The sequence below is a fragment of the Equus quagga genome, chromosome 19 (assembly GCF_021613505.1).
Source record: "Equus quagga isolate Etosha38 chromosome 19, UCLA_HA_Equagga_1.0, whole genome shotgun sequence".
NCBI classification, from domain to species: Eukaryota; Metazoa; Chordata; class Mammalia; order Perissodactyla; family Equidae; genus Equus; species Equus quagga.
This window is the reverse complement of record NC_060285.1, coordinates 20,244,411-20,316,499: the sequence shown is the minus strand read 5'-3', so window position 1 is coordinate 20,316,499 and position 72,089 is coordinate 20,244,411. Positions and strand designations below refer to the sequence as shown.

The window sequence follows — 72,089 nt, the reverse complement described above, 5'->3', positions numbered from 1 at the left end:
TTTCCAGAACTCAGAGTCCAGAAGAACAGCTTTAAAGAGATGATGATGAGTTTGACTTGGGACATGCTGATGTGTGAGAGTGAATTTTTGATAGCTCTGCTGTAAAAAGCATGAATGGGACACTGCACTGAGAAATACTAAAGGGATAAAAAATACTCAGCCCACAAAAAGGACTTAAACAAGGTCCATATCTTATTTTAATCCTTTCATGGTATCATTATATTAAAAATTGTTTATTCTTTCCAAGTAGCTTCCAAGTGCACCTTAAAATAAAGCTCTACTTGTGTTTTTCTGAGAGATTATTCTTCAAAAGAACTGGGGCATTGATGCTCTGTGAAGTTTGAGAATTACTGGACTTGTTCATGAATTAGTAGTAGCTCCACTCTGAGACAAGACAGTGAGCAAGAGAATGAACAAACTGGGAAAAGTTCCCCCAAACAGAAGAAAGATCTCGACGTTTACCATCAGAAACAGGTGTTTTCAGATTAGCAGGCAGCTCCCCCATGGAATAAGTAGGGAAGCTAGAACATGAATTTGGATTTTATAGAATGGCTGAGTAGGATTTTGACATGTAAACAAGAGGAAAAGGTGCATTTTGAGCAAAGGAAACTGAAAGAATGATATGGCGTGGTCAGGGTGGCAAGAAGTCACTTGGCTGGAGCACGTGTGGAGAGAGTATGGGGAGAGGCCACGCAGTTAGGGAATTAGATGGAGGTGTAGCTTGGGAGATGGATTGCGACCTGGTGGGATGGGCCTCAGGTGCAACACTGGAGAGTCTACACTTAACTAGTCGTGGGATCCACCGCAGAAGTCCACTGGGGAAGCAAACTCTCTTTGGATTGATGAAGGATGACTTAAGAATTGGGGAATAGAGGCAGGGATGAGGATGCTACTGAAGTGCTACTGAAAGCAAGTGAGGACCCGAGCAAATGAGATTATGAACGAAGCCCGTGTGTAGCCTATAACAGGCACTGAATACATGCTGGGTGATAGGTTGTTCAGGACAGCAATAGCTCTTAGCCCATCAGAATTGGCTGAGCCTCCTCTTGGCTTCAAAACAGGTTTAGCAGTGGGTTGCCGGGCCAAAGGCATTGCAGTGTGAGAGGTTCTAGAAGACTAATACTACAGCCAGAAGCCAAGATTCGTCTTTCGCTTGGGGCACAATGTTAATACGGAAGACATAGGGAAGCAAACCACCACCAGATTCTGGTGGACCTGCTTCCTTGTAGCATGCAAGTCACCCTGAGGCATAACCATTCAAGACGAGAACATATCAGGTTCTTGGGGGACCAACGTATCTTCTAAAAAGTCCTAGGAAAAGACTGCAGGAGTTCTCCACTGGAGACGCTATTTCTTTTTTTAAATACAGAGAATATGTACTACTCCAAAGGATTGCTCTGTCCAATATGGTAGCCACCAGCCACGTGTGGCTATGGATCATTTGAAATGTGACTGGTCCAAATTCAGATTTGCTGTGAGTATAAAATACACGACAGACTTCAAAGAATGTGAAATAGAATGTAAAATATCTCATGAATTCCTTTTGTATTGCTTATATCTTGATAATATTTTAGATTTATTGGATTAAATAAAATGTATTATTAAATTTACTTTTTAAAATATGGCTACTAAAAAACTTCAAGTAATTTATGTAGCTTATATTATCATCCTTTCGGACAGAACTACTACAGAAAGTTCAGTGTTATTTTCTATTGCAAATATAAAATAGTTCCATCTCCTCTGATTTATCTGACTTTTTCCCTTGTAGGGAAGTTGTCAACATGTGCACTAGGAAGAAAGTCAAAATGTCATAAATAGGTTGATACATTCTTGTCTGTTGTCCAGAATTGTCATCTGCCTTTCCATGTTTCCGTGGAGACTGTTGCAATTGCAGGCTTGATTTAATGGCTATGGTATTCTGTACATATTACATTATAAAAATTATTTACAAAAATTATTATATTATAAAAATTATTTAAACAAAAAATTTGAAAGGATTCTTTATTTGGGGCCACTGAAAGGGAAGAAAGCTGGGGAGGTGAAAAGTTCTCATATTAATAACTTTCATATCAGGGCAAGCTGTAGTCTAACATGTTTAAATAGACTCAACCTTTCTAAAGAAGAAGTTATTGCAAAATACTTCTCTCCTGCAAAGAGCTTGGAGCCAATATTTCTATTAGGACATCAAATAACAATTGCAAATTCTCAAAAAGCAGAGTACTTGAAGGATCATTTTGCTTTCACATTGGTGAACAGCAAGGAGCTGTTCAGAAGGGGCATTTCTGGATTCAACGGCAGGGCTTCCAATTCTTTTTTTTTTTTTTTCTTGTGGATTAGTGGAAATTGTAATGTTTGATCAGAATACTGACCTTTAGATTAATTTGCCCTAATTTTGCAGAACCTTCCTGCTTCACACCAACAAGCTGCTATGATTCTACAAATTTGGTGTGTGTTAGCACTTAACAGAATGTGAAATAGCCTCAAGGATTCTCCACCAAATGGAACTGATTATACAACGAAAATAAACTGGAGGAAGGAGCTGAGACATCATGTAAAGTATTTTACTATGTTTTGCAAGGTTCTTTGCATTTAGGAAGCATGGAAGTTTGTTTTTAAATAAAAGTGGCCTCTCCAAAAATAGCAAAACCTTATTCTCTGTCTTTGAAGTCTAAGCGACCCCCCGAAAAGGAAAGAGTCAAAAGCTAAGTGACGAGTCTGAAATCCAAAGGGGAGAATTACAACTTGAGGCGTGCCTGCCACACGGAGAGTCTGCTGTGTTTCAAAGGAGTTGGGAGCAGTTTAATGGTGTCTATAGACGGTCTGATAGTACTCGGTAGACAGTGAGCCTTTTGGACAGAACAGGCAGTTCTTAAGTACCTGTCACCGGCGTTAAATAGCAGAGCAAGATGGAAGTGCAAGATTCTCATGTCAACCTTTTAATATCAGTGCAACAAAAATGACTTCATCTGTGCAGTTAGTGAACAAGCTGTTCCCACTTGTCTAATGGCTCCAGGAGGAGAAACTTATTTTGACTTTGATTTGTCCCGTTTTTCCTGCGTGCTGAAATGTTGCAACCCTGTGTTAACTAAAAAATCTCTTGGCCTAATAATTACAGCCAACATTAAAAAACTCTGCCCTCAAATTATTAGTACAAATAAAAGGAGGGAGAAATAAATTAAACTCAGCCCTTCCATTCCGATGTGACATCCTCTTCTGCACCTCAGAAGTTCTGTGGTCAAAATGTTTCAGCACTTCATCCATAAAACCAAACTAAATTTCTGTTTAATAAATTAACTTTAGAGAGTTCTGTTTTGCTACTACTGTCATTGCTTTATTGGCCTGTTTGGGCAGTGTATTCCATAAAGTTTAAAATAATTAAATTCTTTTACTTAAAGGAAAGGAACTCTAAAAGATCGCTTTCTTTTCCGTTCAGTTTCAACTGTGTAAAAGAAAAGGTTGAGGAAAGGCACGCGCTTCTAGAAATGGAAGGCTGTTATGAGGCCAGAGTATATGAGAAATACATTGTGACTTGAGCATCTCATCGGGAAGAAAATTTTCAAATATTAACATAGTATGTCCCAGAAAAATCAGAAAATGGATTTTGTGTCTTAACTTTGACTCAACGCTGAGCCTAAATAAGCAGACCCATTGGTCTTCTTCATCAGAATCTGAAAAGAAATATCCCAAACCCTTTTCAAACATGTCTTTCTTCCAGGCCTTATCCATCTTGCTGGTGATAAGCCCTAGGAGTCTGAGGACTATCAGCAAAGTTGCTTAAGTGGTGTCAATTTCTTCTAGGACATAAGGGTCCAGATTCATTAATCCAAAGTGAAAAATGGATGTTGAGCAGGGGTAATAAGTCGGGAAATGCTCCCTCCAAAAGCAGCAGTAATAAGCCACTTATGCTGTGGCTTGTCAGGTGGCACTCTTACCCTACACTATATTCCCTTTTAATTGGGGAGGAATATGTTACCTAAATAAATTATTTTCATTGCAAAAAGTATTTCCATTTAATTCCACATCTGATTTTTAAGTAAATTTTTAAATAAGGTTTTTGTCCTCCTAGTGCTGGAATGATATATGTAGTTTCACTCTTGTCTATGTCATTCCGCTTTTCAGAAGGGCAATCGCGCTAATATGGATGAAAGAAGACCAGCCATGGGGATAATGGAGGAAGCCCAAATGCCCACTGTGCACTAATACAGTTATTAGCTTTGAACTGAATTTACTTTATCCTTCTAAAAGAGGATCTGCTTTAGGAGATGATTTCACTCAAGACATTTTTTAGTACTTAGCCTGGTAGACTGGAAGTGACAGAGTCAATGTGCCAATACTAGCCATATCTTAGCACTTTCTAGTCTTTAGGCCATAAATTATAGAGGAAAATTTAGGCCATTGGATTAGATCATTCTTTGATGGGTACACAACTGTTTAGGGATTCTGCTCAAGAAGTTATCAGTAGATTAAGTCAGCTAGAGGCACCTAGAGTTGTAGGTCCTCTTTTAGGATTTTTTTCCGTAAACATTTTAGAAATGATATGGACAAGTGTTAACTACAAGATGAATATAGGAGAGAATTGATAATGTTCTTAGCATATTAGGGAAATTGTTAGAATTAAAAGGAAAAAAGTTCGTTGAGGACAATATGGGGAGGAAACAGGACCTCATTCATTCCAAAAATATTTGTTGAATGTCTGCCATGTGCCAGGCCCTGTTCTAGTTGCTAGCTTAATTTCCACGAGCTCAAATTCTAATTAAATGTAAGGATCTAAAGTTGAAGCACTGAGCTTCCACTTATGGTCATGATGGTGTAACAGGGAGCAAATTTACCCTCCCTCCTTAAACAACTAAAATACTGGTCAAAATCTATGAACCTGATTTTTAGACATTCGAAAATAGGCAGTAAAGAACAGAAATCTCTGAAAAAAGGTGGAAAAAACCCAAGATGAGCCTGATGAATGCCCCAGCTTACTGCCTGATGAGTTTCCAGGCCACTGCACAAGCAGAGTTTGGTGATCTCCCTCACTTGAGGAGACAGAGTTTATAGTACAAAGAAACCAAGGTGGCCAGACTTCATGGGGCAGAGTACTGGAGAGAAGAAAGCTGCAATGAGAGAGAGCTCTAGATAACCACAGAGGGTCCCTGGAGTCTTTAGCTGAATAATAATCAGCGCATGGACTTGAGGAAACTACCAAGACTGGAGAAGAAACCACTGGAAAGGAGCCGGTGGAGCGATCCTTGGAGCACACACAGGGCTGGGAATAGTTTACAGTCCCATGAGCCAGAGAGAAAGACTTCCAAACACGCAGGGAACTGAGCAGAGCCTTCAGAAGGGTATTGCCTCAACAGAAGGGTCAAATTAGGCCTAGACTAACGGCTGTTCTGCACCCACCAAACAAAGCTCAAGGACAAGCCACAAAAACATCGAACTATTTCCAAGTAATTTAACTAAATCCTACTGCAAAGCCCCAAAATATTTAAAGGATTACAAACATATCCAGTACCCCCAAAATGTCAAACTTACAATGTCTGACATTAAATTAAAAATTACCAGGCATTCAAAGAAGGAGGATAAGATCCAAAATCAGGAGAAAATCAATGACATAGGTGATGGAATTAGTAGACAAAAGTGTTAAAATTGCTATTATAGGGACCAGCGCTGGTGGCCTAGTGGTTGAGTTCAGCACATTCCGCTTCACTGGCCTGGGTTTGGTTCCCGGGTGTGGACCTACACTGCTCTGTTACCAGCCATGCTGTGCTGGCAACCCACATACTGAAAAATAGAGGAAGATTGGCACAGATGTTAGGTCAGGGTGAATCTTCCTCAAAAACAAAAACAAAAAACCCCAGGTATTATAAATATATCCCATATGTTCAAAGTCTTAGAGGAAAGCATGAGCATGACAAGGAGAGAAACGGAAGATATCTAAAAAGACCCAAGTCAACCTCTACAGTTGAAAAGTGAACTACATGGGGCTGGAATTAACAGTAGATTAGACTGGCCCGAAGAAAAGATCAGTGAATTTGAAGACTGCAATAGAAACTATCCAAGATGAAACACAAGGATTAAAAGATTGGAAAAATAAATAGACCATCAGTGAGCTGTAGGACAACATCCAGCAAGCCAACATATGTATATTTGGAGTTCCAGAAGGTAAGGAGAGGCAAGTGGAAACAAACAAACAAACGAAATTTAAAGAAACAATGGCTGAAATTTTCCACATTTGACAAATTTGAAGCATGGCTTGAAAATGACCCAGGGGCTTTTTAAAAAAATTTTTTTTTGTTACATAGCACTACCTCTGTAGTCCCCTCACATAGAATGCCCTCCGTTTCCCCACCTTCTCCACCTAACACATACTTCAAGACCCAGCTCAAATCCCACAGTTTCCAAAAAACATTTCCACTCCCATCCAAGTGATTTCATCCTCTCCTGAACACTGATCCCTAATTTTTTTTTCCTGATGAAAAGATTGTTTATTTTGGGAGAGAAGAGAATAGTCAGCAATTGCAATTCCCAATGTGGGAAACTAACGTGAAAAAAAATCGTGAAGTGATTCTCTCTTTTTTTTTAAGCTGGTTATTTTGGAGATATTAACCTCTGTTTCTCTAAATAAAATGCTTTCTCTTTTTTTTATTAAGTTCATAATAGTTTACATCATTGTGAGATTTCAGTCGTACATTATTTCTTGTCCATCACCAATATAAGTGTTCCCCTTCACCCGCTGTGCCCACCCCCCACCCCCCTTCCCCTGGTAACCACTGAACTATTTTCTTTGTCCACATGTTTGTTTATATGCCACATGTGAGTGAAATCATGTGGCGTTTGTCTTTCTCAGTCTGGCTTATTTCGCTTAACATAATACCCTCCATGTCCATCCATGTTGTTGCAAATGGGATGATTTTGTCTTTTTTTATGGCTGAGTAATATTCCATTGTATATACATATACCACATCTTCTTTATCCAATGATCAGTTGATGGGCACTTGGATTGTTCCCATGTCTTGGTTATTGTGAATAGTGCTGCAGTGAACATAGGGATGCATATGTTACTTGGGATTGTTGATTTCAAGTTGTTTGGGTAGATATCCAGTAGTGGGATAGCTGGGTCATATGGTATTTCTATTTTTAGTTTTTTGTGGAATCGCTATACTGTTTTCCATAGTGACTGCACCAGTTTGCATTCCCACCAACAGTGTATGAGCATTCCCTTTTCTCCACACCCTCTCCAACGTTTGCTGTTTTTAGTCTTAGTGATTATAGCCATTTTAACAGGTATAAGGTGGTATTTTAGTGTAGTTTTGATCCGTATTTTCCTGATGCTTAGTGATGTTGGACATATTTTCGTGTGCTTTTTCGCCATCTGTATATCATCTTTGGAAAAATGCCTGTTCATATCCTCTCTTTTTTTGATTGGGCTGTTTGTTTTTTTGTTGTTCAATTGTGTGAGTTCCTTATATATTATGGAGATTAACCCCGTGTCGGATATATGATTTACAAATATTTTCTTCCAATTGGTGGGTTGCCTTTTTGTTTTGATCCTAGTTTCTTTTGCCTTGCAGAAGCTCTTTAGTCTGATGAAGTCCCACTTGTTTATTTTTTCCTTTGTTTCCCTTGTCTGAGAAGACTTGGTATTCGAAAAGATCCTTTTAAGTTTGGTGTCAAAGAGTATACTACCTATATTATCTTCCAGGAGTTTTGTGGTTTCAGGACTTAAATCTTCAAGTCTTTGATCCATTTTGAGTTTATTTTTATGTATAGCATGGGATAATGGTCTACTTTCATTTTTTTGCAGGTGGTTGTCCAGATTTCCCAACACCATTTATTGAAGAGACTATCTTTTCTCCATTGTATGTTCTCGGTACCTTTGTCGAAGATTAGCTGTCCGTAGATGTGGGCTTTCAGTTCTGTTCCACTGATCTGTGTGTCTGTTTTTGTACCGGTACCATGCTGTTTTGATTACTATGGCTTTGTAGTACATTTTGAAGTCAGGGATTGTGATGCCTCCAGCTTTGTTCTTTTTTCTCAGGATTGCTTTAGTAATTCAGGGTCTTTGGTTGCCCCATATGAATTTTAGGATTCTTTGTTCTATTTCTGTAAAGAATGTCATTGGGATTCTGGTTGGGATTGCATTGAATCCGTAGATTGCTTTGAGTAGTACTGATATTTTAGCTATGTTTATTTTTCTGATCCATGTGCATGGAATCTCTTTCTGTTTCTTTGTGTCATCATCTATTTCTTTCAATAATGTCTTATAGCTTTCATTGTATGAATCCTTCACTTTGTTGGTTAAATTTATTCCTAGATAGTTTATTCTTTTTGTTGTGACTGTAAATGGAATTCTATTCTTGAGTTCTCTTTCTCTAAGTTCATGATTAGAGTATGGAAATATAACTGATTTTTGTAAGTTGATTTTGTACCCTGAAACTTTACTGTAGTTAATTATTTCTAATAGTTTTGCAATGGATTCTTTAGGGTTTTCTATATATAATATCATGTCATCTGCAAACAGCAAGAGTTTCACTTCTTCACTCCCTATTTGGATTCCTTTTATTCCTCTCTCTTGCCTAATTGCTCTGGCCAAAACCTCCAGTACTATGTTGAATAAGAGTGATGATAGTGGGCATCCTCATCTTGTTCCTGTTCTCAGAAGGATGGCATTCAGTTTTTCACCATTGAGTATGATGTTGGCTGTGGGTTTGTCATATATGGCCTTTATTATGTTGAGGTAATTTCCTTCTATCCCCATTTTGTGAAGAGTTTTTATCATAAATGGCTCTTGGGTCTTGTCAAATGCTTTCTCTGCACCTATTGAGATGATCATGTGGTTTTTATTGCTCATTTTATTAATGTGGTGTATCACATTGATTGATTTGTGGATGTTGAACCATGCTTGTGTCCCTGGTATAAATCCCACTTGATCATGATGTATGATCTTTTTGATGTATTGCTGTATTCAAGTTGCCAATATTTTGTTGAGTATTTTTGCATCTATGTTCATCAGTGATATTGGCCTGTAGTTTTCCTTTTTTGTGTTGTCCTTGTCAGGCTTTGGTGTCAGAGTGATGTTGGCCTGATAGAATGTGTTAGGAAGCCTTCCATCTTCCCTAATTTTTTGGAATAGCTTGAGAAGGATAGGTATTAAATCCTCCCTGAAAGTTTGGTAGAATTCTCCACAGAAGCTGTCTGGTTCTGGGGTTTTATTTTTTGGGATGGTTTTGATTACTATTTCAATGTCTTTCCTTGTGATTGGTCTGTTCAGGTGATCTATTTCTTCTTGATTCAGCTTTGGGAGGTTGTAAGAGTCTAAGAATTTATCCATTTCCTCTAGATGGTCCATTTGTGTTGGCACATATTTTTCATAGTATTCTCTTTGTATTTCTGTGGTATCCGTTGTTATTTCTCGTCTGTCGTTTCTAATTTTATTTGTGTGAGCTTTCTCTTTTTTTCTCTTTGTAAGTCTGGCTAGGGGTTTGTCAATTTTGTTTATCTTCTCAAAGAACCAGCTTTTTGTTCCATTGATCCTTTCTACTGCCTTTTTTGTTTCAATTGCATTCATTTCTGCTCTGATTTTTATTATTTCTCTCCTGCTGCTGACTTTGAGCTTTGTTTATTCTTCTTTTTCTAATTCAGTTAGGTGTAGTTTGAGATTGCTTATTTGGGATTTTTCTTGTTGGTTAAAGTAAACCTATATTGTGATGAATTTCCCTCTTAGTACCGCTTTTGCTGCATCCCATATTAATTGGTATGGTATGCTTTCATACTCATTTGTCTCCAGATATTTTTTGATTTCTCCTATAATTTCTTCGATGATCCATTGCTTGTTCAATAGCCTGTTGTTTAGTCTCCACATTTTTGTCCCTTTCTCAGCTTTTTTTCTTGTAATTAACTTGTAGCTTCATAGCATTGTGATCACAAAAGATGTTTGTATTATTTCAATCTTCTTAAATTTATTGAGGCTTGCCTTGTTTCCCAACATATGGTCTATCCTTGAGAATGCTTCATGTGCACTTGAGAAGAATGTGTATTCTGCTGTTTTTGGATGGAGGGTTCTATGTATGTTTATTAAGTCCAACTGGTCTAGTTTTCATTTAATTCCACTGTTTCTTGTTGATTTTCTGTCTGGATGATCTGTCCATTGTTGTGAGTGGAGTGTTGAGGTCCCCTACTATTATTGTGCTATTATTAGTATCTTCTTTTAGGTTTGTTAATAGTTGCTTTATGCACTTTGGTGCTCCTGGGTGAATGGATATTTATAAGTGTTATGTCTTCTTGGTGGAGTGTCGCTTTGGTCATTATATAATACCTCTCTTTACCTGTCTTATCTTGAAGTCTGCTTTGTCTGATATAAGTGTTGCAACACCTGCTTTCTTTTGTTTGCCATTAGCTTGGAGTATCATCTTCCATGCCTTCACTCTGAGCCTGTGTTTGTTGTTGGAGCTAACGTGTTTCCTGGAGGCAGCATGTTGTTGGCTCTTGTTCTTTAATCCATCTTGTCACTCTGTGTCTTTTTATTGTAGAATTCAGTCCATTTACATTTAGGGTAATTATTGATATATGAAGCCATTTATCACTCATTTTATGGTTCTCCTGCATTTCCTTTTTTCTTGTCCCATGTATTTCAGTCTACCAATTGAATTATGTAGTTTTTTATGTTGGGTTTCTTAGTTTTCTCCTTATTTATTATTTGTGTCTCTGTTCTGCTTTTTGTTTAGTGGTTACCCTGAGGTTTGTATGCAAAATCTCATAGAAAAGATAGTCCATTTTCTAATGGCCTCTTATTTCCTTAGACTAAACTGATTCAGCCCCCTATCTCTTCCCCTCCTATGTTGTTTTTGTCACATCCTATTCTATCTTGTGTTGTGAGTTTGTGGTTAAAATGATAGGATTATCTTGGTTTTTGGTGTTTTCCTTCCCTTTATCTTTAATGTTATACTTGAGTATTTGCTAACCTGTTCTTATGTATAGCTACAATTTTCTCATTTTGCCTACCTGTTTATCTCCTTACTCTGGGCCTTGTAACCCCTTTCTCCCTTTTTTTCTTTTCCAGGTACAATGGCCTTCTTGAGGATTTCTTGTAAGGGGGTCTTGTGGCTACAAATACCCTTATCTTTTGTTTATTTGGGAAAGTTTTTATTTCTCTATCATATCTGAAGGATATTTTCACTGGATAGAGTATTCTTGGCTGAAAGTTTTTATCCTTCAAAGATTTGAATATATCATTCCATTCTCTCCTAGCCGTAAAGTTTCTGCTGAGAAATCCACTGAAAGACTGATAGTGGTTCCTTTGTAGGTTATCTTCTTCTGTCTTGCTTCCCTTAGTATTTTTTCTTTGTTATTGACTTTTGCCAGTTTCACTACTATACGCCTTGTAGTAGATCTGTTTACATTGATATATCTAGGAGCTCTGATAGTCTGTTTCTTGTGGATTTCCATCTTCTTCTTCAGGTTTAGGAAGTTCTCTGCTTTTATTTCCTTTAACAAGCTTTCTGCTCCATTCTCCTTTTCTACTCCCTCCGCAATACCTATAATTCTTATGTTGCATTTCCTAATTGAGTCAGATATTTCTCGGAGACTTTCTTCATTTCCTTTTAGTCTCAGTTCTCTCTCTTCCTCTATCTGGAGCATTTCAACATGTGAATCCTTGATTATGCTGATTATCTCCTCTATGATGTCCACTCAAGCATTCAGGGAATCCATATTTTGTTTTATCTCTTCCATTGTGTCTTTCATCTCCAACATTTCTGATTGATTCTTCTTTATAGTTTCAATCTCTTTTGTGAAGTAGCTCCTGAACTCATTGAATTGTTTCTCTACATTCTCTTTTAACTTGTTGAGTTTTTTGATGATAGCTATTTTGAATTTTCTGTCATTTAGATTACATATTTCTGTGTCTTCAGCACTGACTTCTGGGTACTTGTCATTTTCTCTCTGGTCTGGATATTTAATAGAATTTTTGATACTGATAGAGGGCGTGGCTCTGTTCTTTCACATCCTGGTATTATTGATTGCTATTACTACTTATCACCACTGGTTGGGGGTCAAGAGCTGCATATTCTGAGCCTTCCGTGTTCCACCAGGATCCCAGGCACTGGGTGGGTGGCAGGGAAGGTGCACTTTCTTCTGTGAGCTCTCATGGTGTTCCTCACTCTGCTCTTGCTATCTGCTTTCCTGGGGTGTCAGCTTGATGAAGTCGCTTCCAAAATAGCTTTTACCTCAGTAGGGGGCTTTCCCCTAGGCTGTGAGGGACCTTGGGGATCTTTGGTCTTCTCATGAAGGGGCACCCCATCCCCCCTTCCTTCCCCCTTGGAGGGAAGGAGGTCCTCTTTGAGGCCTCTTGGAGGTCACGCACAGTCCCAGATCACAGTCTTTTGGGGAGGGAGTGAAGTTTTCTCTTACTTCATTCCACCTTCTCCAAGGGTGGGCTCCACCCTCTCCACCCTCTCCACCCTCTGACGTATGGCTGCGTGGGCCTCTCAGATGTCTTTTGTGTTGTGTGAGTGTCCTCTGTTGGAGTATGAATGTCTTTTTCATTGTATCATGGTCAGGAGAGATCACCAGGGGAGCTCACTCCATGATGCTGACGTCACCTCTTTGATCCCTTTTTTGACCATCAGTTGTTTGATGATTAATCATGCAATGACTGAGAGGTGTTCTTGCATAGTTGTTTCTATTCTTAGCGTTTTAATTTTATTCAGCTATTCACATGTTTATATCTTTCCTCCAACCAAGCTCTGGACTCTCTTTCCCCTTTAGAACATATTTGCTCCATTAATTCTCCTCTTTTCCTGTTTGAGTATCTACCATCTTTAAAAATATAAAAGGTTTACCAACTGAAAACTTCCTTGACCCTTCTACCATACTTGACTCCTAGCTGTTGTTTTATCTTTCCTCCTCACAGCCAAGCCTCTGAAAAGATTGTTATATTTTTCTCACATCTCATTTATACCTCATCCTACTGCTATATGTCTTCACCTTACCATTCCCCTCAAATTGTTTTCATCAAGGTCATCACTTACCTATTTGCTACCAAATCCAAAGGATTCTTTTAGCTTTAATCTTTGTTTATTCAATAAAATACTTATTAAGTATCTGTTGTGTGCTTGGAGCTAGGAATATGATGGTAGGGAGTAAAAATGTCCTCCCAGAGCTCAGGTCTGGCAAGAAAGTCAAACAATTAAACAACAAGGTGTGATTAGTGCTACCTGGCATTTGTTGATGGTGGCTGCTCCCTCCCACTCGAACCACTCTTTGATCTTGGTTTCTGTGACACCCCTTTCTGGGTCCCTTTCTCCTCCTAATTCTTTCCATGTCTTAATAACCTTTGTATGGGGCTGCTCTTCTTCCACCTGTCCCCTGAGTTAGGTGTTTTCCCCCTGGTTCCTTTCTTGGCTTTCTTCCTAATCCATATCTCAAGTTTCCTTCATGATCTCATCCAGGTCCATAGTTTCATCTATCTACTATAGGTTGATACTTCCAAATTTACATCTTTAGCCCAGATTTTTCTCCTAAGTTCCAGTCTTGGTTATCTACCGAACAGTTGCACTTGGATGTTCACAAGTGCTCCAAAGTAAACAAGTCTCAAATGGAATTATTATTTATCCTAAACCTGTTCTTCTCTGCACTCCTTAATTTAGTAAATGGTATGTAGTCATTGTAACCTTAAATCTTGGCATCATCCTTGAGTTTTTTCTCTCCTTCAGACCTCACATTGTTAGTCACCAAGTCTTACTGATTTGCTCCTAGGCATTTCTTGTATGGGTCTCCTCTCTTATCCCTATAGCTAGTGCCTCAATTCAACTTTATCATTTTTCTTTTGGATTTGTTAGTAGTATCTCATTTCCTCTGGTCTTGGTTTCTTTCAATCAAATCCATGGAGCAAAAAGTGACCTTTCTGAAGTAGAATCCAATTATGTCACCTCCACGTTTAGTATCTTTTGATAATTCTTTGTAGACTTTCAGATAAAACTGAAGCTCCCATCATGGTCCACAATGCCCCAACATGGGAGCCTCCTCTCTTGCCTCATATTGAATTACTCAGTTCCTTGCATGCTGCAAGGCATCTCATACATCCTGGTATTTGCACATGCTGCTCCTTCTGCTGGATCTTGCCTCTCCTATTAATGCCTCTTCATGGCATTCTTTAAGACTCATATCAGACACTGGTGCATCTAAACAGCTTCCCTAACATTTCCCTTCTCCAAGCTGAGATTAGATACCTCTGCTCAGTACATCCATTAAATATTCCAAGTACCTTCTTTGTGGAGCATTCATCTTGATTTTTTAAAAGTATCTGTTTATGTTTTTCCTATCACTAGATTGTGAATCCCTCCTCACCCTCTGTACTATCTATCTCCTTCCTTGCTTAATTTTTCTTCAAGCATTTAACACCATCTGGCATGTATTTTACTTATTTGTCTCTCTCCTCCAATAATAATGTAAGGTCCATGAAGGTGGAGACTTTTGTCTGTTTTGTTGCAAGATGTTTGACATCTCAAACAGTACCTGGCACATTGTAAGCACTCAGTAGTCATTTGTTATATAAACAAATAAATCTTTGTCCTGAGCACATAGAGCACTATCTGGCACATGGTATTTATTGTTACATGCTACTGCAAACTTGTTTACTCATCTGTCCTCCCTGGAGGGGTATTGGATTCTTCAGGAAGATCTCATGGGAACAATATTCCCTAATTAGGTTCTTAGGTTCTTGCATGATCTTAATAGTTTTTTTTATTGTGGTAAAATATACATTTCACTTAACATTGTAGCCATTTTAAGGTATACAGTTCAGAGGCATCATATACATTCACATTGTCGTGCAATCATCACCACTATGCATCTCCAGAACATTTTCATCTTCCTCAACTGAAACTCTGTACCCATTAAACAATAATTCCCTATTCCCTTCTCCCCTCAGCCAGGGATAACTACCATTCCACTTTCTGTGTCTATGAATTTGACTACTTTATGTACCTCATACAAGTGGAAGGAGTCATGCAATATCTGTCCTGTTGTGTTTGGGTAATTTTACATATTATAGTGTCTTCAAGGTTCATCTATGTTGTAGCACGTATCAGAATTTTCTTCCTTTTGGAGGCTGATAATATTCCATTGTATGTATATACTACATTTTGTTTATCCATTCACCCATGGATGGGCATTTGAGTTGTTTCCACCTTTGGCCTATTGTGAATAATACCGTTTGAGTCTTGCTTGTACTTCTTTGGGGTATATACCCAGAAGTGGGACTGCTGGATCATAGGGTAATCCTATGCTTAATATTTTGAGGAACTGCTATATTGTTTACCACAACAGCTGCACAATTTTACATTCTCACCAGCAATGTACAAGGGTTTCAATTTCTCCACCTCCTCACTAATACTTATTTTGTTGTTTTGTTTTATACTAGCCATCCTAATGGGTGTGAGATGGTGCCTCATTGTGGTTTAGATTTGCATTTCCCTAAGGATTAATGATGTTGGGCATCTTTTCATGTGCTTATTTATTTGTGTATCTTCTTTGGAGAAATACCTATTCAGGCCCTATGCCTATTTTTTAATTGTTTTTTGTTGTTGTTGATGTTGGGTTGGGTTAATTTGAGTTGTAGGATTAACAGTTTAAGGGTATGTTTATACCTGAAGTTCAGTTTGACTGAATATAAAATATTTAGCTCACATTTTCTTTCTTTGGGTATCTTAAACATGTTATTCCATTGTCTTCTATTATAAACGATTGTTGTCAAAAAGTTTGATGACCATCTAATGTTATTTCATTTAGAAGTGACTTGGTCTTTTTTGCCCAGATACCCAAAGGATTTTTTTTTCCTTACTGTCCAATAGGTTTAGTAAAACATGTCCTGAAGTTAGCTGTTCTGGGTCTTTCTCAGATACATAGAGTGCCTTCTCAATATGTAACTTTAATATGCAATCTTTTTCATTTTAGAAAAGTTTTCTTGAATTGTACTTCTTGTATTTTGTTATGTTGTATGGCTTTATTTTTCTTCTTCATAGACTCCTATTGTATGCATGTACAATTGACTTTGATTTTATTTATATATATAAACTTTCCCTCCAATCCTTCACATCCTTGCCAATGCTCAGCATGGTCAGCCTTTCAAATTTTAGCCATTCTGATAGACATATAATAGTATCTCCTCATAGTTTTAATTTGCCTTTTCCTGATGACTAATGGTGTTGCACATCTTTTCATGTGCTTATTTGTTATTGGTGACTCTTTTTTGGTAAAGTAGCTGTTCAAATCTTTTGCCTATCTTTCTAAGTTGGAATTTTTACTTATTATTGAATTTGGAGATTTCTTTATATATTTTAGACTAACGTCCTTTATAGATATATGTTTTGCAAACATTTTCTCCCGGATCGTGAATTGTCTTTTCATTTTCTTAAGTGTCTTTTGAAGAGGAGATTTTAATTTCAGTGTTCCAATTTATTAATTTGGTTTTTATGGATCACACTTTTGTTCCTACATTTAAGAAATCTTTGTCTACTCTAAGGTCATAAAGATTTTCTTCTACAGCTTTATCTAGAAGTTTTATAGTTCTAGATTTTACATTTATGTTCATGATACATTTTAAACTAATTTTGTATAAGGTTTAGGGTATGGATTAAAGTTCATTTTTTAAATATATGGACATCCAGTTGTTCTACCACAATTTGTTGAACTGCTTATCTTTCTCCACTGAGTTACCTTTGCATCTTTGTTGAAAATTAGCACCATATATGTGTTGGTCTATTTCTGGGCTCTTCATTCTGTTCCATGAATATATTTGTCTGCTTTACACCAATACTATACCTTCTTGATTACTGTTAGCTTATAATAACTCTTGAAATCAAGTAGTTTTAGTCCTCCAACTTTGTTCTTTTTCAAGTGTTTTGCCTATTCCAGGTTCTTTGCATTTCTATATGAATTTTAGAATTAGGTTGTCAATTTCTATTTTTAAAAAAGCCTCTGGAAGTTTTATTGGATTGCGTTCAATCCATAGATCAATTTGGTGAGACTTGAAATTTTAACAAGATCGAGTCTTCCAATCCATGGATACAGTAAAACACTCCCTTTATTTAGCTCTTCTTTAGTTTCTCTCAGCAATGTGTTGTAGTTTTCAGTGTACCTGTATTTCACATCTTTTGTTAGATTTATGCCTAAGTATTTCATAGTTTTTGAGCTATTGTAAATGGTATTTTTTAATTTCAATTTTCAATTGTTCATGTCCAGTATATAAAAATACAATTGATTTTTGTATATCGATCTTATATCCTGCAACCTTGCTAAACTCACTTCTTAGTTCTAGCAGCTTTTTTGTAGATTCTAATGGATTTTCAACATAGATAATGTCATCTGCGAGTAAAGATAGTTTTACTTCTTTCTTACAATCTGCATGCCTTGTATTTCTTATCTTCTTGCCTTATTTTATTGTCCAGAATCTCCAGTAGAATGTTGAATAGAAGTACTACGAGCAGACATTGTTTCTTGTTCCTAATCTTAGGGAAAAAGTATTCAGCCTTTCACCATTAAGTTAGTTATAGGTTTTTTTGTACATTGTTTTCATCAGGTTGAGGAAGTTAATTTCTATGTTTAGTTTGTTGAGAATTGTTATCAGGAATGGATGTTGGATTTTTTCAAATGTATTTTCTGCACTTATTGAGACGATCATGTGGTTTTTCTTTCTGTTTTTTAATATGACATTGATTGGTTTTTGAGTGTTAATCCAACTTTCCATTCCTAGGATACACCCCACTTGGATGTGATGTAATAATTATTTAAAAAAACAGATTTTATTTTTAAACAGTTTTACATTTACAGAATAATTGGGCAAATAGTACAGAACTTCCATATAGACACCCCACTCCTCTTCCCCCTAGTTTCCCTTGTTATGAACATCTTGCACTAGTGCAATACTTTTGTTACAATTAACAAGCCAATTTTTTGTTACAATTAATGAACCGATATTGGTACATTATTACTAGTCCATAGTTTACATTAGGTTCCTTCTTTGCGTTGTACACACATGTATCTATCATTATAGTTTCGTACAGAACAGTTTTATTACTCTAAGAACATCCTGTGCTTCATCTGTTCAGTCTTCCTCTTCCTCCCCTCACATGCTGACAACTACTGATATTTTACTACCAGTATACTATTTTCTCTTCCACAATGTCATATAGTTGGAATCATATAATATGTAGCCTTTTCGGACTGGTTTTTTTCACTTAGCCATATGCATTTAAGGTTCCTGTGTGTCTTTTCATGGCTTGATAACTCATTTCTTCTTACCATTGAATAATATTCCATTGTATGGATATATCAGAATTGGTTATCCATTTATCTATTGAGAGACATCTTGCTTGCTTCCAGTTTGGGGAATCATGAATAAAGCTGCTATAAACATTCATATGTAGGTTTTGGTGTGGGCGTAAATTTTCAACTAAATTGGGTAAATACCTAGGAGCATGATTGTTGTATGATAAAACTATGTTTAGCTTTGTAAGAAACTGCCAAACTGTTTTGCAAAGTGGTTGTACTATTTTGCATTCCCATCAGCAATGAATAAATCAGCTCTGTATCCTTCCTAGCATTTAGTATTATCAACATTTTGGATTTTAATCATTCTAATAGGTATGTGGTGTAATCTCGTTATTGTCTTAATTTACAATCACCTAAAGATATATGATGATGAGCAACTTTTCATGTTTATTGGACACCTATATATCTTCTATGCTATTGGATTCAATTTTCTAAGACATTTTTAAGAATATTTACCTCTGTTTTCATGAAGGATATTGGTCTCTCTCTATATTTTTATTGTAATGTCTGTCTAGTTTTGGTATCTAATGCTGGTCTCATAGAATGACTTGGGAAGTAGTTTCCCCTTTTCGGTTCTCTGGAAGAGTTTGTGTAGAATTGGCGCTATTTCTACCCTAAACGTTTAGTAGGATTCTCCAGTGAAGCCACGTGAGTGTCTGATTTTCTTTACAGGAATCTTTTAAACTATAATTTCAATTTCTTTTGTAGATATAAGGCCGTTCAGATCATGTATTTCTCTTTGAGTAGTTTTTGATAGTTAGTGTCTTTCAAGGAATTTTGTCACAGATTTTACCCTTGGGGCGTTTTGATTTTGCTATTTAGGTATACTGTGTTTATGCTGACCATTTAAAAACTATGTTGCCAGCTTTTTAGAATCGTTTAAGGTTTGATTTGGAAAACCAGAATGACAGTTTAGCAAAGTATACACCAGTACGGTCAAGATGCCCCTAAGAAAATGGAGAAGTGGCTTGACTTGATTGCCGCAGGGTCACATGTTTTAGTACAAGTGAAAAAATCGAGAGATTCATGTCAGAATATCCTTAAGAGAACTATAAAAAAATTTTCACAACTCCATTTTGCAGATTACCATACGAAATTTTAATAAGATTACTGAAATTGTAAGTATTTTGTTTTTGTGTGGATAACTAAAAGTATTAATATTTAAGAGAAGAATATTATTGATAGATCAAGTATTTTGTTTATATAAATAAACCTCTTTTCTTTCTTACATTTCTGGGGGGAATTGTTCAAGCCCCTTCCTCTGGGTTTCAATTTATTCATTGGTAAAAATGAGGTAATTAGACTAGATATTGGCTAAGATTTATTCTAGACTTAAAAATGTTATTATTCCAATACTTAGAACTTATCGTGAAAAAATGTTTGCAATGTTATCTGTGAAACAAAGTGTTTAATTCTAAAGTGTTTTAATCTAATGATATCGATTTGAATGTAAGTATCAGATACCTACTAAATAATTTGTAGACAGCGTAAAATGATTTTTTTCCAAATTTATATATTTGTAAGCTGCCAAGCTAAAGTAATATTGCAGGGGTTGGTCTGGTGGCATAGTGGTTACGTTCACATGGTCTGCTTCGGCAGCCCGGGGTTTGCAGGTTCAGGTCCCAGGCGGGACACAGCACTTATTGTCAAGCCATGATGTGGTGACATCCCACATAAAATAGAGGAAGATTGGCACAGATGTTAGCTCAGCAACAGTCTTCCTCAAGCAAAAAAAGGAAGATTGGCAACAGATGTTAGTTTAGGGCCAATCTTCCTCACCAAATAAATAAATAAATAAATAAATAAATAAAGTAATACTGTTTTGGGAAGAGAGGAAATGGAGTCACAAATAAACTCTTTATACTTCGTGTTCCAAAGGAAGATACATGTCTCTTGTTTAAGCTATGTATTTAAATCCAGGTCAGAGTGACATTTGCTCTAGTGTCTGTCCTTTTGTTTATTAATTTTACCAACAAGAAAGGTAATAGTGAATGTTTTTGAAAAGACATCTTGGCACTGTTGCAGCAGCTATTAAAGTACAGGATTAAATCGTGGGAATTTAAGTTTTCACGAATCCTGAAAATCAAGCTTGTTTTTGTGCAGAACTTGATCAGAAACAAAACTGTTTTACTGAACATTATGTTGTCTGGGCACTTTTCAAGACCACATGGACACAATTTATTCTTTAACAGGAGCCATGCGCTGGTTCAGATATAAAAGTTTCACAGAAAAACTCTGTGGGGTATGTGAAAAGAAAACATTTAAAAATTGTATTATGATTACAACAGACTATAAAGATATAGATTTAGTCATTGTTTATCCTTTGCTCATTCTTGGAAGATTTTAAAAAGTAAAAATTTTAATGAAAATGTTCTGGAAATCTTGAGTGTGGCTTAATATCCAATTTGTCTTTATATCCAAGAAGAAAATTATAGATTTCAAATAAAGGTAAGTTCAGGTCAATTTGGTGTTTTGGAATCAGCACTGTCTGTACCTGATGCTTCTGTTGGTGCCCTGCAACATATCCCCCAGGCTCATCTTGGATTTCAGCCACACAGTTGTAGTAGAGAGTTCTGCTCAATCTCAGACTCACCTTTGGTGACAGCAACCCATCTCAAATGAGTGCCCCATTTCTCCACTTTCTGACAAAGTGTCCTTTCCAAAGCCATTGGAACCTCCTAGGCCTATAAGAAAGTACATCGCAGAAGGGTAGAGGAGTAATGCCCTCGACCAATGGGTTTAGGGCTACTGGACAGAGGATCCAGCCTCTAGTCCTTCTGGAAGACAATCCTGGAAAGCACCCGCTCATTTCTAAGGAGGTGCTGGTCCTGGAATCAAGTCCCAAGCATGATAGCAATCTTGACCATATACCTTTGTATTGTATTTTCTTCCCTACTCAGTCTTCCAGCTCTCTCACTCCTGCTTCCTGGGATTAGTTCACAAATAAACTACTTGTGCCCTAGTGTTTGTCTCAAGGTCTGTTTTAGGAGGAACATAACATAGGGCTTTGATATGAGAGTGACCCTGAAAAGCAGATCCTTAGGATGGGGTTCTGGGACTGGATCACTGCTAGGATAAGCAGAATGGTGGTAAGCCCTGGTGTGCATCACAATTCCTAAGAGTCTCATTTGTGGTGGACTGGGATGAGAAGTAGTGGGTTATCTGGTAGCTCTGTCACTAGAATGGTTTGGGGGTGAAGGATTGTGGAATTGGCTGGCATTTGTTAATTGCCTTGGAAAAAGAAAATAACACTCAGATCAGCCGACTATCACCTAAGGGCACACTGAAAGTTAAGAGGCTGTCTTGGCAGTACTTAAAAAGACCATTATCTCCTCAACCATAGGACAGCTGAGGTGAAAATCGGGCTCAGAGTTTAATTGCAAGGGTGGCAGAGCTGCCAAGTAGATGAAACATGCAGTCTCTACAAGTCTCTTTTGCTAAAGTCAGGGTCCTGATATCAAAGGCGAGAGACTGAGACTTGGGATGAGCAAATTTGGGAGATGTGCCTGAGGAGCTTGAATCCTTGGTTTTCTCTGAATCCCCGTTGTCAGCCAAATAGCTCTTTCTCTTACTAGAGGAGGGCAGCCTCCCCTTACCTGAGGCCACGTGAAGTGTTCACCTGAAATGGATGGCTTCTAAGATGACTCTTATTACCTCAAGATCTAACTCATCCTCCTCCATGGCCTTGAGAAGAATAACTAATGTCAGGTTTCAGCTGAGAGAGGAAATATGGTCCTTGATCTAGAAAGAAATAGCTTATTTACTGAAATAATTTTAGGAACCAGCTAATAAGTACTGGCAGAAATCTGGAGAATATGTGTGGGAATAATCTTGAATGTGATGGACTAGAGGGGCAGAATATAAGGCTGGACAGAGGAGAGTTGATTGACGTAGGAGCACTCTCTTATGACTCAGGATTTAACATCTTGGCAAGGACACATAGCATTGGTGTTAATAGGCTGTTGGAATGACTTCTTGAAACTTAGTCAGGATGATGGCCTATACTAAATGAGACGGAAATGCTAGAATTGCCTTGTCAAAGTATTGAAGAAGAGGTCAGCAGCTCAGAGAAGTGGGAATGTTAAAATGGATCTATTTCATATGTTGAGAGAACAAACCTATTTTCCCAGGAAGGGTCCAGAGAAAACTCTCTTTACTAAGGCAATAAAGAATGTACTAATGAGGGTGGCAGTGACATCTTTGAGAATATTAGTGGTAGCCAGGATTCACAGTAGGATATGGTGCCACAGAACTGGGCTCTCTTCTATTAATTGAGATGATTAATTGAAGATCCCATAATGGCAGGGGGCAGGTAGTGGTATTCAACCACAGTGGCAAAGTGGCAGCAAGACTGAAGTGGCAACCAAGGTTCCTTGATGTGCAGGGATCTGTGGTGGTGACGGCTACACCATGGTGTATCTCATGCTCAAGGTAGGAGGCAGTAGACTAGAGTTTTACTTGTAAAACCCAAAGAAAATCAAGAGTTGTTGAACAGAAGATTGATGTCAGCTACTATAATGGAAAAGTGTTAGCCTGTAACTATTATCTCATGGCCATCGATTGAAAAGGTCAAAGCCCTTTGAAGAATGCCACCTATGCCAACACAAGTATAGACAATAAATACTCCTCCAATCTTTCTCTAAAGAACCATAAGCTGCTTATCAACGTAACTATACAATGGGGAATACTCAATCCTTTCAAAGGTTGTTGGAAAGACGCTAAATTAATTTGATATCAAGTGATCTAAAATGTCATTTTTGTCCCTCAATCAGAGTTGGGACTTATGGATGCCAGGTAATGAATGGAGTCTTGACTCCAGTTCTCCTTACAGTAGTTTCAGTCAGTCCAGACGGGTCCCTGTGGCTATCTCCCCTGGTCTTTGAGTGCATACCTGGGATACTCTTTAACAGTTTCACATTGGTTCCCTGACCTATGGGATAAACTCCATTATGGCAGGGAGGATCAAGTAGAAATCCCTAAAATTGCACCCCTCCACCCCAGCCAAGACAGTAGACAGAAACAATATTGCATTCTGAGTGAAAGTGCAGATTAGCACCACCTTCAAACACTTGAAGGATGCAGAGGTGGTACCCTCTGCGTTCACCTGTATGGCCCCTGCAAAAACCAAAGGACAAAGGCGGAAGACAAAGGACTGCCATAAACTTAACCAAGTGGTAGTGCCAATCACGGCTGCCACGCCAGATATGGTACCTTTCCTGGAACATATCAACATAGCTTCTGGCATGGGAAGTGGCTGTTGATCTGGCAAACTTTTTTCCAACCATTAGGAACACCGGAAGTGTTTTTATTTACATGGGAAGAATCACAATGCATGTTAACCTACTGCTGCAGGGCTATGTCAACTCTCCTACTCTCTCTCTCACAGTGTAGTCTGCAGGGATCTTGTTCATCCTATGTTCCACAGAACCTTGTGCTGGTCGTCTATATTGGTAAATCAGGCTAACCAGACTTGGTGAAGAGGAAGTAGAAAGGACTCTTGGTGCCCTGTAAGACACACATTCCAGAGGATGGAAAATTCAGACCCCTGCAGATTTTAGGGGTCTAATGGTCTGGAGGATGCTGAGACATCCCCTCCAAGGTAAAGGACAAGTTATTGAACTTGCACCCTCTCCCGTTAAGAAAGAGGTACAACATGCTGGGGACTTTGGCTTTTGAAGCTAAATACTGCTCTCACCCATTTATGGGGAGACTTGGAAGGCTGCCAGTTTCAAGTGGGGCCCAGAGCAGGAGTGCTCTGCTGCAGGCTCAGGCTGCGCGACAAGCTGTCCTCCTTCTCAGACTATGACTGATTATCCATCGATGCTACAGGTATCTGTAGTAGAACTTTGAATAGCATCTCTAGCATGCTCCAACAGAAGATTAACATCACAGGCCTTAGGTTCCGAAGCAAGGTCATGCCTTCTCATTGTTTAAAAAGCAACCCTTGGCATGCCTCCGTGCCCAAAAGAAACAGATCTGACCATATATGACATCAGGTGATTAACTGGAGCTGCCCATTTTGAGCTGGGTGTTATCAGAGTCACCAAATCATAAGGTGAAATAGTCACAGTAGCAATCCATCATTTGATGGAAATCATACATTTGGGATCAAGCCTGAGCAAGTCCAGAGGGTGCATGTAAGTTACATGGACAAGATTCTCATATCATTTCTCTTTCTGGCACGAATGCATCTCCTTTAACCTACACCTATGAACTCATGGGGAATTCCCTAACGGTCAGTTGTGTCCTTTACTGCTACAATGATACTATATAATAACAACCAAAAAAAATCTTTATGAGAATCAGCATTGAGCACTTATTACTCACACATCTAGGGCCAACTGGGAATTGGCAGGCAGGTTTTCTGATCTTGGCTGGGCTTACTCACATCTTGGGGTTGGCTGCTGGGTGACTGGAACAACTTAGCTTTGCCCCACACATCTTTCATTCTCCATCAGACTATCCCAGTCATGTTCTCATGTCAGTGACAGAGCCACAAGAGAAGGCAAGACCAATCACCCAAGTATTTTTCAAGCCTCTGCTTGGATCAGAATTTGTTACCATTCTATTGGCCCAAAGCAAATCACATGGCTAAGTTCAGAGTCAAAAGGTGAGGCAGAATGCTCCACCCAGGGTGGGAAGGCAATGCAAAATTACATGGCAAAGGGCATGGACACAGGGAGAAGTGAAGAATTGAGGCTATTTTTGCAATATTGACATACCAGATGACACAGGAGGAAAAAGTGGGCCTTACTCATGGATGGAACAGCTTGGTATGTTGGCGTGAGCCCAAAATGGCTGGTTTCTACATTATAGCCTCTCTCAGAGGTGAATCTAAGAATTAATTAGTGCGGGGTGATAGAAAAATTGTCAAAGAGTGCACTTGGTCACCTATGTTGATGGAGAAAGACACGGCCTGAGTTAATAACAACATAGTCTTCTGATCATAGCAAAGTGTGATGTTTGTATTATGGAACATCAATAAGAGACCACTCACCTGAGGAGGCAAAGATTAGGTGGAAAGGATGACTCCTTCAGTAGATTTCAGCCAGCCTTGTCCTTGACCACCCTAGGCTCACATAACAAACCCATGACTGGAGTAGCCATGGTGGCAGAGATGGAGGCTATGCCTGGGCCCAACAGCTTGGGGTGTCTTTCACTTGGGCTGGTCTAGTTACTGCCATTGTGGAATACGTGATCTGTCACCAGCAGGGACCACTGGTTTGGTACCATTCCTTCAGGAGATTAACTAGTCACCTGGTAGCAAGTTATTTACGTTAAGTTTCCTTCCACCTGGGAGGAGGAAGCAATTTTTTCCTATTGTAATTAATTTGTACTCTTAATATGGGCTTGCCTTCTCTTTCAGCAGTACCTCTGCCATAATTCCTATCTGATAGTCTACAGAATGCCTGTTACCAACATGGTATCCTGAATTACACCGCCTCAGATCGAGGAACAGTTTTGTAGCAAATGAAGAGTAACATGAATTATCAGATCCATGGTCCTACCATATACAGCATTATCCAGAAGCAACCTAATAGAACAATGAAATGTCCTATTACAGGGTCAGCTTAGGCTCCAGCTCAGTCATAACATCCTGCAGGGTTGGGGTGCTATTCTCCAGGATGTGATACATGCACTATATCAATGGCCAGTATATGATGCCATTGGCCCCAAATACTAGAATTCATAGGTCCAGGAACCAAGAGGATAAAAATAGGATTGGCCCTTCTTACCACTATTCCAAGTGACCTACTTGCAGAATTGTGCTTCTCATCCCTATCACCTTAGGCTTTGCTGGGCTGGAGGTCCTGTTTCCTAGATAGGGTGGTGGAAGAAGCTGGCACATTTCCATCAGGAAGTACAAGGTTTCCACAAAACTGAAGCTACTGCTGCCAACTGGTCCCATTGGACTGCTCATGTCTGTGAGACAACAGGGGAAAAAAAGAGAGTTAATATGTTGGTTAACATGAGGAGCTAGGGTTGTGAGTATAAAATGAAATAGGGAGGCTGTATCTGGAACTCAGGTGATTCATTGGGGCATGTCTTGGTGCTTCATGCCTGGTGTGAAGAGTGAGCAGACAATTGTGATAATCATAGCCTAAGAAGGGCAAAGTAACCAAGGCCTAGTAACCAAGGCAAAGCAACCCTAGATCCCTGAAGGACGAAGGCCTAGGTCACTCTATAGGCAACAAACTAGACCAGCTGAATTTCTGGCAGAGAGCAAGGAAAATCTAAAATGGGCGGTGGAGGAAGGAGTGGACGAACTTGAGTCTTGGCCTTGGCTTCAGCTGCAGCAGGAACCGTAGTTTGTCTCACTAATCCTCCTGTGTAGTCTTTTAGACCTTGTGGCTGGCCACCTTGAAGACTTGGTGACAGAACAGACTTAACAGAGGGCTCAAGCAGTTCTCAACAGTCAAGGTGTAGACAGCAGCAAACACCTCTTTTGCCCCAGATCACATCCCCTTGTCAACTTCTGATATCAGCAGTTCTACGTGAGCGCAGAATTGTCCCTTTTTGCTGGTGAAATCCCATTGCAAGCGTGGGGCCTGCATCTTTCTGCTTCTGTTCCAAGTTCTTTTTCAACACGGGGAAAGCCTGCTTTCCCACACAAAAGTGCAGCCCAGAAGTACAGAGGTAGCTGACGCTCCTGGAGGTAACTCTTTAACTAATGGCGAATGGAAACTGGTTAATAATTATCCCATCTGTATAGGTGAACAATTTTGGGAGGCCTTTTGTAAGCTCCTCAGGTCTAGGAGTAATCAAGCCCAAAATGGCAACTTGACACCTTTGTACGGTTTTCCCATCTTGCTTTCCCTGTTCTCTCCCTTCTGCTTCCTGGATCACCTGACAAATAACGTACCTATACCTAAGTCCTTTTCCCAGGGTCTACTTTCAGGTGCCTAAACTAAGAAGAGCATCATTAATCAAATGCATTTATATATCTTTCCATGTAAGTATTTTAGAGATTTTTCTCTAAACCTGTGTGCAAATAATTATTCATGAATAACTATATGAATAATGAATAAGGTGAGGTGAGGACAATATTTCAAACCTGTGCAAATTTTTTTTTTCTGTTTAGGCAGTAAGAGTTGATGACAGTGATGCTTGCTCACTGAATCACATTGAAACTACCTTCAATTCAATTTCTATCTGATAATAAATATAAGAATAGCTGACATTGACAGTACATGAAATAATGGCCAAGTGATGAAAAGCTCTATATTCTAATAAATACTACCAATCAATTCAACATCCATTATATATGATATATATAAGCTTCAAGTTGTTACAGAAAACTTCAATCCTGTATTACTTTCTGCCAGGAATTTAACAACTCTTCTGATACAAATGCATATAATACTTTGCAGGCTAAAATATTCACAAAAATTGAATAACTCACTTTTTTTGCATTGAGTCCACTTTTTTTTGGTGAGAAAGATTGGCCCTGAGCTAACATCTGTTGCCAATCTTCCTCTTTTTGCTTGAGGAAGATTGTCGCTGAGCCAACATCTGTGCCAGTCTTCTTCTGTTTTATGTGGGATGCTGCCACAGCATGGCTTGATGAGCAGCGCTAGGTCTGTGCCCCAGATCTGAACCTGCGAACCCCTGGCTGCCAAAGTGGAGTGCATGGACTTTACTACTATGCCACCAGGCCAGCCCCTGCATTGAGGCTATTTTTGATCACTAAACTAACATTGACTTCATTTTAAATGCTCATTGTATCCCTGAAATATTCCATTCTAGTACTTACAGCACTAATTGCACTTAATTTAGGCTATTCTATTTTTTCAGTTCAAGGCCCTTTATTTTGGTAACAAGACGTACTGCCAGGTTATTATAATGCTTTATTTTTTAACATAGAGCAAGCTCGGTGGTAGATAGGTGATCATTTGACATTTTTATGACTAAGAGTTCAAGGTCAGGCTCTCCAGCTTAGTCACTAAAAGAAGACTCGCTATCTGAACTTTCTTCTGTATTTTTTTCACCTTCACCATCAGGCACTGGAGCATCTGGCTTCCTGAAAGAGAAGAAGGAAAAAAACTTTAAAGGTTTTTCCAATTGAAAAAAAGCACTTACTAACTGTGAATTAGGTTCATCCTAGAAAATAGCTGCTAATAAATCTGCCAAGTCCACGTCCTCAACGGAGAGAGTCTCGCGCTCTCCACCGCGGCGTGCTTCTCCAGCAGCAGGCGGATTAAGTGCTATTCCTGTACAGGCCATGGCACTGTTTTCTCTTGCCAGTCCTTCCAGAGTGTGCTACTTCAGCACTTTCTGCTTCTTATTACCATGGAGACCCGACTACAGACAGAGATGAGATCTGGAGAGGGTGGCACGACCAGGGCTAGATGCCTGGAGCTTCCAAGTGTACATGGGGTACAGAAAAAGGAAAGCTAGAAATGGAAAGAAAAGGAAAACCTTCATGTTCAGGAAAGCTGCAGGGAGAAATTTAAAAATGGAAGAGAGTTCAAGAATGGCTACTAAGAAAGACAGGCAATATGGAAATTCTGCAGGGAAGGAGACTGCCCGGTCTAGGAAGGTTCCTAATGTCTGTTGAATATTTTCACTTATGCTTTGTCTTCAGAAAATGAATGTAAAAAGTATGAGTTGGTAAAAATAGTGTCTAGAAGATTCCCTAGGCACAATAAGGAGACATGAGAATGGTTAAATTCCAACTTTGCATGGATGTGCTATAATAAACAAAATGAACTTTTAATGGTGTCACATTAGAACAGTCTACCAGATAGATCCCACAGTGTTTGTCAGCAAATCAACATGGTGGCACTATCACTCAGCCTCTATTCACTCCTACCAGGAAAGTAAATTAGGCAAGGAAAGTATGCTTTTTCGGGAAACTAAGAGAGAAGGGAAGAATAATATAGCTGCTATGCCTTAAAAATTAAAAACTACCAGACTTATTTCTCCCTCGGGCTCCTTGATTCTTATTAAGGATTAAAGACACCAACAAATAAAACTGTTCTTCGCCACAAATACAATTACTATTAATAAAGTCAGAAAATGTAGAGTCTATTATTTACTTTTAGGTATTAAAAACTATGGCTGAGATTTAGTTTATGTTTTTTAATATCATTTTTGGCATGCAACAAAACAGAAAGAAAGCTGGCATTGCTTCCTAGCAGTCAAATATAAACCCATTTGCTCTGCTGTACAATTTTAGATTATGTCTATCAGGAAGTCACATCTACTTAATACTTAATCTACTTAATAAGTAAAACTTTAGGACTGGGTTCAGCATTTCTAGGTTTTCACTGATGCTCCATCTGCCTAAAATACTAACACGGGAACACAGTCTTCATTACTCTCCAAAGCAGCAAGAACTCCAGAACTGGTGCGCATGAATACTGGGTACATTTTCCCCAGTATATTTCTCTTTGCTATATAGTTAATTTCTTACTGTCCTCACTTTGTTAAAAAGGAAAAAATTACCAGAGGGAATTATTTGAATACTACATCAAAATTATATTACTATCTACGACAACTCAAACGAACAAAACAACTTACACTACTCCCCTAAAATAAATGCTACTTAAGGGTAAAGGCAGCTTAGGCCTAGAACGGAGTGAAATTACGAAATTAATTAATTTATGCACGTAATCATTTTTGGATATACGTGATGCTGTATAGCACAGCGGTTAAGAACACAGACTCTGGAGCCAGACGGGTTCAAATCCCAGCCTTGCTACTTACTTGTTGGGCAACTCTGGGGAAGCTATTTAACCGCTCTGAACCCAACTGACTGACTACATTGTTGTGATGATTAAAATGAATTACTAAATGTAAAGTGTATTGAATAGTATCTGGCACACAGTAAGTGTACTAAATAAACATTGTCTATTATCACTATTCTCATCATCATTATGCAACCACTATTTGCAAGTATGTTATGTGCTGGAGACACAGAGATGAATAACAAGTAGTTCCTATACTGCAGAAGCTGATATTTTAGTGGGGGAGACAGAAATGCACACAAACTATTGTTACACAGGGTGATATACACAAATACAGTTGTACTAACTATGCTTCTGTGAAAAGAAAAGTAATTCACTCTACTAGGGTTGATGAGAGAAGGTTCCAGAGAGGTGGAGACACCTGTGAAGGGTTTTGGGATATGAGTAGGAGTTTGCCAGATATGGAAAAGGTGAGAATAAGTGTGGATGAGAGTGTTCTAAATACAGAAAAAAAAATGGGAATGGTGTGACATGCTGCATTTGGGAACTACAATTCATTTGGTAGCTAGAGCGTAAGGTACATTGGGATGCCATAGTAGATGAGATTAGACCATTTGGCAGGAGCAACAGGTGGAGGGTAGAGAAAAGTTATATGAAATACAGGTTTTCACTGAAATTGCACAACTAAGCTGGGGATTCTTTAGTCATTTATTTTTTAATTGAGATATAATTCACATATCGTAAAATTCACCATTTTAAAGTGTACAAATTAGTGTTTTTTTAGTATATTCACAAGGTTTTGCAAACATTACCACTGTCTAATTCCAGAACATTTTCATTACCCCCAAAAGAAACCCTATACCCATCAGCAGACACTCCATTTTCTTTTACCCTCAGCCCCTGGCAACTGCTAATCTTCTTTTCTGTATCTATGGATTTGCCTATTTAGGACGTTTCCTATAACTGGGATTATAGAATATTTGGCCTTTGTATCTGGCTTCTTTCACTTAGCATAATGTCAAGTTTCGTCTATGCTGTAGCATTTATCAGTACTTCATTCCTTTTTATACTGAATACTATCCCACTGTATGGATACACCACATTTTGCTTATCCACTCATCAGTTGGATGAACATTTAGTTTGTTTCCACTTTTTGGTTATTATGAATAATGCTGTTCTGAACATTTGTGTCCAAGTTTTTGTTTTCAGTTCTCTTGCATATATACCTAGGAGTGGAATTGCTGGGTTGTATGGTAACTCCATGTTTAACTTTTTTGTGTGTGTGTGAGGAAGATCCGCTCTGAGCTAACATCCATTGCCAATCCTTCTCCTTTTTTGCTTGAGGAAGATTAGCCCTCAGCTAACATATGTGCCAATCTTCCTCTACTTCGTATGTGGGACGCATCCACAGCATGTCTGATGAGTGGAGTAGGTCTGCACCTGGGATCTGAAGCGGTGAACCCTGGGCCACTGAAGTGGAGTGCCTAGAACTTTAACCACTTGATCATGGGGCTGGCCGCCTATGTTTAACCTTTTTTTTTTTTTGAGGAAGATCAGCCCTGAGCTAACATCTGCTGCCAATCCTCCTCTTTTTGCTGAGGAAGACTGGCCCTGAGCTAACATCCGTGCCCATCTTCCTCCACTTTATATGTGGGACGCCTGCCACAGCATGGCTTGCCAAGTGGTGCCATGTCCACACCCAGGATCCGAACCGGCAAACCCCGGACGGCTGAAGCGGAACGTGCACACTTAACCACTGTGCCACTGGGCTGGCCCCTGTTTAACTTTTTAATGAAGTGCCAAAATGGTTTCTGCAGCGGATGTTCATTTTACATTCCCATCAGCAATATAAGAGGGTTCCAATTTGTCTATATCCTCGCCAACACGGGTTAATGTCTGTCCTATTCACTATTCTTATTTTTCATTTTCTTTATTGTGGTAAAATATATATAACACATATTTTACCATCTTAACCATTTTTAAGTGTACAGTTTATTAGTGTTAAGGACATTCACATTTTTGTGTAATCATCACCACTACTGATCTCCAGAACTCCTTTCATCTTGAAAAACTGAAACTCTGTATCCATTAAACAATAGCTTCTCATTCCTCTCTGCTTCTAGTCTCTAGCGACCACTATTCTACTTTGTTTCTATGAATTTGACTATTCTAAGTATCTCACATAAGTGGAATCATACAATATTTGTCTTTTTGTGATTGGCTTATTTCATTTATCATAATGTCTTCAATGTTCATCCATCTTGTAGTATGTATCAGAATTTCCTTCCTTTCTAAGGCTGAGTAATATTCCATTGTATGTATATACCACGTTTACTTATCCACTCAGATTTTGATGGACACTTGGGTTGCTTCTAGCTTTTGGCTATTATGAATAATGCTGCTATGAACATGGGTATACAAATATCTATTCAAGTCCCTGCTTTTTGCTGCTTTGGTTACATACCCAGAATTGGAACTGATGGATCATATGGCAATTCTAAGGTTAATTTTTTGAGGAACCACCATACTGTTTACATCATTTTACATTCCCACCAATAGTGCACAGAGTTCCAATTTCTTTGTGTTCTCACTAATACTTGTTATCGTTTGTCCTCATTCATTTAAATAAACTTTATGCCACTTTGAATTGGAACTGCTATGAAAACAAAAGAAAAAGTAAACACTAGTTCTCTTTAGACATAAAAAAAGAAAAATTCAAGAAACCATGAGAATCAGATGAGGTAATATGTATGAAAATATTTTATGTTATAAAGCCTTACACAAATGTCAATAGTAATAGTAATGATAGTAACAATACCATCATTTCTAGACTGTATATTCATATTCTTTTAGCGGAAACAGAAATTGGGCTTTTTATGTTATGATCAGAAATGCTGTTACTTAATCCTATGACAAACGACCCTTTCATTTTAAGCATTTTTCATGAAACAAGTTTTAAACACGTTTGAAAGGTTGCTACTTTAACTACTAGCCTTAAGTTTAGCTTGCATAATCCAAAGGAAACACACTTCACTACTAAAATTTGGAAATGAGGACTTTATAAAACTCTCAATATTTTAAATATAGAAGTGAATGCTAAAAAAAAGTATATTAGCAAAATGCAGAAAAACACATGTCAGAAGTATATTCATGATGTATCATGCATATTTTTTAAAAAAATCTCAGTCTTTAGTGGTTACAATAAAAAACACTAGCCTGGTAGCTACATTTTAATAAGCATATTTATATAATTTGTGGCACCAAGATTATCATTAAAAGTCTTAATAAAAGCAAATTTTTAAAAAGTTTAAGTTTAAACTCATTTCTAAGTCTAAATCATCTTAAAAAACAGATATTTTCAAAGAAGCTACTAGGTTGACTTTAACTAAAAATAAGCTAAAATTTAGAAAGGAGAAGGAAAGACTACACATACACAAATCAGTACTTTTTAGCATCCTAGATGCTGTATGCAAAGGTTATTAGTGACAACGACTTTTCTCCCATTTATGGGAAGCAAATAAAGCCGTCACCCACAATCCCTGCTGCCCTCATCCCCTCCCTTCCCCCTGCCTTGTTTCAATCACATGACTCAGGCCTGGCCAATCACAAGAATCCCCTCCCCTGGAGAGAAGAGACTGATTTATGGGAGGGCACATAACCCAAGCAGGGCCAAGTGAATGTTTCCCTAGAAATGAGCTACACATTATGGAGAAGAATGGGTTCGTTTCCATTCAATTGGCAAAAACTAGCAATAGTAAAGCCTTCAATTGCTAATTCCTTGGCTTCAGGGCAGAAGCTCATCAGCAGTAGGAGAGAAGTGGGTTATTATACGAAGGAGTAAAGGTGGAATGTAGGAAGGAACTGGTCATCCATTTCTGAAAAAATTTGCCAGGAAAACCCTATGAATAGCAGCAGAGCACTGTCTGATACAGTGTTGGAAGGTGAGAGGATGGTGCAAAAAGACCAGGCCGGGTTCCACTCTGCTGTACACAGGGGCACTAGGAGTCAGAATCTACTTGAGGGCACTAATAACAACAAAAAAGTGGAATTAGAGGCTGGCCTGGTGGCACAGTGGTTAAGTTCGCACGTTCTGCTTCAGCAGCCCGGTATTCGCTGGTTCAAATCCCTGGTGCAGACATGGCACTGCTTGGCAAAGCCATGCTGTGCAGACGTCCCACATATAAAGTAGAGGAAGATGGTCACAGATGTTAGCTCAGGGCCAGTCTTCCTCAGCAAAAAGAGGAGTGGTGGCAGATGTTAGCTCAGGGCTAATCTTCCTCAGGAAAAAAAAAAAAAGTGGAATGAGGTGCTGGGAAAGAGAGAACATCAGATAGGCAGCCAGCCAGCACTAATGACACTGAGCCCCTGATCCTGTCCTACTTAGACTTCTCAGCTATATGAGTCAATACCTTCCCTATTTGCTTAAGCTGGTTTTAATTGGTTTCTGTGATCCTGAACATGAAAAGAGTTCTAAAATACAAATATCATTGGTTTAATTTGTTTTCATTAAAGAGAGATTTATATTTGTGTTCAAAACTGTAGTCACTTTAAGGATACAAAAATATAAACATTCTTTAGAAAAACATTTATTTATGTAGATAGTTTTTAAATATTTTTCATTTTCTTAAATTTAAAATAGTTGAATTTAAAGCAGATTAAGTACCAAAAACATTGTTAGTAAAAATACTGCTGAGGAGGAGGCTGTGGGAGTGGGTGCAGTAGTTATCATTCAAATCACTTTTCAATATCAAGCATAGCACACATAAAGGTATAATGTCACATGACACTGTTGTCCATTAGTGGTGTTCTGTCAGAGCTCTACGAAATGGCAATGGGTGATCTTAAGAGCAAAACGCTAAGATTCCAGAACTGAGAATCCGCCGACTATAAAGACTTCTGAGGTAGTTAAAAAAAAATATGACAATTTCGACTTTGATATTATAGTAGCAAGACTTATTTCAGCATTACATTTACTTAAACTACACATCCTTTGGTCTTTTCTCTTCTGAATGCTCATCAAGGTAGATATATCCTGTCCTTTGCTGTGATAAGTAGATTCCTGCAACCAGGGGAACAATGTAGTGCCTAGTATCATAAAGAAAAAGAAAGGCAGGCTTCCTAGCTAAGAGGGGCTTCTGCTGTTTATCTTGGGGTTCTTTACTTCCCAGCAGCTCCCCTCTCTCTTCTTTGCTAGTCATTGGCAGACCACAGCTGCTTTTTAAAACCAGCTCTTTGATATTTTTATTCTCTCTCTCACTCTTGTGAACAAGGTCTCCAACAGTGGAGACCAACAATTTTTTTGACATTGTTTTTTCTGTCCTATACTGTCTAGCCAGTCTGCCAGCCAATGGCGAGGACTGGCAATTACATTGAATGGGATCCTAGCTCAGCAAGAACTAAAAACAATGAAACCTGTAAAAAAATCTATTTTTGGAATTGTCCAGCTGGGGAATTGGGGTCTATTCAGTCCTCAACTAGCCGAAACCCAACCTTTAATCCACTATGTTGTGTAGCAGGAGGTAGACAAAGATCATTGGCAGATAAGAAATCCCCTTACAGGGCAGGAAAATCTTCTTGACTTGCCTTTAATATAATTAACAGAAAGTTTTCCTGCCTTCCAGTCTCCTTTTGGTTAACATTAATAAATCCCCTCTGTCTCAGTGATAAGCAAGCTGAGGTGGTTACTTTTATTTCTGGCAAACATGAGAGGTCATTCCACAGTCTGGAAGGAGGGTGTAAATGTCTTTTAAATAGATATCTCCAGGACAAATGCCAACTGTGCTGGTTCTGTTCAAAGCCTGCACAGTAATTTGAACTCAATTACATGCTTTCTTTAGCCAAATCAATATGCTACAAACTGTACCTTCACACTAGAGTGTGACCAGCTGAATTTCAGTTTCAGAAGTCTGTTCTTTACCGCAAAGTTTAAAATATAGATTTTTCAGTTTGAGAAAAGAGTGTAATTCAGAACGATAACTACTCTGTGTATATTAAATATGTCTTTGTTGAAAACACAATGGTATTCAGGCAACTATAGGATTAGAAACAAGTTGTGATCCCAAAGCCTGGTAAATCCAATTGTTTAGAACTTTCCACATATTCCTCCATTAAAACATTCATAAATCACAACTAACATTTATTGAACATTTACTGCTTGTCCAGAGCTGTGCTAACTGTTTACATCATTCTCCTACTTAGTCTGAACAACTCTTCTATTTCCCATTTTTCTGATGAGGAAACCGCACAGTAGTTTCACAGAGAGAAATGGTGCATAGAGAGATTAGGTCCAGGGTCAGATAGCTAGAAAGTGGCAGGGCAGAATCTGAACCCCAGGAAGCAGATCATTTCTAAAGTATGCCTTAGCCTAGCCTTAACCATCATGAATTTCATCTCCTGCTGATAGGCAGTTCCAGAGGCTAGTCTATGCACCTTAAAGCAGTAAAAGTAGTAATTACTAGGTAATGATAGCAACCTTAGTTCTGGGACATAAATGTAAGTACAGAACAGGAGAGGGGAGAAACTTGATTTTTTTTTTTTCCTGGTAAGAAAATCTAGGCACTGACTGAAAGAATTTATATGGCACAATTTACCCGTTCTATATTTCTGAATGCAAAACTAAAACCGATTAACCATAAAATTTCCATTTTTCTTTCCCCTTAAACTCTTTTGAGTATGATGACAACAAAGGTATTCTCACATATCTTTTTATTTCAGTGGCATTAGAAACTAATTTTTACAAGTTAAACATGACTAATTCTTGGTTATCTAAGAACTACTGTTACTTTCAATAACTTGGATTTTTAAAAATAATTAAACACTTAAAAGTAGCAAACAAGTACTATTTATTTGGTAAATATCAGCCATTTTCTTCAGTTTTATAGAGTTTCTAAAATTCAATGATAGTCATTTTTCTAGGAAAATAGGTTCCCTTCTTTCTTATCACATAAACAGTTTTAGTTTAAAATTACGTACTCATAACTTACAAATTTTTATGGACACAAGCCAATCACATAACAATGTATTTTCTGATCCGTATCTATTTCTGCATCAACCTGTTTTGCTCTTTGCTCAGTGCAGACAGATCTACATCGTCTCTTCCAACTGTTTCTTCCAACAGTTATATGAGTCTGTCTTACTATCTGAGGCTAATAAAAAAAGTGTATATACTTTTGTATGTTTATGTTTATACTTTAAAAGAAAATAGAACAATCTTTACTGAAAGTTCTTGGTTGAAGCTTAATATGTACCTAAGATTCTAAATAAAAGTATATCCTTCCCTCAGATGTCACATATTCTGCTTCTTCACCATCTCAGACTTTTCTCCCAAAGTGAGGATCCTTAACATTTATGTAAACGTGATTCCCAAACTGTTAGAATTCTCTTTAACAACGCAGTTGATTCCACTTATCATATCTGGCTAAATGTTGTTGGAGCTGGCTTTCTAGTAGTAGTGGTGATAGGTTATAATGAGTCACCCCCACTCCAACCAGTGCCCCGTGTGACCAACGGCATGTACATATGAGGTAATGGGTCAGAATTCAGGCTCCAGGCTGTGGTTGAGGAACAGCTTTTCTGTAAGACAATGTTAATGGTTACTGGAATTCTACCCTAAAACTTGGCATCATCTTGCAACTAAATGTTTCTCAACATTTACAGACAATGACATGACCTCAAACTTGCTAAATGAGATACATCAAGGAAGTATTGGGGCTGCTGGAGGTTCTCTCCTTGGTAGTCACCCATGGACTTGTTAAGGTGGCGATGCCTAAATAGAGTTTTGAAGAATATGAAATTAGCCAGGCCAATAAGACGGGGGAAGGGAGTTCCATGGAAAGGAAAAAAACATTCAAAGACACCAAAAGAGAATAGGAAAATAATACATTCAGAGAACTGCAAGTAGTTTGCCACAGCTGCAGGAGACAGGGATGTATGGAAGAGTGGCAAGAAATGAAGCTAGAGAGAGAATCTGGGTCTTGATGATAAAAGCATTTATATGCAATTCTAAGATGTTAGACTACATGTTGAAGGCAGTGGAGAGTCACAGAAAGATCTGAAGCAAGAATCAAGTATGAACAGATCTACTAAGGCTCTGGTGACAGATTGAAAGAGAACAGGGAAACCAATTAGGATCTATTATAATAATTCAGGTGAGAAATGATGAGGGCTTGAACTAAAGAGCAATGGGCAAGGAGGCATGTGGTCAGATGTGAGATATATTAAAAATGAGAAAATCATAGTAACTGACATAGTAAGGGGTAGCGAAGAGGGCATAATCAAGGATGACTTTCAATTTACTAGTGTGGGTAGCTGGTTGAAGTAAAGGATTATGAAGTAAGTTTAGGCTGGGCTGGCCTAACCTACTTATGAAATGAAGCCAGTAGGGGATAAAGACATTGGATATCCAGTATATGTTGATGCTTATAGGGCTGCTAGTTTTCCATTTATTACATTTTCTCTAGAGAGAAAAATCATCATTTTAAAGGTCATTTTAGCTTTCTTTTACTGCAGAAGGTCTACTGTGTATTTCCAGAAGCAAAAGAGGTCATGGTCAACATTAAATATATTTATAACATATATTCCAATGAGTAACAAAATGGATTGGACCCATATGTTCAATTCATATTAAAATATATGTCACAGTACATCTGCTTCTAAAGTGTGTATCAGAAACAACTTCCAGAACAAATGCCAAAAATCCTGGAGATGCTTTAGTTCAAATTACCAATTCATGTCCTTGTACATGAACTGTTTGCTACTTGAATATATACTAAATATAGATACATGTTAGAAATCTGTTCTTGCAGACTTTAAAAAATTGCTTAAATTTCATATTTTGGAAGATAAAATATGAGAAGAAGACTGTTTTATAGTGTTTTACCTCCAAAATGCACACATTTTCTTAAAGGGCTAAGAGCCAAGAAAACTTTCAGCATATACTGCTAGTACAGTATGAATGCCTGGATAACACAGCCTAATACATTGGGGTAAATTAAAACCCCAAACAGTGACGACTCTTCACAAGTATCCATATACTTGCAAAACAGACTAGTTCTGAGCAATCCATTAAGATATATTTTATCCAGGATGAGCCAGGTTTGCTTAGATGGAATAAATTATTGTCAAATTTCTGAGCCAGAATTTTTCAGAATTCCCCAAAAAATATTTTATAAAACTCATGTAAACTGGTATCTAGTTTCATAATAAGCATTAACGTGGACCTAGAGGGGCTTTACCCTGTTTAGTTTTCAACATGGCTCAACCTAAGTCATGGTATAGTAAATTTCCTGAATATTAAGGTCTTAAACAAAAGTCTAGTAGATAATTAAAAGAAAGAAAGAAAGAAAAGAAAAGGTAGCATGGAAAGAGAAAAAACACTGCTTCTTATAGACACTACCGCAACAAAACTGCCATCAAATTCCCTCTCTTTTGGATATATAGATTCATCACTGTTCTAATGAAACTACTCCTAAAACATGCTAAGGCACAGGGGAGATTTTTCATTTTTGTAACATAGCAGAGACACTACTTATGAAGGTGGTTTCCTCAACCATAACACACTGTATAGGGAAAAAAACTGGAGAACTTGAAATGTTTTATTATGACTGATAAATTCAACATCTTGGCAGAAATATCATTATATTAGAAGAATTACTTACTCAAGAAGTTCTGGGTCTAGTCCTTCTGATATCATTTTGTTTCTTATTGCCATCACTGGAACACCCTAAGCAAAGGACACAAGATAATAATTCAATTATTAAAAATGCCTCCTTCATAAAAATAGACAAATAGACCAATCGACTAGAATTGAGGGCCAGAAATAAACCCAAGCATATAAGGTCAACTAATATTTAACAAGGAAGCCAAGAATACTCAATGGTGAAAAGACAGTCTCTTCAATAAATGGGGCTGGGAAAATTGCATATCTACATGTAAAAGAATGAAACTTGACCTTGATCTCATACCACCTAGAAAAATTAACTCAAAATGGATTAAAGACTTAAATGTTAAGACCTGAAACCATAAAACTCCTAGAAGAAAACATAGGAAAAAAGCTCCTTGACATGGGTCTTGGTAATGATTTTATGGAAATCACAACTAAAGCACAAGTAACAAAATAAAAAAAAACAAGTGGGACTACATCAAACTAAAAAGCTTCTGCAGAGCAAAAGAAAACACCAACAAGTGAAAAGATAACAGACAGAACGGGAAAAAAATATTTGCAAACCATATATCTGATAAGAGGTTAATATCCAAAGTATATAAAGAACTCATACAACTCAATAGCAAAAAACAGTGCAATTAAAAAATGGGCAAAGGACCTGAATACACATTTTTTTAAAAGAAGATATACAAGTGGCCAACAGGTACATGAAAAGATGCTCACCATCACTAGTCATTAGAGAAATGCAAATTAAAACCACAGTGAGATATCACCTCACACCTACTAGAATGGCTATCATCAAAAAGACAGGAGATAACAAATGCTGGATGTGGAGAAAAGGGAACCCCTATGCACTGTTGGTAGGACTGTAAATTGGTATAGCCACTACGGAAAACAGAATGGAGGTTCCTCAAAAAATTAAAAAGAGAACTGCCATATGACCCAGCAATTCCACTTCTAGGAATATATCCAAAAGAAATAAAAATGCTAACTTGAAAAGATATCTACATCCTTATGCTCATAGCAGCATTATTTATAATAGCCAAGACATGGAAACAATCTAAGTGTCCATTGATGGATGAATGGATAAAGAAGTTATGGTACATATATATAATGGAAAATTATTCAGCCATAAAAAATCAGGAAATCCTACCATTTGCAACAACACAGATGGACTATGAAGGGATGATGCTAAGGGAAATAAGTCAAAGAAAGATAAATACTGCATGATCTCACTTATATGCAGAATCTAAAAAACAAAACAAAACCAAAAAAAGAGACATCAAACTCACCGAAAAAAGAGATCAGATTTATTTGTTATCAGAGGCAGGGGGTGGGACAAGAGGAAGGTGGTCAAAAGGTACAAACTTCCAGCTATAAGATAAATAAGTACTAGGCACGTAATGTACCAAATGATGACTATAGTTAAGACTGCTGTATGGTATGTAGGAAAGTTGTTAAGAGAGTAGATCCCAGGAGTTCTCATCACAAGGAGAAAAATTTCTTTTTATTTTACCTATATAAGATGATGAGTATTAACTAAAGCTATTGTGTTAATCACTTCACAATATATGTAAATCAAAAACCATCATGCTGTACACCTTAAACTTATTCAGTGATGTATGTCAATTATTTCTCAATAAAACTGGGGAAAAAATTTAAAGAATCAGAAGCTAAAAAAAAAAAAAATAACAGGAGCCCGCTTGGTGGCACAGCAGTAAGTTTACACGTTCTGCTTCAGCGGTCTAGGGTTCGCCGGTTCGGATCCTGGGTGTGGACCTATGCACTGATTGTCAAGCCACGCTGTGGCAGGCATCCTACATATAAAGTAGAGGAAGATGGGCACAGATGTTAGCTCAGGGCCAGTCTTCCTCAGCAAAAAAGAGGAGGACTGGTGGCAGATGTTAGCTAAGGGCTAATCATCCTCAAAAAAAAGAAAAAAAAAGTCCTTTATATGTCTCCACTACCACTTAAAGCAAGATCTTTTAGATGTAACATTATTCGAAACAGCTCTTATTTTCCTTTGTATTAGCATGTGCATAGCACTTGAATAATCTAATAAGGTACATATTGAACTGACATAATGGAGTCAGTGCTATCCAATACCACATAAGCCCAAATTAAATCACTGGAGCTTATCCATTACTAATTCTGCTCTATAGAAGCCAGATATCATATTCTTACTCTTCTTTATATCATTAAAAGAAAGAAAACATTGATAACTCAAATGATTAAAGTCTTGGCTGGAATGGTACAATGAATACTTAACAATATGAATAAACGTCTTTTCAAATAAAGATTTCAGAGCTTTCTACTCTTAAGTATAGCTATGTTAATGTTCTTTTCATAAGCAAATGGTCCAATTCTATTTGGACACATTATGTGCAAAGGTCAAATAGAATTCAAGAACTCTCCTGGGCCTATATTACAGATCTTCCCTACACCAATACAAACACTAAGTAATGATAATTCTAAAAGTGTGTAAGTCACAAAAACATTGAGAACATGTGAATTTCAAAGTTCGACACAAGAACGTCAAAACAGTAAGAAAAGCATATGTCAGAAATACAAATTTACTTGAAAAGGGAACTGATTTGATGGATAAATAAACATTTACTGAAAGCTCACTTATAAAGCTCTAAGGGGAGAAGAGGCAATCAAGCCTCTTTGTCAACTCCTCCTCTTCACATCATCCCAAAAGATGAGCAAACACTAATGTGATGTGTTAAATTTGGGCACCTTGATTATATCATCTTCAAAAGTAAGTGAACGGGGTCACTGTGCTTTAAAAGGTTGTACACATGGTTGGGACCTCTGCCTTATATCTCTTCAACCCATGTGGCAGAAGGGGCAAGCTGAGCCAGGGCACACATGGGAAAAAGCTCAACCACCTCTCTATTGCTGTTGCACACTCTTCCCTTTGGTCCTCTAAATGTCACTAGCCAGTTGTGACATTCAGTTTTGAACCTAAGCTACAGCAGAGGTCCCTTAGGAGCTCTGATGCTCCAGTCTAATTTCTCAGAGCCCTACTCTGAAGTTTCTCGGCACCAACCCTGCTAAGGTTTCCTTGCTTTCTTTTGGAGTTGTCCTTTGTGTGTTTTCTGGTCTCAGGAGTCTTACAGGGTGGTCAAGAGTAAATTCACTGTGGTTAGCAGTAGAATTCTGATATCACAATCCCACATCTCAATGTTTAACATCACTATGGCAGCGTGTTATGCTGAGAAAATAAAGACATAAGCAACCCCTGCCTTCAGGGAGTACAGTCTAACAGATATGTTAAACAGATAATCACAATACGATCAGGAAATTGATAACAGAGGCCTGCGTAATGAACAATGTTAGACCCAAGGAAAGGCAGATTGAGTTGAAGACCAGCAGAACATTTGCTGAGCTAAGTGTTGAAGATGAGATAGCAGTTTATTTAAAATGAAAAACACAAAGACATAGAAAAATACACAAATCTTTAATCTATCATACATAAGCTTGTCTCAAACATGTTTTTTAAGAATATATACACGTCAAGCTATTTTCCTCCCCCCAAATGCTGATTTTATTTTACATTTCAGCCAATAAAATCTGCGTTTATGTCCAGGCAAGCATTTGTAAAAATACGAGAGTCAAATGGGTTATACGAATTGGAACATGACTCAATATGAAGAGGCTTCAAAGTTAATGACCATCTATCTACCTCTCATAGAAATGTTACAGATCTTGCCAAATTAAATTCAGGTCATTATTAACTATAATTTTCACTTCCAAAATCAGAAAATGTGTTAAAAATTTCTTATTTACTTTTAAAAAATGTCCGGAAAGACAGATATAGAGTCATAAGATGCCTTCTACAACTTTACTTATCTTGGCTATGGAGGAGAAAAAGTCCAAGTTCTCTACAGCTTGCTAGGTTAGAGCCGGCTGGGAAAGGAAAGCCTTTCTTTCAAATTTATAGGTTACCGAGGAGACTCTCTCTCTTGAGAGGTAGCAAAGGCAAGGCTGTCATTTACAGGCCCACTTACATACATCTTCATAACTGTTATGTTTCATGTTATAAATTAGTAAAATGTCATCTATTAAGACTCAGATAACAATGGCCACTTAAGTGCATTCTAAATATTAGATGGATAAAAATAAATAGAACCATAGAATTCTCTTCCAAATCATACTCCTGAAGTAACACCGTTCCACAGATCACCCTTTAAGGTATTCCGAAAAGTGAAATATGGTAGGTTTGGAAGACAAAGAAGGAGGAAGGTAAACCTTTGGGCCTTTTGTTAGTTTATGAAGTTAAAGGATAAATGAAAGACAGAAAAAAACAAGCAGTTACTCGCTTAGGGGCATCTAGTGTGAACAGACTCTTAAAACTTGGAATAAAGTAAGCATGAGATTAAAACTTGCACCACTTTTAAAATATATCACCTGGCACTAAGACTTGAAAGAAAGATTTTTAAATAAAATGCTCTCAATAATTACCTAATAATAAAATTAACATTATTTTAATGGTAGAGGAGAAAGCTGACTACTTGAACAACAAGGTTGGGAATTTTACTAGATAATTAAATGCCACTCAATTATTTAGTATAACAGGGAAAGTCAGGAGTTTGAAATATTTCATAAAAAAACACTGAAGTGCTAAGGAGAAATGGGAAAAAGAGCAGAGTTAATGCCAGACTCTTTAAAAAGATCCTCAGTTTCTATTAATTATGGTTTGATGGCATAAGGTCTTTCTACAAACTCAACTATGTGATTTATTTATTACACTTTAGCATAATCCACAGGATATCACCAGAAAAGGTTGTACAAATAAGTTACAAAGCCGAGAAAACAGAAAGGAGGAGAAATAAGGTTGAAAAAAACATTTCCTAAAATATAGCAGTGTATGGGGGGCAGCGGGGCAGAGGGAGGCAGTGGGTGGGAAGGGAGGAAAGGGGAACAGGGAAGTTGGTGGAATTAGATAAGCTTCCTATTTTAACATTAGTTTCATGGAATTGGTTATATTATAACAATAACAGAGGCTGAATCTATAAGCTCCATATTTTACCCTTAGTTTCTTGAAGCTGGTTACAGCAAAAGAATACAGATTTACCAAAATTTGATGGGTCTTTAATAATTTCTGTATATGGATATAGATAAAGGAAAATATATATAATATCTTACCCTATTAGAGATTTTACTATTATCATCACCGTAATACAAATCTCATAAAGCTTGATACAAAAATAACTTGGCTTGTGTTCCAAAGGATGCATTCCAAAGGGATTTGCTGCTCTGTTTCCAGTGATGTTGCTTAGAAAAGTTGTTGTTTTGTTATATTCTTCCTTAGAGGTTAAGGAACAGAGCCTGGTTTGTTAAACATCAAAAAGAAGTGTCCAATTTCTGATCTCCAAGAGACAAAGCTACTGGTGGTCTAAGGAGGACATGAGAGACCTCAAAACTGAAGTTGACTGAACTGTGGGATTATTTTTGGCAAGTGATAATGGCAGTTTGTCCAACATAAGTAATGAAGAAGAGAGAAGGCAGCCATAAGGCTGATGTTCCAAAAAATCACGTCTGTATTTGCGTCACTGGAGAAAGTGTGTCAAGAAGCCACAGTAATGAAATTATGATGGCAACACTAATAGTTAAATACTAGTTTCTTATAACAGAAAAACTGTATGCAGGTTTATAGGACTGCCAATATTTACATTTATTTGTTATTGTGTTAATAGAAGCAAAACTACAAAATCCCTTTATAACCCAGGTTGAAATTTTCCTAAAGTTTTAGGTTAGAAGGGGGGGAAAATCCTCTTACTCAATCTAATAGAGATAAATGACTTCCTTTTTTAAAATAACAAAAAATGCTCCTTATATTTTAGAGTTTTTCCTCTCAGTTTATGAGCTTGAATCACAACAATTCAGTTATGAAAGATGGAAAATATGAAGTTTATGAAGTTTTTTTCCTCACCTAGGTCAACAATAATAAAAGGATCCATTAAGTTGATAGGTGAATAGCACTTTTTTTATTTGCAGGGAGAGGGAATGAGTAGAAGTTGAAAAGATGATATGGGTAAGAAAATGGTAGCCAGTTCCCCAATTAGGTTCCTTTTACTTAAATTCTAACTTAGTGAAATGGACTCAACCATTTATTTGCTTCCTGTCTTTCTATAATGATATATTGAAAATATCTATACTGCATTTTATGAAATATATTAGTAGGGTGTTGTATTTAGGATAAAATTTTCAGATGAAACATTCTATATAATGGATAAATGTTTACTGAACAAATCAAAACACAAAAGCAAGCACATGTTCAATAATCTTTTCTCTTTCTGGAATGTTTCCGTGAGGGGATACCAAATTAATTTAAATAAATCTCTTAATCACTGTAAAATGAATATGGTTATCTAAAAAAAGGGAAGCTTTATTTCTAATGACTGTACAGATTTAGAAAATGCTAGACTCTGATACTGTTGCCTCCTAGATTGTTAATTTGAACCTAAATATGTGGGCAAAAAAGAGGCTTTCAAATCTTGACTAGTGGTTACAAATCTTACACAGTGGTTTCCATGGAGCTAACAGTAAATTATTTCTTTTTCAGAGATGATCTCAAGAGATCAGTTTCACAGGGAGAAAGTACTTCTCAGTGACTGTCCATCAGATATCTTTAAAGATGAAGGAACAAATCACATGGTAAAATGGACAAAAATGACAATGGCCATGACCAGGGCCCCAAGAAGTTAGTATGGCAGTTACTACTACTTTATTTGTAAAATGAATACATGTTAGCAGTTCCACTTGTGCCTTTTAGGCATGGGAACTAAGGTTAACCTAAATGCCTATCAAGAAAAACCTTTAAAGAAATTATTTTAGAAAGTTAGGGATCTATTGTTATGAGACAATTCAAAATATAGCTGCATCAATTTCCTGATGTGATTGATTTTTCGCCTGGATATTCTTGCAACATGATAAATATTAGGTGATAACGACCAAAAACGTGTTTTCTTTGCATTTTGTAGATACTGAAGTTTTTGGTGACAAGAGTAATTTGGTGCTGTGGAAGACCCATTTTCCTCCCTCCAGTACAATGAAAAAAAAATTATCTACAATTTAAAGCCTTGCTTTGATAGAGTAATTAATGTTACAATTCCATTATGAATACCTCAGCTACATTACAGCTTTGCTATACCTCATTTCACTCAAATGATAATTGTTCTTTAAAACATGTCTTAATTAGAATTTTCCAAATTTAATTATACTTTTACTTTCTAGGAATAAAACCTTTCAAAGAATCTTTATGGCAAATCATTTTGAAATTTGCTACTTAAATTAAAAGTGTAATAAGTTAAGATGGTCTTTTGATCAGTTTTTGAAAGCTTATTACTGTGTGTACCTATTCAAGAGGATTTAAAGAAATATCCCCAAATATAGCAAGAAAAGTTATAAAGAATAGAATTCTTAGTAGTTAACTATAGACTTGATTCCACTAGTCTGAAATCACAGAAAATTCATTTCTGAACTAATTCTCCAACAGTGGTAATGTGTTTGAACTGGTGTATTAAGAGTCTCTCATTCAACAGCCTTAGGGATCCATAGGTACTCATTTAAAGAGAGATGGCCAGGATTAGGCATTCCATGTGGCTACATGGAACCACCTGAAGGGTCCTGAATCTGATATCAACATGCCATCAGCATATGGTCTAACCAACTAAGTGAATAAAAGTCATTTGTGAACTTGCGATAGGAAAAGAACAAGAAAAATTAGGATGCTGTATTATATTACGAAAAACTTTGGCAAGTTGTATTTAAGTCTGGAGATTTTTAAAAAATTGTAGTGTTAAGATAAATACAAAAGATGTAGATATCTTCAGGTAGAGGAATATCTAATTTTCATTCATTTTTCCCAATAAAATTTGCTATTTTGAAATCTATTTTATTTCCTTTTAAAACATACAATTAATATATTAGCATTTCCTCTAAATTGTAAAAATAATCCTTACCAAAAAATTAACTTACAAATGAATACGTTGTTGCATCTTACATTGCTGTGATCCATTCAAGACAAATTATCTTCTGCACCAGGACCGTCTACCCCACTATGAATGCTTACACTATCTGAGATCCTTGTCCAAATATGGTACTAAAATGCCTTCCTCAAGTTGATAGTCTCTAAAATCTCTACAACACTTCTCTCTCACCTGAGATGAGCCCACTTTCTTATTTTAGCTTACTGCTCCTCTGGTCTTTACTTTTTTTTCCCCATTAATTAACCACAATCTTAGACAAACAAATTTATAGTTAAGGTGAGAATCACGATATTTCTAAAAGAGTAAATAAATCTAAGTAACTGCATTATTTACATTTCTATTCATTCCCTCCTTACCAGTTTGGAAAACCTCTATGTGAAGCTCCTGATTTCTGGAAGATGTGGTGAGGAGGAAAGGAGGACAGAAGGGCAATGAGAAATCAAAGTCGGGTAACAGAAAAATTATAGTTGGATCAAAGCAAAAGAACTATACCATACAATTTCAGCAAGTATAAAAACTGCCATTGTTAGTTTCTATCTTCAAAAGCTTCCTTATGAAACTTACTACTACTCTTCCTTTTGTCTCAACTTCTAAAGTAAAGGTTAAAGAGTTGTTTCAAGAAGTTAGAATGAAAGATACAAAGTCAGAAGTTAAAAACATTTTTCTGCTAAATGCCCCTGTTTTTGTTGGTTATCATTTTATATATCACTTAAAGGAAATTCCTATGAAATTTAAAACTACCTTAAGCTCTAAAAGTTCCCTCCCCTCTGCTTGCTTGCTTGCTTATACCCTCTCTCTTTCTTTCTTCTGTAGGAAGAGGTGTACAGAGGTCTGGTGCTATAGTGACTTTAAGGCACATGAAGGAAATTTTATTGGCACTTAGCAAATAAATAAACTGAAATAAAGAATTAAATGCTTTGGCTTGAAAGGGCTGTTTCAGATAAGCCACCCTATATATTATCTAAATTAATTTAATTATGATACCAATGACACAAAAATATGTTATGGAGAATAAATTCCTAAAGAAATATATTCTCTTCAAACATACTTTTATGCTTAAGAAAAACTGATTTGACAAATTTAGCATCTTAAATTTATTACCTTATAAATTATTTTTCAAAGATTATTTTGCATTCTCAATTCTCTTATGTTTCACTTACTTCCCCTTTAAAATTGCTTTTAATCAAAATTAATTTTTAATACTCTGATATATTATTAAAAGAATTCAAGTGTACAATAGCCAAATATTCTCCTACAGCTCTAATGGAGACTGGCATCTGTGTACACCAGCTTGTTGGTATGTGACTATTCTTCAAATATGATGGAGAATTCCAAACCCTCCTGAGGTTCACAATTCAACATATATTTTTTCCAGAGACTAAAAGCACCATAAATAGAAATAGTTACGGTTAAACAGCTAGTTCCTGGAAAGAAATTATTCACAAATTAACACCTTCATGGCAATTGAATGCCACCGAAGGATAGCTATAATGAAAAATATATGATATCAGTATTAAAATATTCTGAGCAATCTAACTATGGCAAAAGTGGTATTAGCGAAGAATATATGAGGAATAGATAAGAATCAAGGTAGGCGCATACAATATTACCAAATGGATATTGACAACCATCTAACAGTAGTAGCTGCCCATTACATGTTTTTCTTTCAGTGTTCTAAGGAAAACAAGAAATCAGGAAAACAAATACATCAGGAAAAGCAAGAAATTTAAAAGCTGAACTTAGCTATATTGTTTACTGCCCTCTAACAAATGTACATAAGAAAAATAAAATAGCAAAGAAAAAACAAAAGGGTAAATATATCAATTAAAACCAATACTTCTCAACATTAAATGTGTACATAGTATGACTGGTTCTGAGCTCCCTAACTTTCAAGGCAACTTGAGAAGGGTTCCAAAGGCAGCCAAAATACTGAAAAATCATAACCTGTAAAACCAGCATAATAATTCTTGACGCATGGTTTCCTTAGAGGCTAGTTCACTCACTTTGGCAGAGAATAAGTTATTTTGGTAGTTTTTTTGCCAAGCATACAACAAAAAGTTATCTGTTTCTAGGTTTTCCAGATACTCAGGCCATGGCAAAGCATAAGTACACCTTAGGGGTTCCCAACTGGTAGCTGTCAAGGTTTTCTCCCTTAGGGGAAATCGCTATCCTTCTTGCATTTGAAGTAAGATAGAATGTAGGGCAAGGAGGAGAACTGAGGTCACTTGAGTTCCACTTATCCCAACTCAGAGTTACTACTCACACAGTCTACCATTCTGCTAAGCTTTGTTTCTTTTAGTTGTTGTCCAATGGATCCGGCTGACCACTTAGTTGATGGGAAAGATAAGATATTTTCCCTTTTCGATTTTCGGAGTTGGCTAAATTACGCAATTAATTAAAAAGACAAATGTTCACTTGTATCTTTTCTTTATTCACATTCAGATGTGTGGGAAATCAATTATTGTACATGCAGCTTTTATCTTCAATGAACAGCATGATGCTAAAACACCACAAAAAGTTGTTCCCCCCCAAACCTTTATGTACTCCAAAAATACTGACCTTGACATTGATTAGTAATTTTTAGGTATTACAAAAAACACATATTAATATTATAATACCTACAGAGATAAAAAGGAATGAAAAAAGAAACAGTATGGAGATTTCTCAAAAAGTTAAAAATAGAAATACCATACAACCCAGCTATCCTACTACTGGGTATTTATCCAAAGAACTTGAAATCAACAATTCAAAGAGACTTAACGCACCCCTATGTTCATTGCAGCATTATTCACAATATCCAAGACATGGAAGCAACCCAAGTGCCCACTGACTGAAGAATGGATAAAGAAGGTGTGGTGTATATATACACACAATGGAATACTACTCAGCCATAAAAAAGACAAAATCATCTGATTCACAACAACATGGATGGACCTAAAGGGTATTATGTTAAGTGAGATAAGCCAGACAGAGAAAGACAAACACTGTATGATTTTACTCATATGTGGACGATAAACTAACATACGGCCAAAGAGAACAGCTTAATGGTTACCAGAGGGGAAGGGGGTTGGGAGATGGGCACGAGGAGTGAAGGGGCACATATATATATATAAGGTGACTGACAAAGAATAATAATGTACAACTGAAATTTCACGTTATAAACTATTATGACCTCAATAAGATTTTTTTTAAAAAAAGCAATGAAAAAAGAAATAGCATATAGTTATTAAACTAAATTTGTACCAGTGTTTTCCACAGCTTTGACTATATATGAACCAGCAGCTCCTCCTTTTGACTACACTGTTGATCAGTGATGAAGAACCTACCCCAGAACTCTCTAGACCGTGCAAAGTCACACTGGGGTTATATCCCAAAAGAGGTTTTAAAGCCTTTAATTGATCTTATAAAAACTACACCTTATCTAAAGAGCACTCCTCTTCATGCTTGATTAGTTTCCCCACATCCAAGGTGCACAACTTCTTGACGAACATCTTTAACAATCAGTGGCGATTCTTTATCTTTAAGTAATGGAAGTCACATTTCCCCAAGGCTGACATCCACTGCTGGCAACAGATGCATCAGAACCACCAGAACCAAGGAGATTATTCAATTCACATTTTAAGCCAGCCAAAGAAAACAGAACTTTAAAAAAGTCTAAGGGTCCGAAGAGACTGTTTTGGCAAATATGGTTTCAAAAAATACAAGTCATTAGCTTCTTAATGTGGAAGTCGGACTTTCCCAATGCACAATTTATTACTGGCAAAGGATTCACCAAGCTCTGCCAGTAAAAAGGGGAGAGTTGTTGGAAAAGTGATCTATGTACACAATTCCAGTTAAGTTATAAAAGCAATATGTAACTTAGTAAAGGCTTGTGCTGCACTATTATGACAACAAACACTAAATCAGAATCAATTATCTGCCACATTTGGAACACAACAGTATTACTCACTGAAAAATCTTGTGTAAAAAAATCAGAAAATGCCAGCAGGTGGGTTCCAGGAACATTCATTAACAATGAGATCCAAATTTGGGGATCAATTAATAGATCATAAATCTAGAGAGAACTTCAGATCTCATTTTATGTATGAGGGAATGAGGCTTTGAGAGGTGACATATCCTGAACATGGTAACACAGGATTGCATGACAAAGCTAAGAAACTAGCTAAGAAACTACACCATGGCACATGTCAGAAGTACAGAGTAAATATCTGAGTGTACTCCTCGCATCCAAATTGTTCTCACAGAGAATAACTACTTTCTGGATCTGTAATCATTCTTATATCTTTCAGAGAGCAGGAATCCAGGAGTGACAAAAAAAGGTATAAAGACCAAAAAGCAAGGTACTGCTGGCTTCTCTGTGAACTGGTACTTGTGACATTGGAAAGATTCTGCTGGCTTCTGTTCAAAGGAGTTTATATTAATTAAGCAGTTTTAATTATCTAGGCTCTAAAGTAGATTTACAGGTACATGGTGAGGAAAGGCAAATCCAAAAGCAGTATATTCCAGAGTTATCTAGGACCCAGGAAGAGGAAGTTTTCATGGCAGCTTAGGAAGAAAGCCAAAAAAGATTTGTAGTTCATCCTGATACCCAGGAAGCCTAAATTTTTTTTTTTTAATTTGTATTTGTAATTTGTAGGACTTTCTATGTCTTCCTATCTGAAATGAGTGATTACTATGTGGGTAGGTCAGCAAATTCAAGCTTTTATACTAGCAAAGAAGCTGAAAGGGCTTGAGAAACACTTGTCTACCCTCTTTCTTATTAGAGAGAATGAAATGGTTCTAAACAATAGTTCAGGAAGGAAGCAAGAAAAGAGATTACAAGAGGGCTGACAACCTAGTAAGTACTAAGATGCTGAGTGGGAGAATATTACACTTTGGAAAAAGATAAGAAATTCAGCCTAAGAGGAATTATAGGTATAAGACTCTGTCTATGGAGCAGCAACTCATATTTTTAAACAACAAAAATATAAAGGCAATTTAAAACGAAAGACATCCTACTACTGTGCTTCGGAGGTGGGATAACTTGTGGCACTACTAACTTCCTTTTGAGGGTATAGAAACGGTTACTTAGGAGATCACAGGAGGTTTTTATACTGTCGATATAAATACAGTGATTTTTCAGAAAGACAGGGTTATTTTTGAGAACCTTCTATCTTCTCTTTTGTTAATGCAATTTCCTAAATTCCAGAATGTAGGCTTCTAAAATTCAGCTTATGTGTATGATGGATGATAAACTACTCAAGATCATACTAATAGATGAAGGAGAACTCAATAGATGTATTATGCTGATATTGGTCTTTCTCTACATTAATAACTAAAACTAAAATACCTGAGAAAATTTGGGCATTTTAATGAAAATCTACAATCTTGTAGGGAAAGTGAAAGTGAAACACTTTCCAGTATTGATAAGGCAGTTTGTAATGAAGCTACCCTCTAGAATTAGCTGGGGTTAGGCTCCTTACAGGAAGTAGTCAAATTTGTTTTTTTCTATCTATATCCCTCTGAACCCATTTGTGCTCAGTCATACTGAAGGAACTGACCTACCTTAGCAGAATGAACAACTGATTAGAAGACTAATGCAGAAAATAGGAAGGCATTTCCCTACAGAGACACAATGTCTTACAATGGAAGGATTTACTGATCAGTCAATCAATCAATCAATCAACGGAAATTCTTGAACATGGGATAAAGGAACTCCTAAGTAAGGCTAAAAGAAGGCAGTAGTTGTATTAACAGATGGAGCATACTTTCTGGCCACCTGACCAGATGGAGGATTTAGATGAGGCTTTTTAAAACATGTTACAAACAAGCACAAGGATAAGATACAGACGTGACGGGAGATACTACTTACTTACATGTACTGGCACCTTAATTTTGCCCAAATCAGAGCATCTGATAAATTCCTAAGTTACCTTGCTAAAAATTTCATCCTTCAAAAGATAAGAGAAGCAATGAAGGGAACTGATTTAACTATTTCATACTTATATTTAAACAAAAAGGCAGAACTGAATGATGATGCAGAAGTGACAGGAACTCTAGCAGTGATCATGCCAAGGAAAGGCAACACTGGGCATTGTCCTTGTCAAATGTGTAGCCTACATCTGTAGTTGGACATTCTGACAGTCACTCATGATATCAGGAAACAGGAAAAATGGTGGATTTACAGACAGCTTAATAATGATAATCCAAAAATAATGATTACCTGATTCAAGTCAACCTTGAGAGAGACCTCTACTTGGTCTATTCTTGGTTTGGTCCTACAAAATGTTTTATGCCAATAACTTGAAGAAATGCGAGTATATCTGTACATTTCCAGGTGACACAAAGCTGGGAAGGAAAGTTAATATGAAGGATAAAATAGTCCATTCAACAAATATTGACTGAGCATCTTTATGGGCAAGGTGTTAAAGTGAATATAAAGATGAATAAAGATCCAGTTCTTCCTCTCATGGTTTCCTTTTCAAAAGGGGAGAAACAAATACAGATAAATTATCACAGAACCAAAGTATGAGTGATAAGTTCCATAAAAAGTATAAAGTGGATGGACAGGTCAATGAAGGCAGATATTACTTCTATCTTTATGTGTTGGTGGGTTCAGAATCTGGGATGCTTTAGTGGAAGTGTTCATGGAGCATGTCAGATGAGTAGAATTTGGATATGCAGGAATGAAGAGAAGAGGAATCTAAATTCAGAGGTGGAAAAGCATAGAGAATTGGGAAGGGTTTGTGGTTTTGTCTGAGGAATGAAATGTAGGACAGGGAGCAGTAGAAAACAAAAGTTGGGTAATAAGATTCTGGGATACAGGTTGGCACAATAACCTAAAAACAATAAAATTAAATTTAACTTGGATGAACTTCTAGTTTTAGGATGGCAGTGTAAAGATGTTGCTCCCTCCTTTCTTCTTGAAAATTACCCCAAACAATAAGGCAAAAAGAAATAGAACACAAACTTCAATTTTAAGAGGCATATATGAACTACAATACATGGAAATTAAAAGCAGATAAAAGAATGATGATGACAGAACAGCAGAGGACGGCCAAGTCCATGTGCCTGAAGAGGCAGACACCACAAAGCAGCAGCACTTGCAGAACCCTGGAAATGTTCAGGAGTCAGAAACTCCTGGACCAAAGGCAGAAGGGAGGCAAAGGACGGAAATGAGGAAAACTGCGCTAAAAATGGGAAAAGCATAAGGCAGAAGAAATTAAACTCCTGCTCATACTAAGTGATACCAAGCAAAAAGGATGGGCTGAAGCTAAGTGCCAAATTCTGCTAGGGAATTAGATAGTTTTTAAAAAAAACAAAACAAACAATTCCTTATTCTTTCTGAAATGTTTTAAATACAAGTTATTTTAATGTTATAATACAGTATAAAATATTTTTAAACAGTTCTTCATCAGAAGAGCTTTTTTAAAATACATATGTTCGAGCTCCAAGTCCCAACTCCAGAGACTCCAGTAGAGTGGGGACTAGGAACTTCTATTTGACAAAGCTTCTTAGTCTGAAAACCACTGAGCTAGTGTAAAAAAGAAACCTATCATCAAAACATATCAAAAGATAAAAGCCCATAGAGAAAAAGATAGGCATTTTCATTCATAGGTAAATACTATGTGCCAGGTATTGTCTAGGAACTGGGAATAGTGCAGGACAAAAAAATTCCCTACTCTCATGGAGTTTATATTCTAGTAGCAGGAGAGACACAAACCACATACAATATGTAGTATTTTACATATTACTGGATGGTTACATGAAGAAAAACACAGCAGGGAAGGGGTAAAAGGAATGGGGACAGAGAGAAGGTAATATCTGAGTAAAGATTTGAAGGAAGTGAGTGAGTAAACCATGAAGATATCTGGGAAACAGTGTTTCAGGCAGAGAGAATAGCTGATGCAAAGGCCCTGAAACAAGAGACTGTCCATATACTTATTCAAGGAACATCAAGGAGGCCAGTAGAGCTGGAGCAGAGTGAGTAAAGATACGAGATCAGAAACGTAACAGGGGAACGAAACTGTACAGGATCTCATAGGCCTGTGAAGGACTTCGGTTTTAGTCCTAGCGAAATAGTAAGCCACATGATTAGAAAAATGAATATTTAAAAGAGTCATTTAAATATATATACACATACATATGCTATACATGATTCTGAAAAGCAATGTAATTTTTCTAAGTAATTAATAACAAAAATATTGTCAAGTGGTATCTGACCTTACCTGGCTAAACAAATCTAGACAATACCTAATATAGTTCCTTAAAGTAAGTGTTTAATAAATACTTGTGGAATAAATGAACAGTGGATTTATACTGAAAAGGGAAATGAGTTTTTGAAGTTTGTGTAAAATCAGAGGCAACGTATCAAGAATATAGCACTTATCCTAAGATGCAGTTTTTCCTGAAAGATTTCAGGGCATTCTTACAGAGATCACCAAGTAGATGTTCCCATTTCCTATATTCTATGTGAGGCAAGAAGAGACTGACATAAAAAGCCCTCTAGAGTCACTTTGAAACTTCTCTGCTTCTGATTGAAAGAGTCACACATATACTTTTTAACAGACCAAATTTTAAACTTAGCTTAAGCTTTCCTAGGTTCTAGCTTTAAAAACTTATGATTCCTAACCAAACTAGCTGTACTTTATTCTTATTAATTAAGGAACTTTATATAATTTCATCCCAAAGTCTAGTTCATTTTTATTTATTATTTTTTTAAAGATGGGCACCTGAGCTAACATCTGTTGCCAATATTTTTCTTTTTCTTCTTTTTCTTCTCCCCAAAGTCCCCCCAGTACATAGTTGTATATTCCAGTTGCAGGTCCTTCTAGTTGTGCTATGTGGGACGCCGCCTCAGCATGGCCTGATGAGCAGTGCTAGGTCTGCACCCAGGATCCGAACCAGTGAAACCCTGGGCCACCAAAGCAGAGTGCGGGAACTTAATCACTTGGCCACGGGGCTGGCCCCTGGTTTATTTTTTTCTAAAGCCTAGAGCCCAGGATTTTGACCGTCAATGAAGAATTCTGAAAGTGACAAATCCTCTTCTGACAGCTAGGAAAAGTGAACATACTTTCTTCTACCCACTGTCACCACTCTAGCTTCTGTATGAGCTAATCTACTCTTTCTGGTTGTCAGATAGTATTTGTTTTTAAATTATTTCAGTGATAAATAATGCCATGGACAGCAAAACAAAACTGTTCTTCTTTAATATTAGTACTTCTTTTGCCTGATAATAGAATTTTACAAAAGCATTAATTTTTGATTAACAGAAAAATGATGGACAGCTAGCTCCTTCAGTCACTGTAATCGGACTCTCTAAAGGAATGAAAAGAAATTAACTTCTGCTGTTAGAGACAACTGCAAATATTTTTGGTATCATACTATATAATGATTTCTTAGAAAACATAAGAATTCTAAAGCCATATAATATTAAAAGCATTACCTTACATAGCCAAGAGACTTATGCTTTTGTCTAAGAACCAAACCGCTGACAGATGAAATTCAGAATGAAAATACACAAAAAACCCATTATTTGTGCTAGCATATGGGAATTAAGCTAAAGCCACATGATTTACCAAAAGAATAGTTCACTTTCATTCCCCCATCTATCACAGCCAAGATTTGCAATGATAACTTTATATACAGCAGAAAAATTTATATAAATCTATATTAAACTATGTTAATTTGAAGTGTGAGATCAATTTTAATTAGAAAGATTTGACTTCTGCTTACTTTTCATCAGGGCATTAATTAAGCATAGGAAAGAAGTAAAAGAACAGAAAAACTTGGTCACTCAGTTTAGCAGTTTTCTCAGATTGAAAAAATAACAATGAAACCTCCAGGGTTAAGAATTTCAAATGAGGCTGCTAGATAGAGAAGACAGACCAAATTAGCTTACCACTTGAACCATTTTGAGATATCTGGCATATCTTGGATCCTTGGCTACAGTTAAGATATTTTCTGCTGTTACTTCACTTTCCTGTGGTCCAGAGTCTTGTAAACTGTTCTGCTGTAGAGAGTATTGGGCGTAAATCTTTAGAAAATTCACAAAAGGAGTCCATTATGTTACTTAAAAGGGATGTTTCCTTTTATAATTCTAAAGCAATCAATATCAAAACAAATATTTCTAAAGTTAAACACCAATAATTTAATTATGGGATATATCTTTCTAAATATTTACAAATACTTTAAGATTTCAGAGGAAGTTACACTTAATATCAACATTATATTATTCCTTAAAAAACACAAAGATATTCACGGCATTAAAAAACATTAGAATTCTACTTTACTCTGTGTCCCCAGAGTGCTGATATATTACATGAATTATAGAAGGGCATATTATTTTAATAAAACTTTTAATAAAGCTAATAAAACTACTTGATTTGTCAGTTGTTCAACTCCAGCAGACAACTGATTTTCTAGGTATCTACCATCTACACAATTGAATTTCTCATTTATTAAATAATCTTACTCTAAGTAGATAGGGTTATTCTAATATCTCAGAAAGCAATGCCTGGAGAGTTTGTGGAAGAGAAGCCCATTTCCCAGACAAAATTATCTGGTTTGGTATATTTCGGCTACTGCTGGAACTATTAATGGTAACATTCTCCACAGAGTGGTTAAGATTAAATGCTGAATACTACTTACAACGAAGAATACCGGGGAGCGGTCTTCTTAGATAAAAATGCTTTCATCGCACAGGCAGTTCTCACTTTGCCTGGTACTGTGTTAACTGAAACTTGTCCATATTGGAGCCCTATCTTCACTTAAGTGCAAAGCTAGGACTGTCTGTATTCTTGATTTTTCTATCAACCTGAACATTTAGACTAAGTTTACTTTTATCAGTTCTCACTCATTATCTGTATATTAGCATTAAGAGGAAGTTCCTTAACAGAATGAAAAATCAATTTATGTCTACATATCTATGCTGAAATATAGATAAATCAAGAAATATTTAAAAATATTTATCGTTTTTAGAATATAAATGTGAATTATATATTAAGGTTTTTCCTTAGATAATTCAAATACAAATTAAACCTGTTGAAAACTCTGAAGCAAATAAAACATCCCAAAATCCTTTACGTTTCTCCCGTTATGTGACACTGTTAAGTGTATAGAAGTGAGTAGATACATATGTTCATCTGTAAAATACATAAATACAAAAAGTTCAAAACATTTAATTAAATAAAAAAAATCAAACAAAACTGAAGTATGTTTTTAAAAAAATTATGGACAATAAACTCATACAATAGCACAATGGAGCAAATGATAATTACATACAGGGCCAATGGATTTCAAAACTCAGCCATTAACTTTTGTCTAATAACCAAGACCTCAACAAGGTTTAATTATGTCAGGTCTTACACCTTTGCTATTTGAATGACCCATTAAATCCTCTATCATATCTCTCAACTGTCCTTCATTTTATGCTCAAATTAATCTCAAACTGTACAATTGGATGTTCTATCGTGAGTAATGATAAGATCTGAATCATGAAATTAAAGTTGCAGAAAAATCAGTATGCAAAGGTCTTTGACTCATATATAGATTAGAGATTGCAATGAATGCATGATTTTTTTTAAAAGTGCATGATTATCCTTTATCTGATAAGTGAGTTGACTTTAATGCCCATGGAAATGCCTTAGGAAATACCTAAATTCGTTTCAAAATATTTTACATAAAATATACTAATCAATAACAACGGAGAAGAAACAAATTGATTTGAATATAAAGAACATGCTGAGCAGTTATTTCATTAAGCTAATCAACACATAACTTTACCACAATTTTTTAAACTCAGGAATCCAAAAGAACTTCATAAATCCTCCAAATGAATTACTATATAATTTTTAAATAAAATTGCCAGAGATACACCAGGTTATTCTGAATTTTAGAAAATTCAGCTCTGATAAATCGTAATCAATTTTTTGAGACCTTAAATAGGCAATACAAACACAACTGCAAAAGTTTTTAAATATATATTATACATGGCATTCATAATAACACCTGGAAAAATTAACATTCAAAGTTAGACAGATACTTAAAAAATTTATAGAAATGTATGATAGCTAGTATCCACCCAAGAATAACTGAGAGGAAGAGTAGAAACAGTTTCTTAATATATTTTACACATGCTTCGTTCTATGAAAAGGGTGGTCCATATTTAATTGAAAGAACCTTCTAAAGTTAAACTCCTCTACAACATCTGGATTTCCTCTTGTATATTACAAATATTTCAGTGGCCATGATAATGGAATTTGCTATCTTAATTAAATGGATATTAAATTTTCTAATATCTAATTGTTAAATAAATGGTCATCTAATTCATTCCCCAAATACATATTATATCTAAATATATGGCTCCTCCTAGAGGGCCTCGCACCACATGTGCTCAATATGTTTAATGAATTCAGCACAGGTACTGGAGACAGTATAGTGTAGCAGGTAAGAGTTAGGACTCTTGGCACCAGATTGCCTGGGTTAAAATTCCAGCTCTTACACTTGTTGTTTGACCTTCGGCAAGTTAACTTCTGTATACCTCATCTGACACATTTGTAAAGTAGAATTGATAATATAGTATTTACTTCTATATTAGTGAGGATTACAGGGCACCATAGGGCTGTAGTGAGGATTAAATGAGTTAATTTATGAAAAGCACTTAGAAGCATGCCTGGCACACAGTAAGCACTCTCACATGTTAGTCATTATTATCACGGTCACCACTATCATGATCTGAAAAGTATCTCCAGGTACAAATGCAAAATTCCCTATAGATAGGACATCTACGTGTTCAGTATTACTTGGTAGATCAACATTTTAGTCATCATTTTATTTTGAATTTTAATACCTCGTTGAGATACACGAGAGACTGTCCTTAAACAATGAAGAATTTTTATTTTTTGACATAAAAAGTAATATAAAATTTAAATTTATACAGAGCATAAATGAACATCAGAACGTAAGAACCAGATGCAAAGTGTGGCCCTTCCTCGATGCTGATTTGAACAAATCAACTCTAAAAACACACTTTTTAGACAAGTGGTATTTCTTAGATCAGTAGCTCTCAAATTTCAAGAGTCTACAAATGACTTAGGGATCTTGTTAAAACATAGATGCTGATTCAGGAGGTCTGGGGTGGCGCCTGAGATTCTGCATTTCTAACAAGCCCCCAGGTGATGCCTATGCTGCTGGTCCACAGAGCACACTTTGAGTAAGAAGGGGTTAGATGATACCAGGGAATTACTGTCAGTTATACTGTGTCTGCTAAAGGCATTGTGGTTATATAAGAAAATGTCAGAACTTTTCAAAAATGCTCATGAATTATACAGGAGTGAACTAACATGATGCCTGGATTCACTTGAGCAAGTGACAAAAAAGACATATGAAACAACTGTAACAAAATCTTAACTGGAGAATCCAGGTAATGGGCATCTGGGTATTTATTGTACTATTCTATTTTTGTGTATGTCTGAAAGTTTTTATAATAAAACATTTAAAAAGTACATTTCTTACAAGAACTTGGAACAATTTCCGTAATGAATCTGAAGAAATTAATTATATTCAAGATTTTTTCTAGTCCTGTATAGATCAATTTTTTTATAAGTAAAGAAGCTATTAAAGGAACAAATAACAAATAACAAAATAAAATAAAACAGCCAACTTTTTTTCGAACTTCATTTTCTATCTTAAGGTTTTAAAATGTTATTATTTAAAGTTTTACATTTTTATTTAACTTCTTCCTTCAAACCTGCTGCTTAGGTCTATGTGGTTCAACCAAGAAGATGTGCTCATGTTTCTTGGAATTTATACCTACCTGTGATTGCTCTGAAGTGGTTTCAGAATGTGATTCCCTTGTGACATTTATAGGAGATACTTCAAACGTGACATCATCTAGGCCTGGGATAGACGACAACTGAGAAAACAAACTTAATGTTGGTATATGAGAATAATATTAGGTGCTTACACTTTAAGTTTTTACATGTGTGTGTTTTAAATGGCTGTCTTAAGTTTTAAGCCTATAGAAATAGGTTTATAAAATCTCACCTTTGGTGTTTGAAATTCTCCATGCCATAAACTATTTAAAAGTGAAAGGAATTCACAAACAAAATATTTTTGAAGAATTTCTCACAAATCTAATTTAGCTTATACCCATTCTTTTCCCGGGACTTATTTTTAAAATATAAGAAACTCTGGTGTAAGGAACGAGAGCACAGGCTTTGAAGTCAGACTGCTGAGGTTTAAGTCACAAGCTATGTGACCTGGTGTAAATCTCCTGAGACCTCAATTTTCTCACCTGCAAAGCATGGATAAGAAAACTTACAAAGTTCTTGTAAAAAGATTTTTATTAAACATACTTTGTAAAAAAAAAAAGTGCTTTGCAGCATATTTTAACTTTGAATTATCTGGGTAATGACAAACTCTTGACATGTTTTAATGTCTGATACAGCTCCTTCTTTTTTCTTTCTTTAAACATTTATCACTGAATATTACTAAAACGTGTTATTTTTCATACACAAAAGATGGGCATGTTGTCAGTGGTTAAGCATCTCAGGTTGGATTTGCAAAATCCATGCAAACCCTCTTTTCTAATTTCATCCTGATATCAACAATATACATTTGTCAGACGTTTGGCTAACTTTGGGGATTAACTCTACGGTCATGGAAATAATTAAGGTTAACTTGTCCATATGGTAAGTTAACTTGTGACCTTGGACTCTAGCAAGAATTCTCCAAACATTAAAATAAGACACATACTTACAATAAAGAATAATGAAAAAACTAACGGTAATAAGATCTGAAGCAGCGATATTCATTGAGAACTGTTGACTGACGACACTACTTAGCACAGTGGCTATGGTCCAAATAGTTTCAAGTGAGTATGGCTGCTAGGAAAATATCTTGAATATGTTCAAGCCCAGGTATCCTACATTTTCCAAGCTAGAGAAATGTTCTGAGTGAAATATAATGACTGAAGTCCACAAGAAGACAAAGTACAAACTAGACACTCTGATCCTATGCTAAAGATATTAGTCATTTTACTGCCTCATAAATATTCAATAAATATTTCTTCAGATCAATTTTTTTTTGATAAAAAAACATAGTCACAAAAATATACTAATGTCTCCATTATTTTATAAACAGGAAAAACATATAAAAGCTGCAAACTTTAAAATCAAAACAGCCTTCTATTTTTCCTAGTTATTAATTGTAATTTCTGACACCATATTAGTACTCTTCATTAGTATTTAAAATATTCCCAAATGCAAAATAGCTGATATTTTCCCCAAATTTTGTTCTGGAGATATCTGAAGTTTTATGTAATTTTTACTGTGTTAGTAAATGATTACTATCAGGATAACTGTGAATTTTACATCAAATGAAGTAAACTATATAATGGCTCAATTTGTTAATATGTTACTTATATTATGCTTTTCACAAGTATAATGAAAGAAATCTCAATCCACATGTACATTTAAACAGACTCAGTTAATGATTCATAATGAATATCACTTCCTTTGCAATTATAATGAATTAAAAATCAAACAAAAACCACTGTCCTGCCTCATGGATACAGGAGCTAAATTGGATTCATTCTCAAATGCAATTAAAGTTAAATATGACTGAGGAAGTTGGTATGTGTAGAGCAAAGTTTACACTATAAATTATTCAGAAATACAAACCTTTGCATCTAAAATATTGAGAGTTGTTTCAATTTGTTGGATTCGAAGAGAAAGGTCTGCTAGTTTCTGGAAAAGAAAGATTAGAAACAAAAGAACAAAGTCTGAATAAAATGAACTGTTAAGGATGACAAAGGGCAGCCTAGAAAATAATAAAAACCATGGTTTAAGTATTTATGATTTTCTAATATGCTACTCTCTTATTGACAGGAGTAGGAATGGGAATCAAGTAGTCTACAATGTTCATTGGCATCCTTCATGGTTATTTTATAAAACTAGATTCACAGATAAGAAAAAAACTACGTTTTCAGCCTTGTCAAATTCATTATCAGAGCCATAATCAATCACTGGGGCCAGGATGTCCACTCCTCCCAGGACAGAGATTTGTTCACTGCTATACCCTCAGTGCCCAGAACAGTACCTGACACTTAACAGGAGTCTAATAATTATTTGTTGATGACTGAGGGAATTCTTCATAGAAAACAGAATAAAAATTAGTTCAAGACAGGGGCCGGCCCCGTGGCCGAGTGGTTAAGTTCGCGCGCTCTGCTTCGGCAGCCCAGGGTTTCGCTGGTTCATATCCTGGGCGCAGATATGGCACCACTCATCAGGCCATGCTGAGGAGGCATCCCATATAGCACACCCAGAGGGACCCGCAACTAAAATATACAACTAGCGGGGGGCATTTGGGGAGAAAAAGCAAAAAAAAAGAAGTTTGGCAACAGTTGTTAGCTCAGGTGCCAATCTTAAAAAAAAAATTAGTTCAAAACAGCCTGAGGCAGGATCTGCCTTTCTAAGTTAAACACCTAAGTATACATAAGTATTCCCAAATTCAAACTTTTCAAGTTTGAAAAGTAAAAGGCGACGAAATTAGAAAATGAGCAGTTCATGCTGGAAAGAATTAAAACAAAGAGAAAGAAAGAGTACTAGAAAAGCAAAAGGAATCAATCTACCACCAAAATCCAAGATAAACCAGAACCAAGAACTTACCATGCTCTAGTTATTCTGTACAATTAAATTATCTATCTATCTATCCACACAAATAAAAGTAATATCATAAAATATGATCCATAAGAACATTTATTTAAAACTCTTGAACCCTAAACATTATTATATTCAGTGACAGCGTCCAAGAGCAGTTGGCCAGTTTACTAGTTGGCAGATGTGTAGCACTCTGACCCATTTCTGGGACGTTATCAAGATCCTGACTAAATCGTAAGCAGAATTTTAACACCCCAAGAAATGATCATTTTGCCCACATTGAGAGGGGAGAAAAAAATCTGAAAGCAACCACAGAGTAGTTACCGCTTCTTCACAAGACAGTTATTTCTAAGATGAGCATCTTGATATCTACAGACATAATCTGGAAATAAAACATTAGAATCTACTTTTAATGGCATTCAAAGCTAAGTTTAACCTTGATTCCTGGATTTGTTCACATTAGGCTTTTACGTAAACAAATACAGCTCTATGAAACACCACAGGGATGAATTCCCCTCCAAATTAAAAGTGTTTTCCTGAAAATCATGAAAATTAAACTGGCAAATTTAGACTCTGGGTGACAATGATGTGTCAATGTCAATGTAGACTGTAACAAATGTACCATGTTGGTAGCAGATGCTGACAGTGCAGAAGGTGGTGTATACAGGGTGGCAGGGGGAAGTATACAGGAACTCTGTGCTTTCTGCTCAATTTCGCTGTGAATCTGCAACTGCTCTAAAAAATAAAGTTTATTATACAAAAAAGAAAGATGGAAAATCCCCAACTATTGCATAGATAGAATTTTTATTATTCAAAGCTAACAAATGATCAACCCACTTCTCACTAAGACTAAAGTGCCACTGTGCTAAATACTGGGAATCAAATTTTTCTGATTAAATTTCCTAAAATAGATGTTGTTTATCTGGAGTTATTAAAAATTGGTATTTAATTTTTTCAGAGTTAGATCATAAAACTAAATTGTCCTTAAATGGGAACTCAGTGATTCACACGGAATAGGCTAAGAATTGAAATACAAGTCTTAGTAAATAAGGGAATAAGGATGAAAATGTTTATCTGGAAAACTACTTGTTGATAAGGAAGATTAAAGAGGCCTGGAGAAAAAAAGCTATATTTTCTAGAACAGAATTATCCATTTTTTTGGATGCAGATTTGTCTGGTATATCAATCTTTTGCTTTAACACTCATTTTACCTACTCTCATCTACTATCATCAAATCTTCACCAAAATAAAATGTTTTCTTTTAATAAAACAAGATTATATGAATGATTTAGTCATATAAAACATGAGACTGATCTAAACAGCAATTATTTTTATTTATAATAATTTATCTGAATATCTTTGCTATCTAAGCTAATTACAACCAGAATTGTGAAGAATAAAGAAATCTGAAACAATCGTAATTTACTAAACAAAGACCTGTGATTTCTATTGGTGAGAGCCATAGGTTCTAATACTACTGTGCATTTTTGTTGATTAAATTTAAAGTTAAAGAAAATGTGAAACTTAAGTTAGAGGTAAGTAAAAATACAATTTTTTTCCCATCCAAGTTCATGTACTCCAAGTTTAGAACCACTATGTAAATGATTTTCTCAAAATCAGATCAACAAAAGGCTGTTCCTCTTGGCTAGGGAAGATCTTTGTTGTGGATAAATGGTGCTATTATCCATAAAAGTATTATCCATCTTCTCTAGAGCTGGTTTTTGAGGGTTTAAAATATTAAACATCTTATCTGGATGATATAATTTAATAAAGAACATATTACTATATCATAATTTTGAGTTTTTAAACGTATATAATTGGTTTCTTTTGTAATCCAATGCATATTATTTTATACATTGCAAAACATTAACTTCCTTTCACTAGACTGCCAAAGGGTCCATGGCATAATTAAGAACCTCTGCTTTTCAAAGATGATTCAGAATAAAAAATGCTTTTGAGTCTGTTCCCATGGAATTACTGCCACAACATACACAAATATATACTTTTTAAAAGTCATTGTCACTTGACAAAGTGCACCTGGCTTCATTTACGGGCTGCTGAGGTTCATTTCTAAGATGTTCATGCCTTCTGCATTTTCCTTCTACAACCCCCAGACCACTATAAATCAGGTCTCTCAACTTGGGCTCTGTTGTCATTTTGGCCTGGATAATTCTTTGTTGTGAGGGACTGCCCTGTGCACTATAGGATGTTTAGCAGAATCTCTGACCTCTACCCACCAAATGCCCCTAGTACTCTCCAGTTGTGCCAACTAAAAACATCTCTAGACATTGTCAAATGTCCCCTGGTTGAGAACCACTGCTCTAAAGTGTAGATGACTACGGATAGTAACTGTCCCCATATCTGAAAGTTTTAGCAAAGAGGAAATGGAAAGGTAACAGTCTTTCTCCTCCTTTTAACTATCCTCTTATCTTTATAAGGATTTAAAGAACCTGAAATACCTTGGTTGGAGACAAAGGGGGAATTTTACAAGGTACCTGAAGTTTATCAGATAAGCTGAAAATCTCTTGATTTATCACCCACCTATTTCTAAGGCAGAGCATTTTATTAAAGTGAAAAAGAAAATGAAAGGAAGAAATATAGAGTTAACAGTTGAACATGGAGACAAAAATAAAATACTGTGGTTTGTCAGGCTTGTAAAATATCCAGTTTGCATATCCAGTTCTCTAAAAGAGAAACGGTATTTTAAAATAATGGATCTCTTGGTATATTACACTGGGTTGGATATGTCCTAGAAGTCAGAAAGGGAAGCAGTTGATGGTTTTATTAAACTTCATCCGACGCTTAAGCCCAGCAGTTGTAAAAGTTGTAAAAGCAGTTGTAAAAGTTGTAGCAGTAAATAGGGTTTTAAGCAAAACATTATCTGGTTGAAGGTTAAGTCTGACTGTGGGCTTAAAAATTGGAGGTAGAAGATAAGCACTGTAAAATTTCTAGGTCATATGAGAATTCTCAGCACTTTTGCCTGTACTTAAAGATTTTAGAAAAAATAAACACTTTAGAATATTTTAAAAAAGATTAAAACTCCAGTATTCTAGGCATGTTACAAGTCTAAATCAAAATAACACACCTGACTGCCCTGTTTATAGAGTGCCTTTGACTTTAAAATTCAGTGTAGGGTTAAATTTCTGCTCAGTTTTATCTGCAATATGCATAGAACTTGTGTTGCTCCCCACACCCTCCATTTTAAATTTGCGGTCCCAATGGACTCCATAAGATTTTGTAACAAAGGCCAGAATAGAAATGCTTACTGGGGATTTCAAAAGGAAGACGAGATGACCTTGAGTAACTTCCTAACTTGGGTTTGACTCAACTACTTTCCTTTCTCTGTCTTCCTACTTTTCTCCTACCCTGGTTCCAGTCTTTACAAGAGTTACAAAGTAGCCTGGTATCCAGAAAGTTTTTAAGAAGTTAAGTCCTCCACTTTTCTCTTTATTAGAAAACACTAAAACCAGTATTAGTGATGAAGAAACAGCCCTAGCAATTTGTCTCAAATTTAGCTCCGGTTTGAGTTTAGCTGTGACTGAAGTTGTTACAGTTTAGGTTTGGTTCAAACCAGATTATGTGAAAAACAAAAAACAAATCAGGTTTTGTTTTTCCCCCAGTTAACTTCCACTTCAAAAAATAATAGCTGAGGTTCATTTTTTTGTTGAAGAAAACAGTTGTTTTGGTTTTTGCTTAAGGCTTTAACTAAACAAGGACTACAGGTCTAATAGGTGCCATTAACAAATTACATCCCATTTCGAAAAACCACACTGATCTTAACTCGTGAGAAAATGGCACCTTATGTTTGAATACATATATTATATCCTCGGAATGTATCATATCAAAAAAGACATCACTTTATTATTTTTTCTTTGAGGAACATTAGCCCTGAGCTAACTACTGCCAATCCTCCTCTTTTTGCTGAGGAAGACTGGCCCTGAGCTAACATCCGTGCCCATCTTCCTCTACTTTATACGTGGGACGCCTACTACAGCATGGCTTTTTGCCAGGTGGTGCCATGTCCACACCCAGGATCTGAACCAGCGAACCCCAGGCCGCTGAGAAGCGGAATGTGCGAACTTAACCGCTGTGCCACCAGGCCGGCCCCAAAAAAGACATCACTTTAAATGGACATGGCATAGCAAAGAAAAGAATACAAATCTAAAAAATAAATTATGAAATAGCTATAAAGACGACAGTGCAGTCTCTCACTTGAAAATGATATAAACATGCCTCCTATTTGGATCAGAAGGTGCAACATAATAGAATAGCGAGGCATGTTTTTTTTGTAGTTAATAAATCAGAGTTGGAATCCTAGCTCTGCTATTTTCTAGCTGGGTGATGTGGGCAAGTTAGAGCAGCTACTGCAGCTTTAAATACTAACTCAAATACATATTGAATGAATGAATAAGCAAATGATATAAATCTCTCTACATCTCTGTGCCTGCATTTCTAAAAGAGAGATAACTGGACCTCTCTCAGAGGGCTGGGCTGTGGTGACTAAACACACATATAACACTTAGTACAAAGCCTAGCACAGAATAGGCACACAATAAATATTAGTTCTTGTCATCACACCAAGCAAACAGATATCCAAACTGTTACAACATAAATTGTAAATAATGAGTTATATTCAACCTAGAGTTTTATCCGTCAAGGAGAAAAAGGCAATAAGTGACCTTTAAACTTCCTGAGTTTTGGTCAATAACCTTTTCTCTAAAGTTCAAAGAAGAATTGGGAATAGTGATAAAGTCAAAACAGTTGGGGAGAAGTTGACAGAGGAACAGAAAGGGGGAAAAGAAGGAATCATGAGACTTTCATAATTTATAAGTAATCAATAAACAAGAGACGATTATTGTTATATTTGATCTAGTCCCCAGTAAACAGCACTCACTCCTCAGGCAGTGAAGTTGTTAGGCACTACAAAGGTGAGGGGCTATCCTTGCTTCACAGCAGCCCCATCAAGTTGCTTTCAGAGGTATGTGCGCTGGTGGTGGTGGTTTTATTTTTTAACCTGGTGATGAGAGTGTGAGGATGGAGTATTTGCTCATCTCTGCTAACAATCCTGGAATAGTCTCTCTCCAGATACTTCTCCACCCTGCCCTGATATAAAAAGTGAAGGACTCAATCCTTGGCTTACTGCTTTCTAGTCAGTCAATTCTATAACCCATTTAGAGAGGGAGCGGTACAAGATAAAACCCACGGAAGCAACCACCTTAGTCTCTGGGCCTGTTAAGTACAATATATTGAATTGAGCTTCTTACTCTATCAATTATCATTTTGCTTTCATTGCCTTAGTGAGAAGGCAGATGAGATTTTGATAACTAGACAAAAACAGCAGCTGGAATCTAACACAAGTGAATAGTTTTCCTGTCTCTATGAAATTTTAATAACACATCTAACAAAAACTCCAGTTGCTAAGGCTATACTTTATATCAAATAGAAGACAAAATGAACTAAATACTGTTTAATTGGCTCACCTGTGAATTATCTAATTTTACTCCTTTTTCTCCTTTCTTACACCCAATTTCAACCCATGTTTCCTATTTTCCTCCTCATTCTTTTTGGCTTTTGTTTTTGTTTTTTTTTTAAAGACAGAGATCCCTGGATCTGGTGCCTAATCCTTAATTGGATACTTAATCTTCATTTCACAAGTCACTTGCAAAAGTATTTTTATTTTTATTTCCATAACGATATTTGATGCCAAAGCTATGTTTCTAGTCTACCTCCCCAATCATCTTTTGGATCAAGGGATGTAAAATAATTTTAATATAAACTGAAACAATGCATACTTAAAAATGTAAATCTCTGGGGTAAGAAAAACACAACCAATTTCAAAATAAAAAGTTTTCCACTGTGAAATTTTGGAATTCCTTTTGTTCTCTTTAATCACAATAAGCCTTACTGAAGTATTTCACAAAGGCTTCTAGAAAACTAATTCAGAGATGGGGTACAGAACTGATGGGAACAGAATCAAAGAGGATTTAACGCATGTTAACATCATAACTGGGCGATGACGTCACAGTATGTGAATACCGTAAAGGCTGTAATTCTTTTCTACTCAATCGCCACCTTCAAAAATGCAAGGCGATTTCTAGGCTACTCATTAAACCATTATCAGAGGACCTACCTCCTCACAAACTGTAGAAAAGCGGTTGAGGAACTGTACAGTGTGCACCACAAATTGGTTTAGAAATGCCACCGTTCTTTTCTGTTGAATAGCTGGTACCTGTATTATGTAAAAACAAATATGATTCGTACAGGAGGAACGTACACCGTGCAATCCCTTTGATCTTAACAACAACGAGGCGTTCTGCTGTGTGATATGAGCTCTTTGAAGTACTGTGAATAGTCTTTAACTTGTTTCCCTAAACTGTGGGGGTGGGGTGTCCGAAGATGACAGAGGCTGCAGAAAAGTTGGAGAATGAGCTCTGGATTCACAAGTACGAACTTGCCGGTAAAAACAACACACATGAACTCACAAAACACTTGGGGGCCGAATAAAAGAGGTAGGGTTAGAGGTCGCAACCGGCCCATGTCGCCAGCGGGTCTCCCTTGAGCAGACTCGTGACGCGGGAAGTGAAGGCTGGGAGAGGCACTCTACCCCTTAAACAGCTGGGCAGGGATCCCTTTTCAAAGTGAACTCTGGAACTTTCCCTCCCGAGACCGGCAGAAAAGAGGCCCGGGGCCTGGGAAAGGATGGGGCATGGAGAGATGGGGGTCTCCCTGGGAACCGGCAGTGCTTTCCCCATCCTCCTCCCGGGTCGCCGGAAGTTCAACTCCGCCTTTTACAAACCTTGGTCAGGTCTATGCCTGACCCCATGAGAGGAAGCCCGTCCTCATCCATCGCTTCAGCTGGCGGGCGACCCAGGGATCACCCGCAAACCCCTCCCCGTTGGGACCCTCCCAGTCCGGTAATAGTGTCCCAACGCATCTCCTAGTCCCCGCCTCCCAAGCCCTACCAGCCGGAAGGAAACGCCTCCGTTCGCCAATCACTCGGCGGTTCCCGGAGAGCCCGCCCCTTCGCACGGCATTCCGGGATTGGTAGTTCTAGGCCCGGATTGTGACGTCAGACGCGGGGGCGCAGGGTGGCAGACGTCTGTGGTAGTAGTAAAATCTTCCAAAAGGGGCAAGAAAAAAGAAAGTAAAAAAAAAATTGAGTCCGTTTGAGGTTATCCCTCTTAATCCTGTCTGTTACATAAATAGCTAAGCCATCAAAAAAAAAAAGTTATTTTTTTCTATGATACCAAGTGCCAGATACTCTCCTAGGCCCTGTGGGGAATACAGAGATTGAGTCAATTTGAGCCTCCTGCACTGGAGAGGTTTGTGCCCAGAAGGGGGAGATAAGACTTGTTTCCGAAGGACTTTAAAACTTGAAATAAAATGTCAAATGCTACAGGTGAGGCAGAAACCGATTTTGGCTTTTTAAAGACACGGATCCCTGGATCTGGTACCTAATCCTTAATTGGGTACTTAATCCTGGCTTCACAAGTCATTTGGAGAAAGTATTTTTATATTTTCATAATGATATTTGATGCTAAAGCTATGTTTCTAGGCTACCTCCTCACTCATCTTTTGCATCAAGGAATGTAAAATAATTTTAATATAAACTGAAACAATGTGTACTAAAAATGTAAATCTTTGGGGTAAGAGAAACAACCAATTTCAAAGTAAAAAATGACATCCACTTAAAGAAATCACCAAAAAGGGGCAACAGACACCTGAAAAGAACTTTGCAGCTCAGATTTGAAGATCTTGGTTCAGATTCTGACTGCAGTTT

General features: G+C 36.8%; 1 protein-coding gene across 2 annotated transcripts; it reads right to left on the bottom strand.

Moving 5' to 3' along the window:
* Positions 1 to 28,149: 28,149 nt before the first annotated feature.
* On the bottom strand, positions 28,150 to 71,264 carry WASHC3 (WASH complex subunit 3). Of its 2 annotated transcripts, none has more exons than XM_046646004.1 (7): positions 71,106 to 71,264; positions 70,440 to 70,538; positions 63,332 to 63,397; positions 61,465 to 61,563; positions 57,550 to 57,657; positions 39,668 to 39,732; positions 28,150 to 28,342 (listed from the first exon to the last, which is right to left on the bottom strand). In XM_046646004.1, exons 1-7 carry the CDS (start codon positions 71,154 to 71,156, stop codon positions 28,258 to 28,260), a joined length of 573 nt encoding a protein of 190 aa, XP_046501960.1. In that variant the 5' UTR covers positions 71,157 to 71,264; the 3' UTR covers positions 28,150 to 28,257. The 2 variants fall into 2 exon arrangements, with proteins under 2 accessions (XP_046501960.1, XP_046501959.1); XM_046646003.1 differs by having other exon boundaries at positions 57,550 to 57,660; positions 71,106 to 71,261.
* Positions 71,265 to 72,089: the final 825 nt, after the last annotated feature.

Excerpts from the sequence above, each read along its gene's own strand:
- WASHC3 (XM_046646003.1), bottom strand. The coding sequence starts at position 71,156 with ATGGATGAGGACGGGCTTCCTCTCATGGGGTCAGGCATAGACCTGACC. Across the intron at positions 61,564-63,331 it reads TCAATATTTTAGATGCAAAG|TTGTCGTCTATCCCAGGCCT; the intron begins GTTTGTATTTCT and ends TTGTTTTCTCAG. Across the intron at positions 39,733-57,549 it reads ATCTCAAAATGGTTCAAGTG|GGTGTTCCAGTGATGGCAAT; the intron begins GTAAGCTAATTT and ends TCCTTTGCTTAG.